Source organism: Zea mays, chromosome 4 (genome assembly GCF_902167145.1).
Source record: "Zea mays cultivar B73 chromosome 4, Zm-B73-REFERENCE-NAM-5.0, whole genome shotgun sequence".
Classification (NCBI taxonomy): Eukaryota; Viridiplantae; Streptophyta; class Magnoliopsida; order Poales; family Poaceae; genus Zea; species Zea mays.
This window is the reverse complement of record NC_050099.1, coordinates 238,282,005-238,354,093: the sequence shown is the minus strand read 5'-3', so window position 1 is coordinate 238,354,093 and position 72,089 is coordinate 238,282,005. Positions and strand designations below refer to the sequence as shown.

Below are 72,089 nucleotides of genomic sequence, written 5' to 3'. Positions count from 1 at the left end.
GCAGTGGAATCCACGATTTGATCGATGCGAGGCAGAGGGTAGGGAACTTTCGGACATGCTTTGTTGAGACCAGTGTAGTCTACACACATCCGCCATTTCCCTCCTTTCTTTCTCACAAGCACAGGATTGGCAAGCCATTCGGGATGGAATACCTCTTTGATGAACCCTGCCGCCATTAGCTTGTGGATCTCCTCGCCTATGGCTCTGCGCTTTTCCTCGTCAAATCGGCGCAGAGGCTGCTTCACGGGTCGGGCTCCAGCTCGGATATCCAGCGAGTGCTCGGCGACATCCCTTGGTATGCCGGACATGTCCGAGGGACTCCACGCGAAAACGTCGGCGTTTGCGCGGAGAAAGTCGACGAGCACTGCTTCTTATTTGGGATCGAGCTCGGAGCCGATCCGGATCTGCTTGGAGGCGTCGTTGCTGGGGTCGAGAGGGACGGATTTAACCGTCTCCGCTGGCTCGAAGTTGCCGGCGTGGCGCTTCACGTCTGGCGCCTCCTTAGAGAGGCTCTCCAGGTCGGCGATGAGGGCCTCGGATTCGGCGAGGGCCTCGGCGTACTCCACACACTCCACGTCGCATTCGTACGCGTGTCGGTACGTGGGGCCGACGGTGATGACCCCGTTGGGGCCCGGCATCTTGAGCTTGAGGTAGGTGTAGTTGGGGACGACCATGAACTTGGTGTAGCATGGCCTCCTCAGCACTGCGTGGTAGGTTCCTCGGAACCCGACCACCTGAACGTGAGGGTCTCCCTTCGGAAGTTGGAGGGTGTCCCAAAGCAGACGGGTAGATCGAGTCGTCCGAGGGGCTGGACGCGCTTCCCGGGGATGATCCCGTGGAAAGGCGCAGCGCCTGCCCAGACCGAGGACAGATCGATCCGCAGGAGCCCGAGGGTCTCGGCGTAGATGATGTTGAGGCTGCTGCCTCCGTCCATGAGGACCTTGGTGAGCCTGACGTTGCCGATGACGGGGTCGACAACGAGCGGGTATTTCCCCGGGCTCGGCACGCGGTCGGGGTGGTCGTCTTGGTCGAAGGTGATGGGCTTGTCGGACCAGTCTAGGTAGACTGGCGCCGCCACCTTTACCGAGCAGACCTCCCGACGCTCTTGCTTGTGGTGCCGAGCCGAGGCGTTCGCCACTTGCCCACCGTAGATCATGAAGCAGTCGTGGACCTCGGGGAACTCTCCTGCCTTGTGATCCTCCTTCTTATCGTCGTCACGAGCCCTACCACCCTCCGCGGGTGGCCCGACCTTGTGGAAGTGGCGCCGAAGCATGGCGCACTCCTCAAGGGTGTGCTTGACGGGCCCCTGATGATAGGGGCACGACTCCTTGAGCATCTTGTCGAAGAGGTCGGCACCTCCGGGAGGTTTCCGAGGGTTCTTGTACTCGGCGGCGGCGACAAGGTCCGCGTCGGCGGCGTCGCGTTTCGCTTGCGACTTCTTCTTGCCTTTCTTCTTGGCGCCGCGCTGAGTTGATGCCTCGGGGACATCTTTCGGTGGGCGGCCCTGGGGCTGCTTGTCCTTCCGGAAGATGGCCTCAACCGCCTCCTAGCCAGAGGCGAACTTGGTGGCGATGCCCATCAGCTCGCTCGCCCTTGTGGGGGTCTTGCGACCCAGCTTGCTCACCAGATCGCGGCAGGTGGTGCCGGCGAGTAACGCGCCGATGACATCCGAGTCGGTGATGTTGGGCAGCTCGGTGCGCTGCTTCGAGAATCGTCGGATGTAGTCTCGGAGAGACTCTCCCGGCTGCTGGCGGCAGCTTCGAAGATCCCAGGAGTTCTCAGGGCGCACGTACGTGCCCTAGAAATTGCCGGCGAAGGCCTGGACCAGGTCGTCCCAGTTGGAGATCTGCCCCGGAGGCAGGTGCTCCAGCCAGGCCCGAGCGGTATCGGAGAGGAACAGGGGGAGGTTGCGGATGATGAGGTTATCATTGTCCGTTCCACCCAGGTGGCAGGCCAGCCGATAGTCCGTGAGCCACAGTTCCGGTCTCGTCTCCCCGGAGTACTTTGTGATAGTAGTCGAGGTTCGGAACCGAGTCGGGAACGGCGTCCGTCGTATGGCGCGGCTGAAAGCCTGCAGACCGGGTGGTTCGGGCGAGGGACTCCGATCCTCCCCGCTGTCGTAGCGTCCCCCACGCCTGGGGTGGTAGCCTCGGTGCACCCTCTCGTCGAGGTGGGCCCGATGGTTGCGGTGATGGTGCTCGTTGTCGAGGCGACCCGGGGCCGCAGGCGCTGTGTTGCGCGTGCGCCCGATGTGGACCGAGGCTTCCCGCATGAATCGGGAAGTCGCGGCGCGATGTTCCGAGGGGTACCCCTGCCTTCGGGAGGCGGAGCTTTCGGCCCGTCGGACCGCGTCATCCTCCAGGAGATTCTTGAGCTCTCCCTGGATACGCCGCCCCTCGGTGGTTGATGGCTCCGGCATCGCACGGAGAAGTATTGCCGCTGCAGCCAGGTTCTGGCCGACCCCACTGGAAACCGGTGGTGGCCTTACCCTGACATCGTCGGCGATGCGGTGCTGGAAGCCATAGGGGAGATGACGCGCTTCTCCGGTCGGAGGTTGGCCCACCCATTCCTGCCCGATGTCCTGGCGGACCGGCCCAAGTGTTCCTGCTCCCTCGTCGAGCCTGGCCTGCATCTCGCAGATTTGCTCGAGCTGTGGGTCATGACCCCCCGCCGGGACGGGGACCACAGCTAGCTCCCGAAGGATGTCAACGCGAGGCACAGGCCTAGGTGGATCGCCGTTCTCCGGCATACCAAGATGGTTGCCTTCGCTGGGACCCCCTAGATCGACATGGAAACATTCACGACTTGGGCCGCAGCCCTCGTCGCCGAAGCTGTGGCTACCGTCGGAACAGTCGGAAAGGCAATAGTCGCATGCGGTCATGAAGTCCCGCATGGCACTGAGGTTACCAAGTCCGGAGAAATCCCAACAGAAGTCGGGCTTGTCATCTTCCTCGGACCCCGAGGGCCCATAGGTCGAGACGGCCGTCAGCCGGTCCCAGGGTGACCGCATACGATACCCCAGAGGGTTTGGATTCGCCTCTATGAGAGCGTCCACCAAAGCGAAGTCGCTTGGTGGGTCGAGGCTGAATCCAAAAGGCGTGAGATGGGAATCGGTCGGTACCTCTTGGTCGACGGGCGGTGACGAAGTCACGTCAGGGGTAGACCACACCGCCGTCTCAGGTACGAGGGTGACGCCCAGCAAGTCCTTCGCGAGCGTGCTGGCGTCGTCCGTTTGCTTGGGGTTGGCGTGTTGCGGGGAGACGACGCTCGTCTTCGTCTCAGACGCGAGGTTGATGCCCGACGTGCCCCCCGTTGGGGCGCCGGCGCCGTCGACTCGCTCGACAGCCGACGAGGTGCCGCCTCATGCTTGGCCTTGGTTGCCCTGCCTCCTCCTCCGTCGGTGGGAGAGGGGACGGGACAAGCCCGAATGTTGTTCTTCCACCACGTGGGGAAGACATCGTTGATTCCGCCGCCGGCGAGCGGGTTGTCGGCCGCCATTGTCGCTGTCGCGCGGCGGGGGAAGGAGTATCATGTCGTAGCGGTCGTCGAGGGACATGAACTCAAGACTCCCGAAACGGAGCACCGTCCCGGGCTGGAAAGGTTGCTGGAGACTGTCCATCTGGAGCTTGACGGGAAGATGTTCGTCAACACGCAGCACGCCCCTACCTGGCGTGCCAACTGTCGGCGTTTCGAACCCGGGGGGTCCCTGGACCGACGAGTAAATTGTCGCCGCGTGCCCCAGCCCAGATGGGTCGGCGCGAGACGGAGCGCGAAGGGGGGAAGAAGCCGGAGGGAGACAGGCGTGAGAGGTGAAACCTGTGGCCTTCGTGTTTGTCCCACGCCCAGGTCGGGTGCGCTTGCAGTAGGGGGTTACAAGCGTCCACGCGGGAGGGAGCGAGCAGCCCTACGTGAGCGCCGTCCCGTCCTTCTCCGCGCGGCCAACCCTCTGTAAGAGGGCCCTGGACCTTCCTTTTATCGGCGTAAGGGAAGGATCCAGGTGTACAATGGGGGGTGTAGCAGTGTGCTAACGTGTCTAGCGGAGGAGAGCTAGTGCCCTAAGTACATGCCATCGTGGCAGTCGGAGAGGTTTTGGCACCCAGTTCATGTGGTGTCGTGGCCGTCGGAGGAGCGCTGGAGCCTGGCGGAAGGACAGCTGTCGGGGCTGTCGAGTCCTTGCTGACGTCCTCTTGCTTCCGTAAGGGGGCTGAGAGCCGCCGTCGTCATAGAGCGTGCAGGGCGCCATCATTACTTGTTTAGCGGAGCGAGCCAGATGGGACGTCGGTCTTGTTCCCCATAGCCTGAGTTAGCTTGGAGTAGGGCAATGATGGCGCCTCCTATGACATGGTCGGTCCGAGCCCTGGGTTGGGCGAGGTGGAGGCTCCTCCGAGGTTGAGGTCGAGTCTGTCTTCCAAGGCCGAGGTCAAGTCCGAGCCCCTGGGTCGGGTGAGGCGGAGACCGTCGGCTGAGGCCAGGGCTGAGTCCGAGCCCTGGGGTCGGGCGAAGCGGAGTTCGTCGTCTTCCAGGGCTGAGCCCGAGTCCGAGCCCTAGGGTCGGGCGAAGCGGAGTTCGTCGTCTTCCGGGGCTGAGCCCGAGTCCGAGCCCTGGGGTCGGGCGAAGCGGAGTTCGTCGTCTTCCGGGGCTGAGCCCGAGTCCGAGCCCTGGGGTCGGGCGGAGCGGAGTTCATCGTCTTCTGGGGCTGAGCCCGAGTCCGAGCCCTGTGGTCGGGCGAAGCGGAGTTCGTCGTCTTCCGGGGCTGAGCCCGAGTCCGAGCCCTGGGGTCGGGCGATGCGGAGTTTCCTATGGCGCCTGAAGCCGGACTTGGCTGTTGTCAGCCTCACTTGTCGAGTGGCACAGCGGTCGGAGCGGCGCAAGCGGCGCTGTCCTCTTGTCAGGCCGGTCAGTGGAGCGGCGAAGTGACTGCGGTCACTTCGGCTCTGTCGACTGGAGGGCGCGCGTCAGGATAAAGGTGTCAGGCCACCTTTGCATTAAATGCCTATGCGATTCAGTCGGTTGACGTGGCGATTTGGACAAGGTTGCTTCTTGGTGAAGACTGGGCCTCGGGCGAGCTGAAGGTGTGTCCGTTGCTGGAGGGGGTCCTCGGGCGAGACGTAAATCCTCCGGGGTCGGCTGCCCTTGCCCGAGGCTGGGCTCGGGCGAGGCGTGATCGCGTCCCTCGAATGGACCGATCCTTGACTTAATCGCACCCATCAGGCCTTTGCAGCTTTGTGCTGATGGGTGTTACCAGCTGAGATTTAGGAGTCTTGAGGGTACCCCTAATTATGGTCCCCGACAGTGCTCAAGACCGCGCACGAAGTAGACGAGGTGACCAAGATCACCAAGCGGGAAACGATCGAGGGGGAGCTCGGTCGATTTATGCTCAACCAAGGAGAGGAGCCACAAGCCATGTACAACCGACTCAGGACCTTGGTGCACCAAATGCGCAACCTCGGGAGCACAAAATGGGATGACCATGAAATGGTCAAGGTTATTCTAAGATCACTCGTTTTTCTTAATCCTACACAAGTTTAATTAATTCGTGGTGATCCTAGATATAAGCTAATGTCTCCCGAGGAGGTTATAGGGAAGTTTGTGAGCTTTGAGTTGATGATCAAAGGCTCCAAACAAATCATCGAGCGAGGTGCCACCTCCACACCCGAGGTGCAACCCGTCGCATTCAGAGCGACGGAGGAGAAGAAAGAAGAGTCTACGTCAAGTAGGCCCCCCATCGACACATCCAAGCTCGACAATGAGGAGATGGCTTTAATCATCAAAAGCTTTCGCCAAATCCTCAAGCAAAGGAAGGGGAGAGACTACAAGCCCCGTTCCAAGAAGGTTTGCTACAAGTGTGGTAAGTCCGGTCACTTTATTGCTAAATGTCCAATATCAAGTGATAGTGACAGGGGCGACAACAAGAGGGGAAAGAAGAAGGAGAAGAAGAGATACTACAAGAAGAAGGGCGGCGATGCCCATTGAAAGGATCACGATGCCCAAGAGGGGGGTGAATTGGGCTTTTCTAAAAATCAACACTAATTAAAACCTAAGCAAGAGCTAAGCAAGAGCCCAACTTCACCCCAACAACTAGCACTAAGATAATAATACTAGAAATGCAACAATGCTTAGACAATACTTCAAATACTTGCTAAACAAATACACAATGTAAGATGCTTGAATTAAGTGCGGAATGTAAAGCAAGGTTTAGAAGACTCCTCTAATTTTTCCCGATGTATCAAAGAGTCGGCACTCTCCACTAGTCCTCGTTGGAGCACCCGCACAAGGGTATCGCTCCCCCTTGGTCCTCGCAAGAACCAAGTGCTCACTACGAGATTATCCTTTGCCACTCCGGCGCGGTAGATCCCTCACGACCGCTTACAAACTTGAGCCGGGTCACCAACAAGATCTCCACGGTGATCACCGAGCTCCCAACGCCACCAAGACGTCTAGGTGATGCCGATCACCAAGAGTAACAAGCCGTAGACTTTCGCTTGACCAAGAGAAGCCTAATGCAAGTGGTGTGTGCTCTAGGTGGCTCTCGCTAGCGCTAATGAGGAACAAATGCGGGATTAAGATTCTCTAATCTCCTCACTAGGCTTTTGGTGCTTGCAATGCTCTACCAATGTGCTGGAATTAATGTGGGCAGCAAGACATTGAATATGGTGGGTGGAGGGGGTATAAATAGCCCTCACCCACCAACTAGCCGTTACCAGCAATGTTTTGCGCATGGGCGCACCGGACAGTCCGGTGCGCCACCGGTGCACCAACGGTCGACTCCAATGGCTAGTTCTGACAGCTAGCCATTGGGCAGATGGCACACCGGATAGTGAACAGACACTGTCCGGTGCACACCGGACAATCCGGTGCACTGTCCGGTGCGCTGTCCGGTGCGCCACTAAAATTCCACTCGGGAACCTTGCGCTCGCGGGTTTCTGCGTGGGGAAACCCTTCCCCTGGGCCAGCTTGGCCCCACCTAGCAGAGGGCACACCGGACAGTCCGGTGCCCCAGTGCCATAAACCCTATTTTCTGTTTTGTGTTGTTTTTCAAATCGGTTTTCGTTCTAACTTGAGTGTATGTTCTAGAGTATCACCTAGCATTATATGTGAGTGTGAATATGCACCAACACTACACTAGAACTCTCTTGGTCAAACTACTCATTAACAACCCCTCTTTATAGTACGACTAAAAGAGAATAAATGACCTAACTAAATCACGAGTGTCCACAACTCCTTGACACTCGGACTCCGTGGTCCTTCACTTTTTGTTTCGTCGTTTTAGCCGTCGCTTTGAGTTCTTATCTCCGGGATTGTTTTCATCGTTGTAGTACCTCTACCTGTAATGCGACCTAACTTACCATTTGTCTCTGCAAAACACACGTTAGTCACATATAACATTACGTTGTCATTAATCACTAAAACCAACCAGGGGCCTAGATGCTTTCAATCTCCCCCTTTTTGGTGATTGATGACAACCCTACAAGATTTGTGAGAGTAGTTTGTTTTGAAATTTCTGTCAATAGAGAAGATGGTTAGTTATACTCAGTAATCTTTGACAGAAAGAATGTGTACCATAATAATAAGAATGAGCGCATACACATCGTAAGTTTCTTGTTCATATAAAGAATGAAATCAAATCGATGAACAAGAACTAGAAGACTGGTGATAACATATAAGGTGAAAACATAATACGCACATAGTCAACATAAGCATCGAGAATATATATAGAGTTTGTGAGCCAAAAGCATCATACAAAAGTGAAGCTAGTACAGAGAGTAACAAGCACATATATTACATCAAAATGACTCTCTACTAACTCCCTAACTCCCCCTAGCTCTCACAACTCATATCTCTCCCCCTTTGGCGTCAAACACCAAAAGGGAACCCGAACCTACACATCAGAAGAGGGAGGAGGTGGCGGGGGCGCATTCGGTCGCGGTCGAGGCAATAGAGCGAACGCCAGCTGTGGATCAGAGCAGTCTCGGATCCAGGATCTGCTGTAGAAGCTGGAGCAGGTACTGACTCAGACGGAAGCTGCGCTGCAGGAGCTGCCGGAGCCGAAGAAGTCACAGACACCGCCACAGTGGCAGTGGTAACAGCAGAAGCTGGTGGCACTGGCGGCTGAGGGCTGACGGAGCTGATGACCGGCGACGTGAAAACCAGGGTGACCGGTCAGAGCGAAGAGGAAGAAGGACCAACTGTAGGAAGAGGAGGTCCTGCCTGAAGGGCTGGCACAACAGCAGCCTGAAGAGGTGGAGGCGGTGCTGACTGAACTGGGGGAATCGATACACCAGTATGCTGAAGCATGAGAGTCATAAAAGCCATGTTCTCAGCCCGGTCCTGAAGAAGCTACTGCTGTAGAGAATCCTGCCTGTCCTGAATCGTCTGGAACATCGAGAGCATTCTCTCGGACAACTGCTGCTGAACCGTTGCCTGACGGGCCTGCTCGGCTGCCAAGTGAGTCTGCTGCTGAGTAAGAGTCTGGAGAATCGCAGCAAGAGCAGGGTCAATGGCTGGAGGGGTAGCAGGGGCAGCACTAGAACTCCTAGCCTCATGATCATGTGTGCGTGGAGGCATAGGAGGCAGAGGAGGAATCCCAAAGTCATCATCATCATGGACTGCTGCGTCCTGAGTCTCAAACTGGTGAAAAGTGGTATCCTCGGCCTGAGTATCAATCATTGTGCTCTGTAGAAAGACTCCTGAATCCTGGTGCTGAATGGATCTGCCGCTGCTCGGTCTCTCTGTGCAGGTAACCAAGACTCCACGGGTACGTATCTGAACTGACGTACCCGTGTCGTTGTAGCACGCTGAAGATCAAACAGTCTGGGATCCGCAGCAAGTGGTCGCACCTCAGTCTCATCACGCTCCTGGAAGCGAGCAGGTGGGATAGGAGGAGCGGAAGCGGGAGCGGGAGTAGTGGAAGCTGGAGTAGTGGAGGTGGTGGGTATGGCTGAGGTGGTGGATGGCATAGGAGTAGTGGAGGTGGTGGGTATGGCTGAGGTGGTGGATGGCACAGGAGTGACGGGAGCAGGCGAAGTAGGTGGTGGAGTGGTAGCAGTGGTGGGAGTGGTAGGAGCGGAGGAGCGAGGACGAGAGGCGTGACGACGAACTCGGTAGGCAATCTGATCAGAAGGAATCTGCAACTGAGCTCCTTGCTCTGCCTGCTCAGCTGCTGCTGCTCTGTCCATACGTCGCTTCTTGTGACCTTCCTGCTGCTCCAAATACACGGTCTTTCCCTTGACCTGCCTAAAGGGGTGAGGAGGGTCCTCGTCATCTCCTCCCCCTGGCGCCGACACATTCTTCGTGTGTGGCATCCTGACCTGACGACTGCAAATGAGAGAGAGAAGCTAAGCGCAAGTCGATAATATATGATAGAATATCAAAAGAGTGGATGTCTACCTGAAATGCTCACACGAGAGGTGAAAATCCAGGCAGGACAGGAGACGGCTCACGGGCAGGCAAGGTCACTGAAATGACAGAAGAGGTGAGCACGTATTAGTCACATAGTCATAAGTAGGGATGAAAACTGTTTCGCAATTTTTCGGAATTCCGGAAACCGTTTTCGATTTTTTCCGATCGGAATCGTCGGTATCGGTTTTTCTCGGAATCGGAATCGGTCATCGGAATTTTACATCGGAATCGGTATCGAAATCGGTACAGCCCTTTACCGACCGCATTCTTTGGTTACCGTTTTGGATCGGAATTTACCGAATTCAAAATTCGAAATTTACCGAAACTCATGGCCCAGCCCAAATTCTAAAATGTAAAATCTATATTGAGAACTTATGGCTCATGGGCGGCCCATGGAGCAAGCAGCCCAGCAGGCGCCGTCGGTCTCTGCCTGTCTTCCACTTCCGTCGCCCTCGCAGTCTCGCAGAACAGAACCAGCAGGCGGCGGCACGCAGCAAGCAGTCAAGCACCAGCCGTCACCGCCCACCGCCAGTCGCCAGTGCCACTGCTCCATGGAGTGCCCCCAAATCCCGTGACGGACTAACGGCGTGACTCATCTTCCTCCTCTCCTCTCTGTAACAGTAAGTAATCTGTAATCCCTAATCCCTAATCTAGCTTTATGGCCATGGATGCACTCATGCACGCACGGCGCACCCACTGCCGGACCGTCCGGTTTAGATGTCGAGCCGCCATGGACGCACCGAGCCGTGGACGCACTGAGGTTTAGATGGAGCCTCTTGTGTGGACCTGCTTCATCTACAGCCTCGTGCCCGGGGGTCCTCGCGTTCTGGCGGTACACCATAGAGCCGACCTTGCTGATGAGTGACGTCTTAGCTATGCAAGCGTCAACAGTAGCTTCATAATCTGCTTTTAGTGCGGGTGGTCGTGTACTTGATCCATTTCGTACTCGCCTTGACCCTACCATGGTAGAAGCGCTTGTCTGCACCAAAGATTGGATAGCTAGAGCAAGAAAAGGTTGTATAACAGTAACTTATATTTATTTACAATTTATTTAGTCATTACCTTTTTACTAATGCACTAATTGATCTTTATATTTCTATGTTCCAAGGCTAAGAGTGTTGCTATTCCTAATATGGTTTGTGAAATGGAGGAACTTGAGGCTCTTGCTAGAAATCTTTCACTTGAGGTTAATTTACCTTCATGTTCTATTCTATTTTGCATAAAACATTAGCTATGATTTAACTATATATTCCTTTAATAAAATGTAGGATGAAGACCTAGATGATGATCTTGATGATGGACCAGAGGCATCGTTGTAAGCTTGTTGATGAAGACCTAGATGATGATAATGCAACATGAATGCTCTGAATGTTTTTATTGTACTTGTTGCGTAATGCTTTGTGATCTTGCGAACTTGGGACTTGTGGACTTGTGGTTGTGTACTTTGTGATCTGTGTGATGAACTTGTTATATTGTGAACTTGTGATCAACTTGTTATATTGTGAACTTGTGATCCACTTATTATATTGTGAACTTGTGATATTGTGAACTTGTGATATTGAAAATTGTGAACTTGTGTTTTTGTGATATTTGTAAACTTTGTTGTATTGTGATATTTTCATATTGATATGGTTACCGATTGTATTTTAGATTTCGACCGATGTCGATGTTTTTTTGTACCGAACTTCCGTTTCCGATGATTCCGAAATACCGATGTCGTTTCCGTTTCCGGAATTACCGTTTCTGATTTCGTTTCCGATAAAAAAATATGAAAACGGTAACGGTTTTACTGTTTTCCGATCGTTTCCGACCGTTTTCATCCCTAGTCATAAGTATATGAAATGTGAATAAATACATACACAGAGAAATATGGCACGGAAAACGAGAGATATGGCGATCGAGAGGCCAAACGACGTGAAAACGGCGTTTGAACGAGAAATAGTGCCATAGAAGGTTTGGAATTCGAATTGAGGTATGAAATGGTGTGTAATTGAGTCGATACTTCACGAATAGGTTTATATGGGTGAATACGAGTGAAGTGTGTGCTTGGTTTGAATTTAGGCAAAGAAAATGAAATTTAGGCACTCGGCTCGGAATTGATCGCTCAAAACAGAGAATTAAGTGAAATTGAAGCCTAGAATATCGGATTGACGTGAAATTTGGCGAAGATGTTTCTGGAGGTGTTGTGAAGGTGCCTGAAAAATTTGGGTTCAATCAGAGCATTTTTGGCTGGTTTGGATATTTCACCGAACACGTGGCGTGCGGGGGTTTAGGGTTTTGGAGAAAAGCCTATTTGAGGATTGAAACCCTCCCAAAGGGAGCTAGGAACCTGCAGAGATATTCAATGGAGCACTAGGGCACACATCCATGCACAGGATTCACAAGATTTGGAATGAATTTGAACTTGAGCAAACAAGGGGTGGTGAGAGGCTTGACTGAGCTGTGAAACAGAGAAAAAAGAGGGAAGATCTCGAGCTGCTCACCAGAGGGAAAGGGGGCCGAGCAGGAGCACCACCACAGGAGCACGGCCGCTGGCGAGGGAGATCACCGGAGGTGAGCAGAGGGGGGGTCGCCAGGAGAGCTGAGAAGAGGCAGAGAACAGAGAAGGAGTGGCCTCTGGCTCAGCTCGGGCTGGAGGCCGATTTTTTAAAACGCGATGTGGGCGCACCGGACAGTCTACAGTGCATGTACGGTGCACATCGGACAGCGCACAGTAGCTGTCCGGTGAACCACCGGATAGCGCACAGAAAAATGGAATTTGAGCGCGCGGCTGCCGGTGCACCGGACATTGCACAGTGCAGTGTCCGGTGCACACCGGACTGTCCGGTGAGCCCAGACAGAGGGAAATTTTGAATTTTTCCATCTAATTTTCAACCAAACCGAATCCTAACTTATAATCACACAAAATAACACTTGTTGGGACAGGTATTAGCACTCTCATATATTTTCTCATAATTTTCAAAATATTTTGTCATAGGCTAGATAATTTTTAGAGAAAATAGGCAAATGGTGAAATTTGCATTTTGGCCTTGCACTAGGGGTTTTCATGAGTGATTTGAGTTTTGAATACTCCCCCTAAGTGCAGTACCTCATGCATATTTCAAGAACCAACAATTGCATAAAAAGTAAGAATTTAAGTGCTAAAAGCTTAAAACTAGGACTTGTCAAGTTTGATCCGAGTTAAACTTTTTCACTCGCTTTGTTGGCGGTTATCTCAACTAGGTTAGACAAGCCCTAGATGCAATACAAGAAATTTAAATATGCAATGCAAGCTTGACAACACCATTTGACATCTTAAATAAAATTTCTGAGATCAAGTATATTTAATTCATTCCTTAACATGCAAAAGTGGGTCTTATCAAGTGGCTTAGTGAAAATATCCGCTAATTGATCTTCCGACCTCACTCCTTCCAAAAGGATGTCTCCTTTAGCAACATGATCTCTAAGGAAGTGATGACGGATATCAATGTGCTGGGTGCGAGAGTGTTGTATAGGATTATTAGCAATTTTAACAGCACTCTCATTGTCACACAACAAAGGTACCTTTTCTAGAACTACGCCATAGTCTAGAAGAGTTTGTTTCATATATAAAATTTGTGTGCAACAAGCACCCACGGCAATGTATTCCGCTTCAGCGGTTGACAAGGCAACACTATTTTGCTTTTTGGATGTCCATGAAACTAGTGATCTCCCAAGCAAATGGCACCCCCAGAAGTACTTTTTCTATCAATTTTGCAACCGGCATAATCCGAATCGGAATAGCCAATTAAGTCAAAAGTAGCTCCTTTGGGATACCACAGACCAACGCTTGGGGTGTGCCTGAGATACCTAAGAATTCTTTTAACAGCGTGAAGATGAGCTTTCTTAGGATTAGATTGAAATCTAGCACACATACAGACACTAAACATGATATCGGGCCTAGATGCGGTGAGGTACAATAAACTACCAATCATAGAACGGTAGAGAGTTTGATTAACCGGGTTACCTCCCTCATCTAGGTCGAGATGTCCATTAGTTGGCATAGGTGTCTTGATTGGTTTGCACTTCTCCATGTTGAACCTTTTCAACAAGTCTTTGGTATACTTCTCTTGTGAGAGAAAGTTACCATCTTTCATTTGCTTGACTTTAAAGCCGAGGAAGTACGTCAGCTCACCAATCATTGACATCTCGAACTCCTTCGACATCAACTCACCAAATTCCTTGCAATGATAGTCATTTGTCAAGCCAAAGATTATGTCATCAACATATACTTGACAAATGAAAATATCACTGTTATGTTTCTTTGTGAATAGAGTTATGTCGACGGTCCCGATCTTGAAGCCATTTTCGATGAGGAAGTCGCGAAGACGTTCATACCAAGCCCTTGGAGCTTGCTTTAGCCCATATAGCGCCTTGGACAACCTGTAAGCATGGTTAGGATATCTAGGGTCTTCAAATCTAGGTGGTTGCTCAACATATACAAGTTCATTTATGAAGCCATTTAAAAATGCACTTTTTACATCCATTTGATATAGCTTTATATCACAGCATGATGCATATGCGAGTAGGATACGGATGGCTTCCAGTCGAGCAACCGGTGCAAAGATCTATCCAAAATCTAAGCCTTCAACTTGAGAGAATCCTTTTGCAACAAGTCTTGCCTTATTCCTTACAATCACGCCTTGATCATCTTGTTTGTTTCTGAACACCCACTTTGTTCCAATGATTCTTGCATCTTGTGGGGGCTTCTTCAGGGTCCAAACTTGGTTACAGGTGAAGTTGTTAAGTTCTTCATGCATAGCGTTCACCCAGTCTGGATCCTGTAGCGCCTCATCTATACATGTAGGCTCAACACAAGAAACAAAGGAGTGATGTTCAATAAAAGAAGCATGTCTATGTGATCTAGTAATAACCCCTTGTGAAGGACTCCCAATGATTTGGTTTTGAGGATGAGCTTGAAGTAGTGATGAGTTTCTCCTGTCAACCACTTGGGAAGAAGATCCTGGAGCATCAACATCTTCGGCTTGTACCCTTGCTTGTTCATGAGAGACAAATGTATCTTCATTTGCATGCCTCTCATCTTTTTCATCATCTCGAGGTACATTTGATGAAGAAGGCCTGTCAATGTTTTGCACCTCTTCTTCATCTTCTTTTGGTTTGATAGCTCCAATTGGCATGTTCTTCATTGCTTCCCTAAGTGGCTCATCACCTACATCATCAAGATTTTCAAGTGCTCCTTGCGAGCCATTAGTCTCATCAAATTCCACATCATATGTTTCTTCTACCACGCTAGTGGCATGATTGAATACTCGATATGCTTTGGACTTTAATGAATAACCCAATAGAAAACCAATATCACAACGTCTTTGAAACTTCCCTAGGTGATGGCGTTTCTTGTAGATGTAGCATTTGCATCCAAACACCCGGAAGAAGGAGACGTCTGGCTTTTTCCCATTTAGAAGTTCATAGGGAGTCTTTGCAAGCAGCCGGCGAGGAAATAGTCTGTTTGATGCATAACATGCAGTGTTGACAGCTTTGGCCCAAAACCTCTCCAGTGTGTTATACTCATCAATCATTGTTCTTGCAAGTGTGATCAAGGTCCTGTTTTTCCTTTCAACAATTCCATTTTGTTGAGGTGTATATGTTGCAGAAACTTCATGCTTGATCCCAATTTCATCACAGTACTCATGAATGTTGGTGTTGTCAAATTCTTTACTATTATCACTTCTAATCTTCTTGATCTTGCAATCAAATACATTTTAAGCTTTCTTGGCAAACTTCTTGAATATAGATGCAACTTCAGATTTGTCATGGAGAAAGAACACCCAAGTGTATCTTGAGAAATCATCAACAATCACCAGACAGTAGAGGTTGCCACCAGCACTTACATAATTTGTAGGTCCAAATAAATCCATATGAAGTAGTTCCAGTGGCCTTGATGTTGACATGAAAGCTTTTGTAGGATGTGTGTTAGCAACTTGCTTCCCAGCTTGACATGCACTACAAGGCTTGTCCTTTTCAAATACAACATCCTTTAATCCTCTAACCATGTCCTTCTTTAATACCTTCTTGAGTGTGCTCATCCCGACATGTGCAAGCCTCCTATGCCAAAGCCATCCAAGTGAAGCTTTGGTGAAGAGGCAAGTTCTTAAGTCTGCATCTTCTGAAGTGAAATCCACTAAGTAGAGATTGTTGTATCTAAATCCTTTGAACACCATTGATTCATCATCCATTTTTGGCATCTTTTAGGGAGGTTGTGAGCTCATTTACAGTGGATGACATAGTTTTGTTCTCTTCTTTCATTTCATCACTAGCTTTCATAACTATGTCATATTTGGCATTTAAAGATTCATTTTCATTTTTCAACTTATCACATTTAGCTTTTGACTTCCTAATGATTTGAGTATATTCTTTAAGCAAGTTAGCTAGTTCATCATAGGAAGGTGAAGCAAATTCCTCATCACTATCACTATCACTATCACTATCATCAATAATATCAATATCATTGTGTACCTTTCGTTCACCTCTAGCCATGAGGCATAGGTGAGAAGTCGATGATGGCGATGGTGGTGGTGAAGAGAAGTCCCCGGTGATGGCGGCAACTTTTTCATCATTATCTTCTTCACTTGAAGAAGATCCACTTGATGACTCAATGTCAGTGAGCCAGTCACCAACAATATATGCCTTTCCATTATTCTTTTTGTGGAACCTCTTTTGCTTCCCATCCTTCTTCTTGAAGAATCTCTTTTCCTTTTTCTCATCATCGCTGTCATCTTGTTTCTTGCCCTTGAACTTGTTCTTCTTGGGCTTGTTACATTGATGAGCAAGATGACCAAGCTCTCCACAGTTGTAGCAATCCATCTCAGAAATGGGCTTTCTTTTGCTAGAAAAGAATTTCTTCTTTCTTGAATCAAATTTGATGCCTTCTTTGTTGAGCTTCTTTAACATCTTGGTGGTCTTCCTCACCATCAAGGCAATGTTATCATCAAGGTCATCATCACTTGAGGATTCTTCCTCAATTTGTATTTTAGATTTTCCTTTTCTTTTTTGATTTGCTTTGAGAGCCAAATCCTTTCTCTTGGAAGATGACTCTTCCTTGTCATTGATGTGCATGTACATCTCATGAGCATTGATCTTTCCCAATATCTGTGTAGGTGTGGTAACTGAAAGATCCATTTGATGTAGCACAGTGATAATGTGTCCATATTTGTCTATTGGGAGGACACTGAGAATCTTCCTCACAACATCCGGTTGTGAGATTTGAGTAAGCCCCAAGCCATTTACTTCCTCTACAAGAATATTGAGACGTGAGTACATAGCATTGGCATTTTCATTAGCAAGCATTTCAAAAGAATTTAACTTTCTCATAGCAATGTGATATCTCTCCTCACGCTCACTTCTAGTTCCTTCATGTAGAGCACAAATGTCCATCCACAAATCATGAGCATTTTTATGATTTCTAACTCTATTGAACACATCTTTGCAAAGGCCTCTAAAAAGGGTGTTTTTGGCCTTAGCATTCCATTTCTCATAATTAAACTCATCACCTACAAGATTTGTGCGATCTCTAGGTTCGGGGAATCCTTGTATGGCGGCTTTATAGACACCAATGTCTATAGCCTCTAAATATGCTTCCATACGAATTTTCCAATATGGAAAATCGTCACCATCAAAAACGGGAGGAGGTCCATCCCCACCGGACATCGTTACTCTAGCGGTTAAGCTAATCTAAGAGCAACAAGGCTTTGATACCAATTGAAAGGATCACGATGCCCAAGAGGGGGGTGAATTGGGCTTTTCTAAAAATCAACACTAATTAAAACCTAAGCAAGAGCTAAGCAAGAGCCCAACTTCACCCCAACAACTAGCACTAAGATAATAATACTAGAAATGCAACAATGCTTAGACAATACTTCAAATACTTGCTAAACAAATACACAATGTAAGATGCTTGAATTAAGTGCGGAATGTAAAGCAAGGTTTAGAAGACTCCTCCAATTTTTCCCAAGATATCGAAGAGTAGACACTCTCCACTAGTCCTCGTTGGAGCACCCGCGCAAGGGTATCGCTCCCCCTTGGTCCTCGCAAGAACCAAGTGCTCACTACGAGATGATCCTTTGCCACTCCGGCGCGGTGGATCCCTCACGACCGCTTACAAACTTGAGTCGGGTCACCAACAAGATCTCCACGGTGATCACCAAGCTCCCAACGCCACCAAGCCATCTAGCTGATGCCGATCACCAAGAGTAACAAGTCGTAGACTTTCACTTGACCAAGAGAAGCCTAATGCAAGTGGTGTGTGCTCTAGGTGGCTCTCGCTAGCGCTAATGAGGAACAAATGCGGGATTAGATTCTCTAATCTCCTCACTAGGTTTTTGGTGCTTGCAATGCTCTACCAATGTGCTGGAATTAATGTGGGCAGCAAGACATTGAATATGGTGGGTGGAGGGGGTATAAATAGCCCTCACCCACCAACTACCATTACCAGCAATGTTCTGCGCATGGGCGCACCGGACAGTCCGGTGCGCCACCGGTGCGCCAACGGTCGACTCCAGCGTCTAATTCTGACAGCTAGCCGTTGGGCAGATGGCACACCGGACAGTGAACAGACACTGTCCGGTGCACACCGGACAGTCCGGTGCGCTGTCCGGTGCGCCACTAAAATTCCACTCGGGAACCTTGCGCTCTCGGGTTTCTGCGTGGGGAAACCCTTCCCTTGGGCCAACTTGGCCCCACCTGGCAGAGGGCGCACCGGACAGTCCGGTGCCCCAGGGCCAGAAACCCTATTTTCTGTTTTGTGCTGTTTTCAAATCGGTTTTCGTTCTAACTTGAGTGTATGTTTTAGAGTGTCATCTAGCACTATATGTGATTGTGAATATGCACCAACACTACACTAGAACTCTCTTGGTCAAACTACTCATTGACAACCCCTCTTTATAGTACGGCTAAAATAGAATAAACGACCTAACTAAATCACGAGTGTCCACAACTCCTTGACACCCGAACTCCGTAGTCCTTCACTTTTTGTTTCGTCGTTTTAGCCGTCGCTTCGAGTTCTTATCTCCGGGATTGTTTTCACCATTGTAGTACCTCTACCTGTAATGCGACCTAACTTACCATTTGTCTCTGCAAAACACACGTTAGTCACATATAACATTACGTTGACATTAATCACTAAAACCAACCAGGGGCCTAGATGCTTTCACCCATGTTTGCCGGGAGTGGGACTCCGATGAGAGCTCCACCGACTCCTCCTCCGACGAGGACGCCGCAAACATCGCCGTCAACAAGGGTCTTCTCTTCCCCAACGTCGGCCACAAGTGCCTCATGGCAAAGGACGACAAAAAGAAGGTAAAATCTAGAGCCTCTACTAAATATGCAACATATAGTGATGAGGAAAACTCTAGTGATGATAAAGATAATTTGCTTGCCCTTTTTGCCAACCTAAACATGCAACAAAAAGAAAAATTAAATGAATTGATAGGTGATATTCATGAGAAGGATGAACTCTTGGATAGTCAAGAGGACTTCCTTATTAAGGAAAATAAGAAGCATGTTAAGGTTAAAAATGCTTATGCTCAGGAAGTAGAGAAATGTGAAAAATTGACTAGTGAGCTAAGCACTTGCCATGACATTATCTCAAACCTTAGGAATGAAAATGTAATTTACATGCTCCAATCTTAGAAATGAGAATGCTATTTTACATGCTAAGATTGATGAATTAAATGCTTGCAAACCCTCTACATCTACCATTGAGCATGTTAATATTTGCAATAGATGTAGAGATATTAATGTTGATGCTATACATGATCACCTAGCTTTAATTAAACAACAAAATGATCACATAGCTCAACTTAGTTCTAAGATTAATGAGCGTGACTTAGAAAATGGAAAATTTAAATTTGCTAGAAGCATTCTCTATAGCGGGAGACACCCAGGCATTAAGGATGGCATTGGCTTCCAACAGGGCGACAATGTCAAGCTTAACTCCCCTAAGAAATTGTCTAACTTTGTTAAGGGCAAAGCTCCCATGGTTCAGGATAACGAGGGCTATATTTTATATCCTGTTGGTTATCCCGAACACAAAATTAGGAGGATTCATTCTAGGAAGTCTCACTCTGGCTCTCATCATGTTTTATGTATAAGAGTGAGGCATCTAGTTCTAGGCAATCCGCTCATGCTAAATTGCCTAAAAAGAAATCTCCTATAGCATCAAATGAACCTAATATTTCATTTAAGACTTTTGATGCTTTTTATGTGCTCACTAACAAATCAGGCAAAGTAGTTGCCAAATATGTTGGGGGCAAACATAAGGGGTCAAAGACTTGTGTTTGGGTACCCAAGGTGCTTGTTTCCAATGTCAAAGGACCCAAGACCATTTGGGTACCTAAGAATAAGGCCTAAATTTCTTTTGTAGGTTTATGCATCCGGGGGCTCAAGTTGGATCATTGATAGCGGGTGCACAAACCACATGACAGGGGAGAAAAGGATGTTCTCCTCCTATGAGAAAAACCATGATCCCCAAAGAGCTATCACATTCGGGGATGGAAATCAAGGTTTGGTCAAAGGACTTGGTAAAATTGCTATATCACCTGACCATTCCATTTCCAATGTTTTTCTTGTAGATTCTTTAGATTACAACTTGTTTTCTGTTTCTCAATTATGCAAAATGGGTTACAACTGTCTTTTTACGGATATAGGTGTTACTGTCTTTAGAAGAAGTGATGATTCAGTAGCATTTAAGGGAGTATTAGAGGGTCAGCTATACTTAGTTGATTTCAATATAACTGAACTCGATACTTGCTTAATTGCTAAGACTAATATGGGTTGGCTCTGGCATCGCCGACTAGCCCACGTTGGAATGAAGAATCTTCATAAGCTTCTAAAGGAAGAACACATTTTGGGACTAACCAATATTCATTTTGAGAAAGACAGGGTTTGTAGCGTATGTCAAGCAGGGAAGCAAGTTGGTGTTCATCATCCACACAAGAACATCATGACGACCGACAGGCCGCTTGAGCTACTCCACATGGATCTATTCGGCCCGATCGCTTACATAAGCATCGGCGGGAGTAAGTATTGTCTTGTAATTGTGGATGATTATTCTCGCTTCACTTGGGTGTTCTTTTTGCAGGATAAATCTCAAACCCAAGAGACCTTAAAAGGATTCTTGAGACGGGCTCAAAATGAGTTCGGCTTAAGGATCAAAAATATTAGAAGCGACAATGGGACGGAGTTCAAGAACTCACAAATCGAAGGCTTTCTTGAGGAAGAGGGCATCAAGCATGAGTTCTCTTCTCCCTACACACCACAACAAAATGGTGTAGTAGAGAGGAAGAATAGAACTCTACTTGACATGGCAAGGACCATGCTTAATGAGTACAAGACTTCGGACCAGTTTTGGGCGGAAGCAATCAACACCACTTGCTACGCCATCAACCGTCTCTACCTTCACCGAATCCTCAAGAAGACATCTTATGAACTCCTCACCGGTAAAAGGCCCAATGTTTCATATTTTAGAGTCTTTGGTAGCAAATGCTTTATTCTTGTTAAAAGAGGTAGAAAATCTAAATTTGCTCCTAAGGTTGTAGAAGGCTTTTTACTTGGTTATGACTCAAACACAAGGTCATATAGAGTCTTTAACAAGTCCACTGGACTAGTTGAAGTTTCTTGTGACATTGTGTTTGATGAGACTAATGGCTCTCAAGTAGAGCAAGTTGATCTTGATGAGCTAGATGATGAAGAGGCTCTGTGCGTCGCGCTAAGGAACATGTCCATTGGGGATGTGTGTCCTAAGGAATCCGAAGAGCCTCCACAAGCACAAGATCAACCATCTTCCTCCATGCAAGCATCTCCACCAACTCAAGATGAGGATCAAGCTCAAGATGATGAAAATGAAGATCAAGATGAGCCACCTCAAGAAGAGGACAATGATCAAGGGGGAGATGTCAATGATCAAGACAAAGAAGATGATGAGGGTCCAAGACCGCCACACCCAAGAGTCCACCAAGCAATACAAGAGATCACCCCGTGAACACCATCCTCGACGATATTCATAAGGGGGTAACCACTCGATCTCGTGTTGCTCATTTTTATGAACATTACTTCTTTGTGTCTTCTATTGAGCCATACAGGGTGGAAGACGCATTAAGGGATTCGGATTGGGTGTTGGCAATGCAAGAGGAACTCAACAACTTCACGAGGAATGAGGTATGGCATTTAGTTCCACGTCCTAACCAAAATGTTGTAGGAACCAAGTGGGTCTTCCACAACAAGCAAGATAAGCATGGTGTGGTGACAAGGAACAAAGCCCGACTTGTGGCCAAGGGATATTCACAAGTTGAAGGTTTGGATTTCGGTGAAACCTATGCACCCGTAGCTAGGCTTGAGTCAATTCATATATTACTTGTCTATGCTACTTACCATGGCTTTAAGCTCTATCAAATGGACGTGAAAAGTGCCTTCCTCAATGGACCAATCAAGGAGGAGGTCTATGTTGAGCAACCTCCCGGCTTTGAAGATAGTGAGTACCCTAACCATATGTATAAACTCTCTAAGGCGCTTGATGGGCTCAAGCAAGCCCCAAGAGCATGGTATGAATGCCTAAGAGATTTTCTTATCACTAATGGCTTCAAAGTCGGCAAAGCCAATCCTACACTCTTTACTAAAACCATTACAAATGATTTGTTTGTATGCCAAATTTATGTTGATGATATTATATTTGGGTCTACTAACAAATCTACTTGTGAAGAGTTTAGTAGGATAATGGTACAAAAATTCGAGATGTCTATGATGGGGGAGTTGAAGTATTTCTTAGGATTTCAAGTGAAGCAACTCCAAGAGGGCACCTTCATCAGCCAAACGAAGTACATTCAAGACATACTTACCAAGTTTGGAATGAAGGATGCCAAGCCCATCAAGACACCCATGGGAACTAATGGGCATCTCAACCTCGACACGGGAGGTAAATCCGTAGATCAAAAGGTATACCGGTCGATGATAGGATCTCTACTCTATTTATGTGCATCTCGACCGGATATTATGCTTTCCGTATGCATGTGTGCAAGATTCCAAGCCGATCCTAAGGAAGTTCACCTTAGGGCCGTGAAAAGAATCTTGAGATATTTAGTTCATACACCTAAGTTTGGTCTTTGGTACCCCAAGGGATCCACTTTTGATTTAATAGGATATTCAGATGCTAATTGGGCAAGGTGTAAGATTGATAGGAAGAGCACATCAGGGACTTGTCAGTTCTTGGGAAGATCCCTGGTGTCTTGGGCTTCAAAGAAACAAAACTCAGTAGCTCTTTCTACCGTCGAAGCCGAGTATATTGCTGCAAGCCATTGTTGCGTGTAATTGCTTTGGATGAGGCAAACCCTTAAGGACTATGGTTACAAATTCACCAAAGTCCCTCTCCTATGTGATAATGAGAATGCAATCTGCATGGCGGATAATCCCGTTGAGCACAGACGCACTAAGCACATAGCCATTCGGTATCACTTTTTGAGGGATCACCAATAAAGGGGGGATATCGAGATTGCATATGTTAGCACCAAAGAACAATTAGCCGATATCTTTACCAAACCATTAGATGAGAAAACCTTTACCAAACTTAGGCATGAGTTAAACATTCTTGATTCTAGGAACTTTGATTGATACCTTGCACACATAGCTCATTTATATACCCTTGATCATCTCTCTTTTCATGTGCTATGACTAATGTGGTTTTCAAGTGCATTTCATGCTAAGTCATAGATTGAAAGGGAAATGGAGTCCTCGGCGAAGACAAGGCTTCCACTCCACTCCATCGTATTATTTATCCTTCGCTGTCACTCCGCATCGCTCTCCAACCTTGGTATAATCCTTCACTCCTATATTATTTACCAAAGGGGGGGAGAGTTTGAAGAGGGCTCTAAAGACTCTGTTTTGGCAATTAATGCCAAAGGGGGAGAAAATATTAGCCCAAAGCAAAAGGACCGCACCATCACACCAATTTCAAAAAAATTCGAAAAGTTGTTTTCAATTGGTATTTTTCAAAATTAGTATTCCTCAAAGAAATTCTATCTCAATTGGTATATTTTAAAGAAGAGGTTTTCAAAAAATTGGTATCTAAAATAGTCAATCTTCTTTCAATTTATAAAACCCTCTTGAACACTAAGAGGAGAATTTCATTTAGGGGGAGTTTTGTTTAGTCAAAGGAAAAGCATTTGAAACAGGGGGAGAAAATTTCAATTCTTAAAAATGCTTCTCGAAATCTTATTTATATACCTTTGACTATTTGCAAAAAGACTTTGAAAAAGAATTTCCAAAACATTTGCAAAAACAAAACAAGTGGTGCAAGCGTGGTCCAAAATGTTAAAATGAAGAAAGCAATCCATGCAAATCTTATGAAATGTAAATTGTTTTAATTCCAAAGCAACCTTTGCACTTACATTATGCAAACTAATTCAATTCTGCACTTATATACTTGCTTTGGTTTGTGTTGGCATCAATCACCAAAAAGGGGGAGATTGAAAGGAAAATAGGATCAAACCTTTTTCCTAAATAATTTTGGTGGTTGAATTGCCCAACACAAATAATTGGACTAACTAGTTTGCTCTAGATTATAAGTTCTACAGGTGTCAAAGGTTCAACACAAACCAATAAAAAGTCAAAGAAAGGGTTCAAAAAGAAAGGAGCAAAAGAAACCGAAGGCTGCCCTGGTCTGGCACACCGGACAGTGTCCGGTGCACCAGGGAGATCAACTTCGAACTCGCCACATTCGGGTTTCAGGAAATGTCACTCCGCTATAATTCACCAGACTGTCCGGTGTGCCATGCGGAGTAACGGCTACAGCGGCAACGGTCGTCTGCAAAAGTGAACAGTGAAGCTACAGTGCGCGGACAGCGCGCGCAGAGTCAGAGCAGGCACCAGAAGGCGCACCGGACAATGAACAGTACCTGTCCGGTGCACCACCGGACTGTCCGGTGGCCCCACTTGTCAGAGCTCCAACGGTTGAACCCTAACGGTTGGGTGACGTGGTTGGCGCACCGAACAGTGTCCGGTGCGCCCTTCGACAGCAGCCCCTCCCAACGGCCACTTTGGTGGTTGGGGCTATAAATACCCCCCAACCACCACACTTCAAGGGATCCAAGTTTTCAGCCAACAAATTCAATACAAGAGCTAGTGCATTCAATACAAGACACAAATAGATTGAATCAAAGCCTCTCCAAGTCCCAATTCCACTCAAAGCAATTAGTGACTAGAAGAGAAAGTTTTGCCCGTGTTCTTTGAGCTCTTGCGCTTGGATCGCTTTTCTTCTTCCCCATTTCTTGTTCTCAACATCTTTGTAATCAAAACAAGAGACACCAATTGTGTGGTGGTCCTTGTGGGGACTAAGTGTCCCAATTGATTGAGGAGAAAAGCTCACTCGGTCTAAGTGACCGTTTGAGAGAGGGAAAGGGTTGAAAGAGACCCGGTCTTTGTGACCACCTCAACGGGGAGTAGGTTTGCAAGAACCGAACCTCGGTAAAACAAATCACCATGTCACACTCTTCATTTGCTTGTGATTTGTTTTCGCCCTCTCTTTCGAACTCGACTTTATTTCTAACGCTAACCCCGGCTTGTAGTTGTGCTTAAAGTTTATAAATTTTAGATTTGCCTATTCACCCCCTCTAGGCGACTTTCAATTACCCCGAGCTATTGCACTATAGAAGAATACCATTGAAATTCAGGTACCCATCTCTTTAGCATTTTTAACAAAATTGTTTGTAGGTATGAAACTATACTATTAATATGTAAGCGCCACAAAAATGTAAAAATGGGAGGGGATCAAACACTTACTGATTTCTGCACTCTTCGGCTCTTTTGTTATTCCAGTAGATATCTACCCACACCACAAAAAATCACCTTTACATCACAAATCATCACCGAGCTACGCACATAATCAATCACATACACAAGGAACTCCATCAACTACATAACAAGATCCCCATTTTATCACCCAAAGGCAGGTTAGTATCAACTACATAACAATCATATACACATATAATCGATCTCTGCTTATTATTATATTGACGAAGAAGTGAAACAAAACTGGAAAGCTCTTCTGCTCTTCTACATGTAGCTCTTCAGCTTGAGCTTAGGAGATAAAAGCCAAATAAGTTAACAAATATGTAGTTGCATGAGTTAATTGGTTTAAGCAATTTGCATAATTTCAGCATCTTTCTGGAAGCACCTATTAAAACAGTGAGATTGGATTTCCACTTACCTGCTTTACTGCTCGTCATGCTTGAGGGGTGAACAATACTCTAGTCCTTGACTCCCTGTAGCTACCTAAAGTACAAAACTGAAAAACTATATGTCGAATCGATTGAAACATCTCCATGCTGGTATTCTGCATTTTGTTTTCTCTCTCTCTCTTTCTCACATCCAGTTCTCCTTTGATCATGTACAGATCAGGCCAGATTATTGGCATGTTCTACTGTATATAATGCTACAAAATTTTACAACTACCTTTTCTTGTGTTCCTGACGAGGTGGTGTGCGTGTAGTGGTGTGTATCTTTATCTCTTCTATCGTGAGTTCTTGGCAATAAACTAATGGGATGATTGTCTTCATTTCTTTTTGCGATTTTGCTATTCCATCATCTTAGAAAAATGAATCGAGCAGAAGGGATTTTTCAACTTGTAATTCGACGAAAATTCTCTAATCATTGACATTGACATATTGGGGCAATTTTTCAAACTGAAACACGGCGAAAATTCATTAGCCAAGACTACAAGGTGCCCTCCTGCATAAGCTCTCTGTAATCTAGATGCATTAAATACTAACAAATGTACCATTCCTAAACATAAACCACATATAAGTGTGGCACTGCACTGCTAAATATCAGAACAAATTAATAAAACATGTCCATGTCACACCCAATTTTAAGGACAAAACCAAATGAATAGCATATGTGTGTCAGGGTTTATTTCCACACATATGTTGATGTCACAAGTGTAATATATCAAAAGAACAATGCATAAAAGTGTAAATAAAGAGTATATTAACATATTACACTTCGAACAGACATAATGTCTTAACATTTATTCATCAAAGTACAGCAAAACATGGACATCCTTCCACAGGAAAATGACGGGGGCATCACTAGACTAGCATCCATCAAGTTCATCATCATAATCTTCACATACAAACTTCTGATCAAAAATTAAGTTAGGGGTGAGCTCAGTTATGGTGGGGGCTCAGCAAGTGGATGAAAATGCAAAGTAAACAAGGTAAGGCTAAAGTTTAATTCGGTTAACATTTTAAGTAGTCAACATTTTATTATCAACACCTGATTACAAAGTATAAGTACATATCAAACCCATATTAAACATAAGCAATATTCATCAGCATGTATATCATCAGCATAAAATAAAAATACTCAATTTTTTAAAGAATAAATAATTTTTCAGCAAAATATATTATTTAAATAGATTGGGCTTTAAAATAAAACAAATCAAATAAAATGAAATTTTCACAAGCACTTATGAACGAAAATTATTAACCTATCAAGATTCATATTTTAATAAATGATGTTTTTCTCAGAAAAGTAAATCCAAGAACTGGGTGCAAATCAAATCAAACAAAATTTATACCTTGGCATGAATGCATCAAACACTTGGTAAAATTTTATATATTCAAGAAATTGTTCAATTTATTTGTATCACCTCTTTATTTTTTTGAAAACATAAATATTTTCCTTTCTATTGGAAATTAATAAATTAAATGAGGTTACTTTTAATTGATGGATTTAGGGTGTTATAGTCCCCATCCCTGGTTTAGCATCTGAATGTGGGATCTAACTACCGGTATGGCACTGCACATTAGGCTAGGGAATTGTCACCTAATGCAACAATATGTAGTGATACCAATATCACTCTATTGACCATTCCCATCAACTCTCACGCCTGTGGTCGAATTACAGTAAACAAGAGGGTGGATGAGGATGCACGCTAAACTACGCGAGCGCCTAGTGCGCATCAGCATCGATAGTTGCGACCGTGGTGACACCCTTAAGCACGTCGGACCTTAAGCACGCAAGCAGCGACAACCTTCTTCCAGGTAGGTGTCAACTGCTTGTAGTGCCTGCACCACGAAGAACTCAACCAGCACCATGCCGCTCGAGTTCAGCACCTACACCAGTGCTCAGAGAGAACCTAAATGGAGGCACCGATCTGGTGGCTCAGGGGCAGTGGGAGTCAGGCGAGACCTTCAATTTGAAGATGTTGGGGTTGGGCTGGAGGACAGGGAGCCGACGGAGTAGGTGAGACCTTCGATTTGAAGTTGTTGGGTTGAGCTAGAGGACGGGGAGTCGACGGAGTAGAGTGCAGCGGTCGTGGAGGCGGCCGCTGCCCCAAGGAGGAGGGCAACGAGGACATCAAGACGCATGGCGAAACCGCGAAGCTTCTGGAAGCAAGGGAGCGTGAGGGATCAAATGGACTCAAGAGGCATGTTAAGAGGGATGGGGTACGCATCGTTGTCTCCGACGAGCAACAACTTAATAAGATGGTCGAGCAACAACTTAATAAGGTGGTTGTAGTCGCCCCAGGATCTTGACGGCGTCGCTGCCATGCTCCACCTCTGCCTCACACTTGCGGGTGGTGTCAGGTGCCCTCCCTCTCTCTCTCTCTCTCTCTCTCTCTCTCTCTCTCTCTCTCTCTCTCTCTCTCTCTCTCTCTCTCTCTCTCTCTCTCTCTCTCTCTCTGGCGTGGAAGACGACGTCCACAAGGCGCACCAGGTGGAGGGCAGCTTCTGCGAGGCGCTTGCAGAGATCGAGGGCTGTGCCGAAAGGATGAGGCATCGGGGTAGCTGAAGGTGAGGGCAATGGGGAAGCGTCGCGCACAGCAAGGTGAGGTAGACCATGGCAACACGGGAGTGGCTAGCCTACCTAGGGTTTTGCCGTTCGAGAAGACGGGCGAAATGGAGTGCTCCTAGTGCAAAAATGGATGGATTGCTCCTGGTGCAAAAATGGATGGAGTGCTCCTCGTGCAAAAATGGAGGTTGTGGGACAACGGGTTGATACAAAAAAGTAAAAGGACTTTTTTTTGCAAAAAAAATTAACCATCAAAACTAATGCTTTAATACAGTAGAGAAGATCTCCAGAAACCCTCTTCCAGCAATGTTTGTTCTCCATGTCTATTTCTGTCCATTCTTTATATTTAGAGTACCATTTAATGTCTATTTCTGCCCATTCTTTATATTTAGAGTACCATTTAGAGGCCTTGCTCGAGAGAGGAGAATATCTCCTAAACATGAAGTACAGGAGCATTTGGCGCTCGTTGTGTTGTTGGAGTCAACCTAAGGCTGTCTCCAGCAACGTCCCCTAAATTTCGTATACTTTGTACTTTACAGAACACTCTAAAAGATTTTGTCCTCTTTATCATCTCAGTCTCCAACAACGTTCCTTAAATTCGGTTCTCTAAAGCTATAGGGTTAAACAGACTTTATTTTGTCCATTTATTTGGTTTATATTTCATTTCTTTTCATTACACGCTAATTGAAATAAAACATGCAAGACAATAGTTTTTTAAAATTTATTAACAATTTTTATTATCTGAACTTAAACATGTGTAGCATAATTCCTTCTCATTGTTTATTATATTACGGGAGATGGTGCTCAAATGACGTGGGAGATGTCCTTTGCATGTTCGTCCCGAGGTCCTTTGAATGGAAAACGCGTTCAGACCTGCAGCAGCACGGGAACAGTATATAGCGCGCGCTCGTATGCCCGGCAAATGTAGCGGCTGAGAAAGAGTCGCTAAATTTTGGCGGACAGTATAGCGCACCTTGCTGGACGCTTACCAGACGTTTGTGTCTGCTATATTTGGCGGACAGGAGGCTTTACCGACCCTTGTTGGAGAGAGTCTAACAACAACATTTTCTATCATCCTCGTCATATCCTTTATATGGAAATCCGGGGCCAGGGGGTCATTCCCTTGACTCGTACTTATGAGAAGCTTTTTACTCCACGAGAAATTAAACAAAAAGCTGCCGAATTAGCCTATTTCTTGCGTGTTGTTCGGTACTTAAACAAAAAGCTGCAGCAATTAGCCTATTTCTTGTATGTTGTTCAGTTCTACCCCAATCTATATGGATTGAGGGGGTTTTAATCCCTAGCAAGTCAAAATCCCTCCTAAACCATATCAATCCCCTCCAATCCATATAGATTAAAAATAACCGAATAAGCCGTAAAGTATTTTGAGTACCAATTGCAATTTTTTGCAATTGTAAGGGGATTTTCGAGTATTTATCTAAAGTAAAGGAAGGAACAAACGAGGATAAGAGAAAATTGCTTCGAAAAGAAAAGCAAGAATAATATACTGATGATAAAAAGAGAATATAAGCAGTAATCGTTGAAGTTAGCAGAGTACAAATTCTCATGCACAAAACTGCAAATATGAATGCAGACATCTCAACACTCTAATATTTACGCCATAGCCCAGGTCGCATCCCTGAGTTCATTTCCATTTGTAGAATGTAAATCAAGTCATAAAATGTAACCAAATCCTCTAATGGGTCCCTAGTTGTAATCACCACATGTGGCAACAGTTAATCTTGCAATGGCAATGTTAGAGCACGGAATATAGTTCTACCGCACCAAATACTGTTCCTACCATAAAATGCTCGATCTCAGGGTTCTAAACTCTGCATATACCAAACTAAAGAATACAACACAGGTTTTATGTGTAGCTTGTACTGCAAACAAGGCAGGCAGGGAGGCTCAGCTGCAGCAATTACACAGTTCTCACGGTGACTTAATTAGACCCAACTACGTTCCAATGCCCACTGTTTAGATGGACATGCCATGAAATCTGAACTTCTAGGAGAAGAGGAACACCTGAGACCCAGAAAAATAGTTTAAACTCGTCGCTTATTTTCCGTATGGATGATACCTGCTAGAACCCCGAGCACCTGTGCTCCCACCACCAGTACTGCCTGCTCCGCCATAACTGCCGTATCCGCCAGTGCCATAACCACCTGGGGCGCCACCATAGGCAGCACCACCTCCATAGGCACCGCCTCCGTAGGCACCTCCTCCATAGGCGCCACCACCATAGGCACCATATGCACCATAGGCAGCACCTCCATACATGGATCCACCATAACCACCACCAAAACTAGACCCAAAGCCAGCATTGCCTCCATAGCCATACCCTCTACCATAGCCATATCCTGCTCCTGCGCCACCATCATATCCATAACCTGCTGCAGCAGATCGATAAGCACCACCATACCCATAACCACCGCCGCCTCCACTGCTGCCACTACCAGCTCCACCACCACTACGGTAAGAATTGCGGTAAGCTCCACCTCCGTGGTTTGATCTCCCATTACTGCTGTGGTCAGATCCATGTTTCTTTGGTTCAGCCTTCTTTATTTCAACCTGCAAACAGAAACCATAAAAAAGTTAACTGAAATAACACATCTGTAACCAACACGACAGGAAAACCACTTCAAATTAAACAACAGCAAACACTCTTCTCATTAGTCACCACAATCATCATAGATCAAATTTCAATTCTCTATTGACTCAAGAAAATGAGTAGTACCATACATTAAATGACCAAAAATAAGGAGGTTAACATCACAATGTGTGAGCAATACGAATAAAAAGAATGCCTTCTTAGGCTATCTCCAGCAAATCGTGCATATGGTCATGCAAAACATTGTTTTGCACCTTATACTGCACTATTCACAGAGTGAGGTTTGAAATAAAAGATGTGATAGGCGATAGGATGGGTAAGCTGCTGGAGACAGCCTTATAGAAGATCTAGAGTTCCATTCACAATCTCAAAGCACCTATTATAGCCAAAATAGTGGTCGCGTATCAGAACCTAAGTTGTATTCTAGAATTTCAAAACCCCTTCAATCCAGTAGCGCATGAATTATGAACATTTCCAAGTCTTTTAGTTTTTTGTTCAACTTCGCTTTTAAGTGAAACATAAGTCTACAACAAAACAAATTTAAAAATCTAACCTGCTTCCCACCAAGATCACGCATTCTCCCCTCTGATATGACCCTTTCAACAGAATCTTCACTTTCAAATGTGATAAAACCAAACCCTCTAGAACGCCCAGTGCTATGATCAAGCATTATCTGATGTTCAACCACATTACCATATGATGAAAAGTGATCCTTCAATTCATCTGAAATTTTGTACCCTCTCAGTATCATAAACAAATTGCATTCAAGATTTCTTTGTTGATATCAAACACCTACCTTCAGTAAGAGATGGCGGTAGCCCACCGATGAAGATCTTTCTTGTCTTAGGGCCGTCTTTGGTGATCATCTCTTCCCTCGGGACAGTCCTCTTAACTTCAACCTGCATAAACAAGAAGTTGAGAGGGTTCGAGAGAAACTAACTGTCAACTAAATTGCAGAGGTTTGCAGAGCTGGAAGCTAAGGTCCCATGTTACGGTCGATCTAAATTAGATATCCTACCGTTCTGCCATCTATAACGTGATCATCCTCCAAAACCTTGTCTATAACAGATGGATCAGAAAATGTAACAAATCCAAATCCACGAGGCATCTTAGTATGCTTGTCCTTCATAATTACAGAATCAGTTATTGCCCCATACTTCTCAAAATGCTTGGAGAATGATTCTACATACAAACAGATAAAACCATACAAATTTGTCAATTTGGAAAGAACAGAATCACAAAAGTAGCAAACCAAGGATTGGAGATGAACAGGAAAAAATATTTCACATAAGAGCATCCCTAGAAACATCATTCGAGAAACCAATCAACATATGCAAGTCTGAAGATAACCTACTTCACAAATGAATTCCCTTCTTTTAAGCAGAAACATATGAATTTTCGTGCATAACTCATATTGGTCTTTGTATACCAGCAAGAAAACAGATGAATTTGAAAGAAGTTCATGATTTTGTGCAATCTATCTCATTACTTGTCAGTACTTGTATCGTACATTAGTTAATCTGAGCAACATATCTAAGCATGATGCACTTAACTACACACAGAACAGAAATATTGATTTTACAATTTGCTATGCATTGTGGGACGATGACTCATTAACAAAACAAAACCAAGTTATCATCGTTGGAAAAGATGGAACAGCTTTCCTTGCTGGTGTATCCTTTACTCAAATACCAAGTGGATTTACAAATCAATACAAATTATAAATGCAGTACAATGAGTAAAAGCAAATCTGAGCATGATGCAGGAATTGGCCATTTCACTGTAACCCGCATATATATTGAAAAATGTTTAAAAGACTAAGCATCAGAATATATGCTCAGCAGCACAGAACATGCAAAGAAACGTGTATCTATCAAGTGCATTGTTAATCATTCACATATTTTTTTATGAGTAGTCATCCAGGTATATCATTCATATGTAGCCTGTTCCAATTAGTTATAAAAATTCACAAACTTGATTAAAAACATGGAAACGTAGTTGAATCCATGAAACATGAAACAATAATAGCAGCAAGTCAACCAACCAATTAACAAATAATGCCACAGGCAACAAAATATGGAAGAAAACACACCAATAACATTAAGCCAATGTGGCAAAAGAACAGAGACAAACAAGGAAAATGGCCTGTGGGACACTTAATGGAAGCATGCTAACAGAAACACTACTTTCCGCAATAACAGACGCCATATCAACCCTTTATGACAACCTGCTCGCCGATAGTTCATGTTTCCACATTTTTATTTCAGCATTCAAAACATCTAGAGAACCGATCTAGTTCTAGACAAAGAAAACTCCAGGAGTACCTTCAATTTAGCATTCAAAACATCTAAAGAACCGAAATAGAAAAATCAAACTCCAGGCGCAAGCAGTCCAGTAAATAACACATAAATTTTACCTTCAGTAGTCTCCCAAGCAACGCCTCCGACAAAAATCTTTCTGCAAAAGAAAAAGTATTAGCTCTCTTGCTAAACTATATCCTTGAAATTCAGAACAAATACAAACCCTAAAGCCCAAATCGCTCACCCCAACGAGTCGCCACCCGCCCCCCTCCCATCCTCTCCGACAGCAACAGCGTACCCAGAGCCCCCATCCCGGCCTACCCGCCTCCCGGGGTGTCCCTCCTCTTCGTCGACCTCCTCGTCGTACCCGTTCAACTCGTGCTGGTTGTCCTCCGGGTACCCCGCCATACTGCAAACTTCGGGAAACAGCCGCCTGAGATCGAACCAACAAAATCTGAACAAACAGGCAGAAACCCTAGGTCGGGGCTTGAAAGAAGGCCGGGCTGATTACCACGGAATCAGAGCAATCCAAGGGTGGGGTTCGGGGCCTGAGCAAACCCTAGCGGCGCTGCTGCGGGTGCGGGTTTAGAGGGAAGGAGACAGGGACTAGATGAGAGAGAGAGACGGAAGAGGAGTCGGCGGCGGCGAGGTTCGGTTCGAGTCCAACGCGCAGGCGGCTCCGTTATTTATATGAGCCGTGCGCGACGGTAGTGGATTAGACGTACCGACGAGCCATTTACCATCTCTACTACTTATCTCTACTACTTCTTAAGATAGTAACGTAGGCGTTCACAGGTGCGTTCTGCCTTCCACCCGACATCCTTGTCTACAACGCGCCGCTAATCTCGTAGTCGCGCCCCGGCGATCCGCGCCTGCCTGCCGCCGCCCGTGATTGTAGCCCACCCCGACACCGCGCCCCCTCTCCCCTGACGTGATGCCCGCCTCCCACCCCGTCCCCTCGGTGTCCCTCGCTTCCACCCGCCCTGACACAGATCTCACCCTTGGGGGACATGGGGAGCAGCGTCTAGATGATGGGGTCGGAGCGCACCAGCGGAGTAGAGCAGCTCCACCTTGTCCACCTCCTCCGAGACGAAGAGGGAGTAGACGAGGTCGCAGGTGGCCTGCGAGTCCTTCACGGTGGGCACGTCATTCACCTCCAGACCCCGCTCCAGCGGGATGTAGGGGCGGCGCTGGAAGTAGGCGTTGCCCTTCTTCCCCACGCTGATGACGGTGTACTGGAGGCCCAGCTGCTCGAGCTCCTCCATGCGGGTCTCCACCTTCTTGAGCACGTTGTTGTTGAAGCTCCCGCAGAGGTCGCGCTCGCCGGTCAGGACCACGAGCGCCACCTTCATGACGGGGCTGCTGCGGGTGAGGGGCAGGTCGATGTCCTCCGTCTGGATATCGCCCCTCATGTTGTAGAGCACCTCGACCAGGGCCTCCGAGAAGGGGCGGGAGGAGACGATCCAGTGACCAGGGCCACCAAACCGCGACCCCGACCCCTACCCAGCCGCGGAGGAAAGGGCGGGGTGCTGACTCCGGTGGTTGGAAGGAGGCGACGCGACCTCAACCTCACCAACTTCGTCGGGTCCTCTTCTCTGCAGCCGCGTGTGCACCCCGACATACTTCATCTCTTGATTTCTTCGTAAACAACAGATGAGGGATTCACGATGGCTAAGTCGAAGGACCACATGGCACATAACCAGTCGTACAAGGCGCATAAGAACAACATCAAGAAACCCACGCGCGGCTGCCAGACCTCCACCAAGGGGGTACGTGCTTCCTTTTCCTTGCTTCTCAAATCTCAACTATGCTAGATCTGAATGTGCTTCCTTTTCCTTGCTTGTCAACTACGCCACTCCATACTTGGCAGTCTGCTATCCCACATCACAGGTGTTTAACCTTGTGCAACCCTTTCCAAAATTGAGACGCACCTCTATCAGATGACAGGAAAAAAATTCCCTTGGTCATGTATTTCCCTTTGATAAATTTGAACCAAGTATCATCAGACCCCTGAGAAATTTTCTATATCCATTTTACTAGCAGACATTCATTCATCATTCTGCTGTCTAGAATGCCTAGACCACCTTGGTCTTTTGGCCTAGCTACCATCTCCCATTTGGCCATGTGATAGCACTTTTTTCTTTTTAGCTCCTTGCCAAAAAATTAGATCTAATCGAATTCATTTTATAATGAAACTCTTTAGGGAGGAGATAAAAACCCATGCAATAAGTCAGAGGAATCATAGGACTATAAAAGTGTGGCAACCCACATAAGCACACACGCTGTACACAGGCACTATGACATGTTCAGACTTCACACTGAGCAGAAAACAACCTACAAAAACATAAGTCAGATGAATCATGTTATGAAAAAAAGGAAAAAAACACCTGCCTGATATTGTCGAACACATCCATCATCAGTGAGAGACCTCGAGTCCAAATAAAACATGGGAAAAAGGCAATTTGGAGCAGATCAGAGAAACTAAGAATAGAACACACACTGGGAAGTTATCCCTGTGGTTGCATTAGCAGCAGGTACCATATTAACGTATGTGTTTCCTCTGTCAAATGTGGCAAAACAAAAAACTAATTTGGCTCGGGCCAACTATTGAATCAGATAACAATCTAAATAAGTACTGTAGAGTGCACACAAGTGGCAACATAAGAACAATAATCACGCTAAATAAGTGGGCCCCACATCACAGTCCTGCACATGATTTTACCATCTTATTCTTAAACTATTAAAATGATGGACAGAGGCGAGGCCTCCAACCCATCCCCACTCCTCGGATTCACCGATTCATCGTCGTTTTGTTCACCGATTTGCCGCAGTTCTGTTCACCGATTCGCCGCAGTTCTGCTCATCTCATAAATAAGGTGCGTCCTACTATATATTCAAAGGTGTTGTAGCGACTAGCGAGTTCTGCTTATGTTACTTTTTGTTAGTAAAGGTGTCAGATCGAACACTTCAGAGACAGTTAGAAAAGGTGTTAGATCGAACATTAGTTGAGAGTTTGGTAGCTTGTATAGTTTCGGATTTGATACTTCATCTCTGAAACTATAAAAATGCTATTTTAGTTTTCTTGAATTTATTCTTTCATGACTTAGCATTCATATTTTTTTATTTCCAAGTTTTGACCATGTGAGGAAATCTGAATGAATATTCAGGTTCTTTCTTTCTTTAAGAAATTCCCTTTAGATACTTAATGGTGAGATGATGATCTTGTATTCCATTCATGTATACATTACCAGAATGGATCTTGTTCCACCAGAGAAGTAATTTTGGTTGTATTGGTTTGCATTTCAAGCTGACCACCCTAGATTAAACTTCAAAGACCGGTACCCTGAGCCATACAGAGATTCTCATCCACAACTGAAAATGGTACCAATTTGTCTTGTTGTATTGTTGTGGGGAATGAAATTTGTTAACTATTAACTAAAATATATGAGTGAAGAAAAGGATTCACACATGCACTAGATGCTTTGATATATCTACCAATCACAACCATTTAGCCACCTGTGAAATCTCTCAGGTTGGTGGTTGATACTCATGCTTACACTTTTTGCTAGGACCATTTTGATTCTATAAAGCTAAACTATGATTTCCTATTTTTTCAAACTCGCCGGAGCTGCACGGTTATCTGGACCAAGCTAATCTCTATGCCTTCCAACACGCTGGAGGTACCACACTGAAACTTCCATTACTTTTGGATAGTTATTATACATCCCTGATATTTGCACAAAATCCAGTTGCCTTTCATTTTTTGGTTCGTAGCTTCCTATGTATAGGTTGGTGTCTGAATGGATTATCCAATGTTGTAATTTGTAGCAGAAAATCACTGAACCGAATATATCACATTGTTGTGTGTTATGTTGTGTCTTGTCTAATGCATGTGAATACTCATATGAAGCTTTTGCAATACCAGATGGGGAGGGCTGCAATGATTACATCTACATTTGGTGGAACTTTACCTCATGGATGATATGCCAGATGGGGAGGGCACACAAGGATAGCCCCGACGTACATGCCCCTCAATTATCCCTCTGCCCTCTTGGTTTCGCTCTGCTCTCACCTTGCCAGGCGACTGAGGTGTCTGATTTGTTCTGCTAATGTGGTGTTGACGCAGGGTTTTGTCACGAAGCCAGAGACGCTGACCGATGGGATAGTGAAGCTGATGATTTGGCACCGCACCATCCCCAGCATGCAGGGGTAAGCGACCCAAGGGTTCTTATCTGTCCACTATTTTATCAAATCCCCATGGCTTTTTCGATTCCTTTTTGTGTGCTCAGTTTTTTCTTTGTGTGTCATGAGTTTCAGAACTTGATTGGGATGGTTTTTGTGCCATGAGAATTAGGGTTTGATAGGGATGATTTGGGTATCAGTTCTTACGGTCACTGGAATTTGCATATTGTCATAGTCTAATGCCATTAAATTTTGAGGGTAGAGATATTGTTTTCACCCTATTGAATAGGGTATATGATGATGTTGGCAAGCGCTAGAGCAGGTAATATTTTGTTAAAGATTTCATGTCGTTCCTCCACTGCCATGGCTTGATCTGTGAGGATCCATACATGCGTATGGTTTATGCTTGTAAGTTTTCTCCTTCCCTTGCTTCACACATCTGCCATATCATGCTTTACACATCTGCCATATCATGCTTGACAAACACATCAGTTTTGGCCCTAATGTTCCAGTGTGTTTTTGTGTAACTTTGTCCCTTTCTTTGTACCAAGATTTTGTTCATTGGGCTGCGTGGGCTACCAGGGATTAAGGTTAATGATTCAATTATGCTCTTTGTATTGTGCTTATGGTTGAGTATGGCGTTTAACACTAACTACGAGATAGGTCAGAACAGAATTGGAAGACCAGCTTCTCTACACATATAGATGCCATTTTCTCGATGGGGAGTTCAATGATTTCAAGGCGGTGCCTAGAGCAAGTGGAGAATTGAGTGATTTTCAAGAGCTCCTACACTATCTGTATGAACTAACGTAAGTTCCACGAGTAACAAGTAAATATTAAAAAATCACAATGATTATATGCTGAACTGATGTTCCTTTTTCTCATGCAAGCAAAATTGTAACTCTTCATTTTCCCTTTCGTTCCAGTCTTTCTGATCATAAGTGGGATGATGCGAACTATCTGGAGCCCCGATGGCCCAAACAAAATTCACCCGGACGTTGACCTCACCGCGCCCGACGCCGGTCGCCCCGACGACGACCCTGCATGGTTCTGCCTACGAGTCGGTAAGTGGTCAATAAACTCCCTCCCGAAGTTGAACCCCCTTCATAGTTCTTCCCCGTGTCGCGCGTTTTGCGCAAGCTAGCGAAGGGTCATGATCCGTGTCGTGGTATGCAGGTTGCGACCAGAGCCATGAGCGGGTCGACCCTGAGGCCCTGGACAGGAGCTTCTTTATGCGGGTTTGTCCCCTTCTCTCGCATGTGTTCATTAGTATCATCAGCCTGCGATGAAATACAACGCAAATGTCATCGATTGATGAATGGTGTGATGCTAATTGGCAGGTCATGGCGGCGAGAAGCCCCAACGTGAGGCTACAAAGGCTATCGACAGGAAGAACCAGAGGTACCGACAACTTCCACTTGAGCTGGATGTTTCATCTTCGGTTTAGATTTATAGTCCGGATTCTGATTTTGACGCAGCTCGATGCTGAAATGCCTGCACTCTGCGCCGCCGAAGCGTCCGAGACAAGCCGACGACCTGCGGCAAGAAACAGGTGGGCGACAATGCTGCCAAATGCTTCCTACTCAAATTCAAGTATGACCGCTCATGCTGACCTGTGCTTTCACCATCTATGTTCAGAAGAAACAAAGCGCCCAGATTGATGTAACGGCTCAGCAGCTCGGTGAGCCAAGGCCGGCCTTCAACAACGGCATCCAGCGCAAAGCTGTGGAACCGGAGAGAGTTTCTAGGGCTGCATCATCAACACGAGCAACCAAACCAGCAAGGTTTGCAAGACTTCTTTGTTGAACTCCTCACACTGGCGGCTAACACTCCGTTGTACCGCTGGCAGACCTGACACACACATTTCTCTTCACTTTCCGTTTGCGCAGAGGCCTTCCGGCACCACCACCTTCCCGGACTGGGAAAGAGAGGAAGGTTGTCGTGAAGCTGTCGAGGTTCCAAACAGCAACCGCTTGAGCTCGTGCAGAATCAGGGAGGAAACTGTTGTTTTGTCGTCTGTCTGCTCCAACGATGAGTTCTGGATTTCGTTGACTTGTGTACACTGATTCTTTCTGTGAATCGTGTGGTGGAATTCTTCTACTTTGTTACTCGTACTACCACCAGCAGGATTCTTTCTGTAATATGTTTTGGAATTTGATCCTTTCTGTAACTTAAACTGGGAAAGGAGGCCCAGCCGCCCACCCAGCCCATGAGACATTTTTATCTCAGTATCTCTGTACCCCTTGACTCCTTTGTTCTGGGCTGCATGCGAATTCGTCCCACAAAATCCAGACCGTCACGAGGCAAATTCAGGAAAATTTCCAATGAAGGGTGTCACGAGGGGAGGGGAGCGTCATTGGCGCGCTGCCGCCCAACCAATCCGAAAAAATGCTACTACCAACTTTGCTCGACACAGAGGACAGTGTCACCAAGCGCCAAAGCCCCCCCTCAAAGCAATGGACCACTGCATGTACATCGCACGTAAGTGATACGGCAGCTCCGCCATGAAGCCATCCATGGCGGGCCCTAGCCCCGACACCTCTGATCCATGCAGCCGTGGGCACGGTCGGTCGAGATGCGTAGCCGGTGATCCGGTGAACAGTGCCACAGGTCTCGGATTGATTGCGGGTAGTAATCGATTCTTCGATCGAGCGCGCTGCGTTTCGCGAGGCTCCTCGCCCTCGCCGCTCAGCTGATCTGATCAGCCGCGACGCCGCGGCAACATGCATCCCTGGTGGCTTGCGCGCACGTGACTCGAGGCCGGGGTGCCCTACACGGTATCGACACGCCATTACTCGGTGTCAGGTTTCCTGACCGTGATCGGTGATGAGGGTAAGTGTGTTGTGTATCAGGTTGATACAATAATAAGTTGGTGGCACACCTGTTTGCTTGTAGGCGTATCCTTGCAAAGATTTCTGTTTGCCTCGTTCTTTTTGGTCGGTGCTACTCTCTCCAACTCCAACTGTCGTTTTAATTTCCTTAGTCCAACCAGATCTATATCTCTACTACTAATTATGTGCCTACTAGGTAGGTGCCCGTGCGTTGCGATGGCATACAAAATATTGAATAAAATGGTAATGCACAACTAAATCAGTTCAAAAAGATATGTAATGCTCAAAGGATAGTGTTTGCGGATGTTATAGAGCGAGCGAACGCTCCTGGATAGCGAAGCGTGGAGAACGAGCGAGCGGGTGGGGGCGCGACGCACAAAAACCACGACTGGAACTATTAAAAGTAGTGCATTATAGTAGTAAAGATAGTAGATAAAATACCCTCACCCAGTTGTTAACATGTCGATCTAATAATTCAAAATACCACTTTTAAAGATGAGATAAATATATTAGTCCAGATTTCCAGATAACAAAACCATATTAAATTAGCCAAAGAGACTATATGGTTCTACACTTCTACATAAAATAAAATAAAATAAGAAAGAAAATTCTCGTTGAAAGAGAAGTGATAACGATAATAGGAAATGAGAAGAGAAAGAAATACTCTACAATATGGTCTATCGTAGTGATGTTTGTCGTTCCGTATCAATGTTTCATACAAATCTTTTACTTCCATCGCAACGCACAAACACATTTCTATAACAATATAATACACATATGTACATAAGTTATCGTGTCATTATACGGTTCCGTTGCAACGCACGGGCATTCACCTAGTTGTGTCATTAATCGTTAGTTTATTATGGGATCCACAAATCATAAATACACTAGGTATATGCTCGTGCGTTGCAATTGAGGACACTTATACATAGATATGTCATTGTTTAGTGATGCTATCAAAAATCAACTCAACAATCATAACAAGTGAGTTGATCTAGATAATGAGTGACAAAAATCGGCCATGCACCAAATATTAAAGGATCTAACTATGTAGTGATGAAGATATAGACAGTGAAGATAAGATGCTAGGATTGAACCATCATAGTTGAGATAGAAAGCACCAACCTCACTTGTTATTTGGTGCATAGCTGATTTTTGTCACTAGTTACCTAGATCAACTCACTCACTTGTTATGATTTTTGAGTTGATTCTTAATAGCATCACTAAACAATGACATATCCGTGTACAGCTATCCCCCGTTGTAACGTACGTGCATGTACCTAGTTACATAACAAGGAAGAAAGAATCACTCAAGCTAAAGAGTTAGAGGGCACCTAGAGGGGGTGAATAGGTGATCTTGTGAATTTCAACACTAAATAGCCAACACTTGGTTATGAAATGTTAGTGCAATTAAAACCAAGTTGTTAAAGTGTGAATTATATAAGAAAGACAATCACAAAAGATGGACACAAGACGCATTGATTTATCTCGTGGTTCGGCCAATGCCTACTTCCACGTTGTGGTGACCTCCTTCGGTCAAGGATTGCACTCAATCCCTATCAAGTGATCCAATGATCAACTTTGAGTACCACGACTATCTTCCTTAGCAATCTTTCTCCCGTTTGCGAGGAATCTCCACATATTGGAGCATCTCGCCCTTACAAGTTTATCACAAGAGAAGCACAGTAGTAAGTGAGGGAGAGTAACACACGCAAGACTCAAATTCGTAGCACACACACGCACACAAGCCAAGACTTGAGCTCGAAACACAGCAGAAAGGGTTCACAACTTAAACGAAGCTCAAATCACTAACACAACCGATCAAATGCATGGTGGCGAAGTCTGGGAGTCTTAGGATGCTTAGTGAATGCTTAGTCTTCTGCTCCATGCGCCTAGGGGTCCCTTTTATAGCCCCAAGGCAGCTAGGAGCCGTTGGAGATCAACTTGGAAGGCAATTCTTGCCTTCTGTCGAGTGGTGCACTGGACAGTCCGGTGCACCACCGGACAGCTACTGTAGCAGTTAGGTGCGCGATATCTTTCCTTTTATGGCGAAGCCGAACGTTGGATCTTCGGATCTGTTGGCACACCGGACATTCTGGTGCGACCATCCGACCGTTGGCTAAGCAACGTGTCGCCCGTTGATCGCGCAGGCGACCGTTGGCGCCTTTGACTCACCGGACAGTCCGGTGATTTTTAGCCGCGACGTCTTTTTCTTTCCCGAGAGCGACGAGTTTGTCGCCGAAGACTTGGGCGCGAACGCTGATGACTCACCAGACAGTCCGGTGATTTATAGCCACGTCGTCGCGCCGATTCCCGAGAGCGGCCAGTTCACCGTCGGGCCAGCCTTGCCTGGGCACCGGACACTGTCCGGTGCACCACCGAACAGTCTGGTGTGCCAGGCTGGTTCTGTTTTGGCTGAACCGAGCCAGTCCTTCTCCATTTCTTTTCCTCTTTTCTTGGCTATGTTTCTAGCACTTAGAGAAACATGTTAGTACCCAAAAACAATTTACTAAGTCTAGAAACATACCTTGTTCTTTGATGTGCACTTTTCACCTACTTAGCTCATATGAGTTTCAAAACAAGTTGTTGGGCATCCAATCACCAAAACAATTATAGAAATGGCCCAAGGGCACATTTACCTTTCAATCTACCCCTTTTTGGTGATTCATGCCAACACATTAAAAAGCAACTGAAAAGTGCAAATTGAAGACCAAATTTACTCACATAGGATTTTGGCATATTTGGATCACTTTTGCCACCACTTGGTTTGTTTTTGCAAATCAAATTATTTTTCCTATCTCTAAGTCAAACATGCTTGATTGGGCAATTAGAGAGGTATTCCAAGAGAAAAAATGATCAAGTGCCAAAAACTCCCCCTTTTCCCGTAATCAAAATTCTCCCCCATAAGAGACCAAATTTTGCAATAAGAGGATTTTGGACGAAATACAAATTCTAACTCTACTATTTTCAAAATTCACAAGTGGTTGGCTGATCCATTTGCTTTGGCTCTTAATTTCTCCCCCTTTGACATTAAGCACCAAAACGGGAGAACTTTTGGCCCTTTAACCTCATTGCCTCACCAAAATGTCAAATAAGAGCAAAAAAAGGCAATGAGAGCATTAGGATGAACTTAGAATTCAATACACGTATACCGGAGTGCAGTGGAAGTCTTTTCGTCGTCCAAGTTCATTTTCCCTTTCAATGGTCCTTCAAGACTACTTCAAGTGTACTCAAACAAACACGTTAGTCTCAAAGGAGTCAAGTTGTAGCTCATTTCCCCCTAGACATGTGCATTATTTGCATACAGACTTGTGAGGTCCGGGGATGACTTGTACAACTTTAGCACCACAAATAAATGAAGTAAAAGCTCAAAGTAACATGGTCAAAGGCATGAAACACATGTATGTTGTAGATCAACCAAGTTATGTGAATCTAAGACATTTAGCTCATTACACAACCTGCAAAACCTTTTCTCATCTAAAGGCTTGGTGAATATATCGGCTAGCTGGTTCTCGGTGCTAATGTGGTAAACATCGATATCTCCCTTTTGTTGGTGGTCTCTCAGGAAGTGACGCCGGATGTCTATGTGCTTAGTGCGGCTGTGTTCAACAGGATTATCCGCCAAACGGATTGCACTCTCATTGTCACATAGGAGTGGGACTTTGCTCATATTGTAGCCAAAGTCCCGGAGGGTTTGCCTCATCCAAAGCAGTTGCGCGCAACACTGTCTTGCGGCAACGTACTCGCCCTCAGCGGTGGATAGGGCAACGGATGTTTGTTTCTTGGAACTCCAGGACACCAGGGACCTTCCTAGAAACTGGCACGTCCCTGATGTACTCTTCCTATCAACCTTGCACCCGGCATAGTCGGAGTCTGAGTATCCGATTAGGTCAAAGGTAGACCTCTTTGGATACCAGATCCCGAAGCAAGGCGTAGAAACTAAATACCTAAGAATTCGCTTAACGGCCACAAGGTGACACTCCTTGGGGTCGGATTGAAATCTCGCACACATGCATACACTAAGCATAATGTCCGGTCTACTAGCACAAAGGTACAGTAATGAACCTATCATTGACCAGTATGCCTTTTGATCAGCGGACTTACCTCCTTTGTTGAGGTCGAGATGTCCGTCAGTCCCCATCGTTGTCTTTGTGGGCTTAGCATCCTTCATTCCAAACCTCTTGAGAAGATCTTGAGTGTACTTCGTTTGGGAGATGAAGGTGCCGTCCTTGAGTTGCTTCACTTGGAATCCAAGAAAGTAAGTCAACTCGCCCATCATTGGCATCTTGATTTTTTGCATCATTACCCTGCTAAACTCCTCACAAGGCTGTTGGTTAGTAGAACCAAATATTATGTCATCGACATAAATTTGGCAAACAAAAAGATCACCATCACAAGTCTTTGTAAAAAGGGTGGGATCAGCTTTCCCAACCTTGAAAGCATTAACAATTAAAAAATATCTAAGGCATTCATACCATGCTCTTGGGGCTTGCTTAAGTCCATAGAGCGCCTTAGAGAGTTTATATACATGGTCGGGATACCTGTCATCCTCAAAGCCAAGGGTTGTTCCACGTATACCTCCTCCTTGATTGGCCCATTGAGAAAAGCGCTTTTCACGTCCATTTGGAACAACCTAAAGGAATGGTGAGCAGCATAGGCTAATAATATTCGAATTGACTCTAACCTAGCCACAGGAGCAAAAGTCTCCTCAAAATCCAAACCTGCGACTTGGGCATAACCTTTTGCCATAAGTCGAGCCTTATTTCTTGTCACCACTCCGTGCTCATCTTGCTTGTTGCGGGTTCCCACAACGTTTTGCTTTGGACGTGGCACTAGGCTCCAGACTTCATTCCTTTTGAAGTTGTTGAGCTCTTCCTGCATGGCCAGCACCCAGTCTGGATCCTGCAAGGCCTCTTCTACCCTAAAAGGCTCAATAGAAGGGACAAACGAGTAATGCTCACAAAAAGTAGCTAATCGTGAGCGAGTAGTTACTCCCTTGCTGATGTCACCTAGAATCTGATCGATGGGGTGATGTCTTTGGATCGTCGCTCGGACTTGGGTTGGAGGGGCCCATGGTGCTTCTTCCTCCATAACATGTTCTTCCTGTGCTTCCCCTTAATCATGCTCCTCTTCTTGAGGTACCTGTACATCATCTTGAGTTGGGGGATGTACCAGTGTCGAGGAAGAATGTTGATCTTGTTCCTGCAGTTCCTGTGGTCTCACATCTCCTATCGCCATAGTTCGCATTGCGGTCGTCGGAACCTCATCCTCATCTATATCATCAAGATCAACTTGCTCTCTTGGAGAGCCGTTAGTATCATCAAATACAACGTCGCTAGAGACTTCAACTATTCCCAATGATTTGTTGAAGACCCTATACGTCTTTGTATTTGAGTCATATCCTAGTAGGAAACCTTCTACTGCCTTGGGAGCAAATTTTGAATGTCTACCTTTCTTCACCAGAATGTAACTTCTGCTCCCAAAAACACGAAAAATAAGAAACATTTGGTTTGTTACCAGTTAGGAGTTCGTAAGAAGTCTTCTTGAGGAGACGGTGCAGATAGAGTCGGTTTATGGCGTGGCAAGCTGTGTTCATAGCTTCCGACCAAAACCGCTCAGGCGTCTTGAACTCTCCAAGCATCGTTCTTGCCATGTCGATTAGCGTCCTGTTCTTCCTCTCTACCACACCATTTTGTTGTGGTGTGTAGGGAGCGGAGAACTTGTGCTTGATGCCTTCCTCCTCAAGAAACTCTTCAACTTGTAGATTCTTGAACTCGAACCCACTGTCGCTTCTTATCTTCTTCACCTTAAGCTCAAACTCATTTTGAGCTCTCCTTAAGAAGCATTTTAGGGTCCCTTGGGTTTCGGATTTGTCCCGCAAAAAGAAAACCCAAGTGAAGCAAGAAAAGTCATCAACTATAACAAGACCATACTTACTTCCCCTGATGCTGAGATAGGCAACGGGACCGAAGAGATCCATGTGAAGAAGTTCCAGTGGTCTTGATGTTGTCATCACATTCTTGCTGTGATGAGTGCTTCCCACATGTTTCCCTGCTTGACATGCTGCACAAGGTCTGTCTTTCTCAAAACAGACATCGGTTAGTCCTAACACATGATCTCCCTTTAGAAGCTTATGAAGGTTCTTCATCCCAACATGTGCTAGACGGCGATGCCAAAGCCAGCCCATATTAGTCTTAGCTATTAAGCATGCATCTAGATCGGCATTCTCCTTTGAAAAGTCAACTAAATAGAGCTTGTCGTCTAATACACCCTTAAAAGCTAATGAACCATCACTCCTTCTAAAGACAGATACATCAATATTTGTAAATAAACAATTGTAGCCCATGTGACACAATTGACTTACAGACAGTAGATTATACCCGAGCGACTCTACTAGAAATACATTTGAAATCGAGTGCTCGTTCGTAATAGCAATCTTGCCTAATCCTTTAACCTTGGCTTGGTTCCCATCTCCAAAGATAATTGTGTCTTGGGAATCTCTGTCCTTGACGTAGGAGGTGAACATCTTCTTCTCCCCCGTCATGGGGTTTGTGCATCCGCTGTCGATAATCCAGCTTGAGCCCCCGGATGCATAAACCTGCAAGGAATTTAAGCTTGGGTCTTAGATACCCAACTCTTGTTGGGTCCTACAAGGTTAGTCACAACAACTTTTGGAACCCATATGCAAGTTTTGTCTCCCTTGCATTTGGATCCCAACTTCCTAGCAACCACTTTTGCATTTTTGCATAAAAGCACAAACGAAGTATTGCAAGCATGATAAACATTAGTAGGTCCATTGCAGACTTTCCTAGGTGCATGAGAAGTAGCATAATTTTTCCTAGGCCTACTTCTACCATGATCAAAAGTGGAACTAGAAGCGAACATAGCATGAGAATTAAATGTAGCATCATGAGAAACAACGTGATCATAGCACCTATCATTATAAGCATGACTAGTGAATTTCCTATCATAAATATAAGCATGGTTGTTTTGAGAGCTACTAGCCATCGGGGCCTTCCCTTTCTCCTTGTTGAGAACGGAAGTCTTTTGGCTTGTTAAGTTCTTGGTTTCCTTTCGAAACCAAGTCCATCCTTAATTTAGGGTTGTCTACCAACAGTGTAGGCATCCCTAGCAAATTTTAGTTTATCATAATCATCTTTGCAAGTCTTAAGTTGAGCATTAAGACTTGCAACCTCATTGTTTAATTTAGCAATAGAAGTAACATGTTCATCACACGCATTAACATCAAACTCTTTACATCTATTGCAAATTACTACATGCTCTACACATGGATTAGTTGCATTTGCTTTACTCAAATCATTATTTAAATTCTTCAAGCTAGAAATAGATTCATGACAGGAAGACAGCTCAGATGACATTATTTCATTTTTCTTAATTTCTAAAGCAAGAGATTTTTGAACACTAATAAACTTGTCATGTTCCTCATATAAAATATCCTCTTGCTTTTCTAGCAGTCTGTCCTTTTCATTAAGAGCATCAATTAATTCATTAATTTTGTCTACTTTAGCTCCATCTAACCCGTTAAACAAATCAGTGTAATCTACCTCATCATCGGAAGATTCCTCATCGCTAGAAGAGGAGTACTTAAGAGTATCTCGAATACGTACCTTTTTCTCCTCAGCCATAAGGCATGTATGGTGTTCGTTTGGGAAGAGCGAAGGCTTGTTGAAGGCCGAGGCAACTAGTTCTTCATCCTCAGAGTCAGAGGAGGAGCAGTCGGAGTCCCATTCCTTCCCGATGTGTGCCTCGCCCTTGGCCTTCCTGTAGTTCTTCTTTTTTCTCCCTCTTCCCATGCTTGTCTTGTGCCTGGTCATTATCGTTATTGGGGCATTGAGCTATAAAATGACCAGTCTTACCGCATTTGAAGCAGGAGTGTTTCCCCCTTGACTTGTTTTTGTTGGGGTACTACTTGCGTCCTTTTAGTGCGCTCTTGAAGCACTTGATGATGAGCGTCATTTCGTCCCCGTTGAGCCCGACGGCCTCCACTTGTGCTATCTTGCTGGATAGCGCCTCCCTGCTGCTGGTTGCTTTGAGAGTAACAGGATGTGGCTCGTAGACGGGTAGTGGACCGTTTAGTGCATCGTCCACATATCGTGCCTCCTTCACCATCATGCGCCCGCTCACGAATTTTCCGAGTATTTCCTCATGCGTCATCTTGGTGCACCTGGGGTTTTCACGAATAAGGTTGACAAGATGGGGTCAATAACTGTAAATGACCTGAGCATGAGTCGGACGACATCATGATCCGTCCATCTTGTGCTTCTGTAGCTTCGGATTTTGTTGACTAATATGTTTCCATAAGTATCTCATGTATTAAGTCTTAGATTGAAAGAGAAATGGAGTATTCGGCAAAGACATCGCTTCCACTCTACACCATCGGTATTATCTATCATTTGCCGGTATTCCGCCATCTCTCAAAATTGGTATAATCTTTAACTCATATTTACTTGTACCAATGGGGGAGAAAGTAAATGTGGCTCACAAAGTCTCTGTTTTTTGGCGATTAATGCCAAAGGGGAAGAAATGTTAAGCCTAAAGCAAAAGGACCGCACCACCCAACTTCCATTTTTTTCGAAATGATGATTTATGTTTGTCCTTTCAATTGGTATCTTATGATGAAAATTCTTAGTTGATATATTTCAAATTGGTATGTTGATTTTCAATTGATACATTTTCAAAAGCATCCCAAGTATAAGTTCCAATTGACATCTATTAAAACCCTCTTGAAAACTAAGAGGAGAATTTCATCCAGGGGGAGTTTTGTTGTAGTCAAAGGAAAAGTATTTGAAACAGGGGGAGAAAATTTCAAATCTTGAAAATGCTTCTCGCAATCTTATTCATATACCTTTGACAATTTGCAAAAAGACTTTGCAAAAGGATTTATCAAAAGTTTGCAAAAACAAAACATGTGGTGCAAAAGTGGTCCAAAGCTACAATCATATCAATATCACTCATATGTACTTAGAATCACTTTCATTTCAATAGCTTATGAACACTTGACCAATTGCAAACTAGTTACAATTTTATACCTCATATTTGCTTTGGTTTGTGTTGGCATCAATCACCAAAAAGGAGGAGATTGAAAGGGAAATGGCCTTAAACCATTTCTTGTATTTTTGTGCTTGATGACCATCACAACCATTCAGACTAACTAGTTTGCCTAGTCTTTGATTCACAGGTTCATAAGATACAAAAGTTCAGTTTCTTAGTCAGAATCAGCTCAGACTCAACCAAATAGGGGTAAAACATGAGATAGATGAACTACCAATAGTTCTACTCTTTGGATAAGCTCAAAAGACCCCAAGGAACGTATTCAACCCTTCTAGAAAGGTTGGGAAGCTCAAAATCAACATATCGCTATATTGGAGCTGGTTTGAGCAAAAGAAGAAATATGAGTGAAAGAATCAAAATGTTCATGATCCATGACTTAGACTAGATGGAAAACCACTTGAGATATTTTTCTAAGTCATAGGATCTCTCTCAAGTTTAGCCAAAGCAACTTGGAGAAGATTGTTCAACGATGAACAAGAAGTCAGAAACTCAAGTTCTGAAATCGCCAAGTGTGGACCGTCCGACCCCTATTTACGGACCGTCCGCGACACCGCTTTGACTTCGACCAAGAACTATAAATCATGGATAGTCCGAATAAACCGCGGACCATCCAGCTACAAAGCGCGGACCGTCCGACTATAATTCACGGACAGTCCGCATGTGAAGACCTGGTTTAGCCCGAAGGTGACAAGTTGAGCAAAAAGAATTTTAGAGCTGGTGCGGACCGTCCGAGACCAAGGGCGGACCGTCCGTGTGGTGTCATCGAGGCAGATAGCCGTTGATCTGTCAGATGTATCCGTTGAAGATGTCAGAATCGACCCTTGGAGGGTCGCGGACCGTCCGGGCCCTAGCCGCGGACCGTTCGCCAGTGCAATTTCTGGCAGATGCGCCCCAACAGCTATATGGGTGGTTGAGGGCTATAAAAGCCACCCCAACTAGCCCATTCACTAGATTTGATTGATCCATTTCATACACAAGAGTTGGGTATCCACTCCTATCTACTAGAGCAACACTTCTATACACATCAAAGCCTCACAAGTGCCACAAAATAGAGATCAAGCAAGAAAGAGCTACTCGTGTGCGTTTAGTGATAGTTCCTTGTGAGAATTATTGAGAGAAAGTGTGTGCTTCCTCTTGTGATCATTTGAGCGTGGAGTTTTGACTCCCGTTCATTGTAAAGCTAGCAAGAGCCCCTTATCTTTGTGGTTGGCCTTGCGGAGACTTTGGTCTCTTGTTGACAAAGAAGAAGAAGAGCTCGCCGGTCTTGGTGATCGGTGGAGAGAGGGAAAGGGTTGAAAAAGACCCGTCCTTAGTGGAATCCTCAATGGGGATTAGGTTCTCGAGAACCGAACCTCGGTAAAACAAATCACCCGTGTCTCTTGTGCTTATCGCTTTTGATTTGTTTGTTTTCTCCCTCTCTAAGTTCTCTTGCACTATTCTTTGCTAATATTATTTTGTATTGCCTCAAGTTAAATTCTCATTTAGAGAAGCAACACCTTGCAAGAAAGAACTTGTGTTATTCCTCTTCTCATCTAATCCCTCTTGCTTCATACTTCATAAACTTATTAGTTGTATTGATTTGTTAATTCCACATTCTTTGAAAACAACACTCTTTACAAGCAAGGGACTTAGTTTTACACTCCGATATTCGTGCATCTTGTTCTAACCACTAATCAAGGGATCTAGTTTGGATTTAGAATTATAATTTTCAGGTTTCGCCTATTCACCCCCCTCTAGGCGACTTTCACTAATTGGCTATTCTACTACCTGATACTACTCATACCAATAGATATTAATTCTTCCCATGAAACTATTTAATAAGTAATTGTGCAGTCATGGTGCTTGCTGCATGGATAAAGACATTGTCCACAGATAAGTTTATCGTTGTTTTTCTAATGCTAGAAACCGAATACATTTATAGAACTACTAACTCTAGCAGTTTAATCATCAATAATCAATTGATTGCAAAACTGGACCTGGAACCTTTTGGTTCAAATAGGAAGAGAGCACCACAAACTGAAATAGAAATACAAACGGACGGGGACATCATGGTAGAATAGGAATTAGGAACCCCACTTGTGCCGCTCGTCGGCAAAAACATAGAAAATAAAGATTACAATATATCAATGAACTATTTATCCGCTACTAACTAATATCAAGCAAACTGATTTTTTTCTTTTTTTTACTTTCTGAAATGAGCATCAAAGAGTTTAATTCCATGATAAATTAAAATGCATGATAGGATCACTGAATAATCAAACATTGTAGGTTATCTAAATGATCATATGGCAAGTTATACGTTCTATTAGTAAGAAGCATAGTGAGCTGACTACAAGTGCTGAAATATATTATTTTAATTTAAGTTGATTACTTATGCTTGTTAACTAAAGAAAAAAATATGTTTCGACCAGGATATTTCTAACGTTTGTGTTAAACTGATTACACAGATTCCAGAGTATTCAGGTTCCAAATGAGATTGGGAGTTATTTATTTATTATTATTTTTTGTTATAGGATGTGAGTACCCCTAGCAACCTGCAAATAATGAAGCCATATCACCCATAACAATAAAATGTTGCCAAGTAATGAGAAACGAAGTTGAAACTCTTACTTGAAGTGTTCTTATGGGAACCATATCCAGAGCATGGCTAGGATACGTAACACCTACACAAGTAGTTCAAATAGTATATGCATAGTCGCTAACTCGCTATATTAACTATGAAGATTAAAACGAAATACTAGTATTATCACAATAAAACTTGGTACCGTAGCACCGTCAAGCATCCATATCGATCTGCTTAGACAAAGGAAATTCATGAAAAGTGTTATATAATTTTAGAGGCCACATGGTGGTGACCGGTGAGGAAACCAACAACTAGAAGAATTTGAAGCAAATTGTTAAAAGATCCATGCCTTTCTTAGTTTGTTTTACTAAATTCAAGCAAGCAGAAAAACATAACTACATACCATATACTGAATGAATAATTTTAAAAATATAAAAGACAGTTACTTAAGTGAGAAGAGCCTTCAATCATGAAGCTCTTAAATTTAGCTGACACGTGAATCAAAAGTATGGTATGATTGCAGTAAGCAGTTTTGTGATCAATTAAAAATACAAGTAGCAGCTCACAGCACAAAAGAAGTCATAGTTCAAAAATCCATAATGAATCAAAAGAAAGGGGAAATAAGAAAACTGACCAACACAACAACTAATCCATGGATGCAGGACACCAGGTCCACAAATGAAGCATTAAGAAGAGATGCCACCCAAAAAACATATACTCAGGAGTATTAGTCGACAATTCGGGTTCCTGGTCAGTAGTTACATCTGAGAACAGTTCATTATACGCTTTACTGTAGAACCTGACATTTCGTGGGAACTTGACATTATATGAAAGTATGAACCAATAGATAAACGAAACTGTTACGGATTACATATTACTATATCAGTAGTTGTAATTAGTAACACACCAATAGAAATTATGAACATCGCATATCCACAAGACAAAATTACCAACAATTTTTCTATTACTAAACTGAGCGGAAGGTACCTGCTTCAGTAGATTTACCAAACTCTCCAATTGCGTATGCTAGATTCACAAGTCTAGGTACCAATGCAGTAACAAAAACAAGTCATTTCTTCACTAACCATCCATCTCTACAAAGCAAACCAACAAACAAAGACCAACTATAGTGGCAGATCCTATAACATTTGCAGCAAAACCGAATTTGTTAAGCATGACACATGTACACTCTTGTAATCAGGTCAGATCCGAGTACACATGTACACGCTTGTAATTAGATCAGATTCGTTGTTGGAAATGAAGCGCTGTCGGTGGGAATGAGCTCGTGATCTAGGAGGGGAATGGAGGAATGAGACTGAACCTTCCATCGACGAAAGCGGAGCCGAGTGGAGGATGTCTGGGGTGGGTGGGGTTGGGGCAGAACCATCGGTGGAAGGGGATCTGGGTTGAGCGCCGGTCGATGGAAGGTTCTACCCGTCGATGGAAGGTTCGTCCCGTTGAAGGTAAGTGAGCGCCATCCTGGGAGGGGAGCGGGGGCGGCCGCGACGTTGATGGTAGGTGAGCGCCATCCTGGGAGGGGATCAGGGGTGGCCGCGGACGTGGAAGGGGATCTGGGTTGATGGAGGAATGAGATCATTGATGGCGGCGACAAAAGCGCGAGCACCATCCGGGAGAGCGGAGCAGAGTGGAGTGGGTGGGGTTGGGCAGAACCATGCACCACAACATGTGGACGCCTACACTGTATTCTTAAGAGTAGTAGAGATATATTCTCACAAGTCATAGACGTATAGTAACATAATGATAAGATTTAAAACTAAGTGACAAAATAGCAGTTCTTCGGTGCTAGGAGGGTTTGGGTTTTGGAGAAATTTGACTGGAAGTCTAGAAAGAGGGCAAGTTTCTCTACAAAATCACTTAAGCCCTATTTAAGCCCCATTCCATTGGTCCTAGGACTAAAGTTTAGTCCAGTCCCTACCATATTTGGTTGTAGAGCCTAAACATGTTTTAAATACATTAAATGCAACACATAAAGACCAAAATACCTTTTTTCTTGTTTCACGCCAATTTTCTAGGCAAGGGCAATTGGAGTAAATGTTGACCTTTAGTCCCTTTTAGCACTCATGTGAGGGACTAGAGACTAAAGCCAATTAGTCCATATTTTAGTCATTTCGTTTAGAAAAATAGAGACTAAACGAGACTAAAGGTTAGTCCCTCTAACCAAACGGGGACTTAAATCATGTGGATTCAAAAAACGTTAGTTTAAAAAGCAAAAGATACATAAAACTATGGTTCATAAAAGGTTTAGATTAATTAGGAACTTTTGTTAGAAGGAGATTGGTGGGATGCAGGCTCCATTCCCTCCAATCCTCGAAGTCTAGAACTAGGACAAATTTATGCTGACACACACACACGGTATGTGTTCGTGTGTTACTACGAGGCAGGGAAGCATGGGGAACGACGTCTAGGCTACAAATATATTTTTTGTTGTTTTTGTTTATTTATAAACACTAAGGTATGTGTGGTCTGATGGTTAGCCCTAAATTTCTAGACCAGAGGGGTGTGGGTTCGAGTGCTCATTCTGCACTATTTTTTGTGGGCGCTGGGTGTGGGAAGGATGAAATCGTGGTAGCTTCAGGTGCCCACATTAGATTCTTAATAAAGTAGTATATATCTCTATCTATCTCTATTATCTATTAATTCACTAGTGTACACTACAACACTATCATAACTCCACCCTCCCCACGGTCCCACCCCCTCTCGCGACACGCCGCCGCCTACCCACCCAGCCATCAGGACATGCCCCCTCCCCATCCGTGCTCGAGCACCTCTCACATCCCTAAAAATGTCCTCCGTCTGCCGCACGACGAGCCCGAACCGTGCCAAGCTCCCACCTCTCACGCCACCGAACACAAATATCTTGGCTTCCTCTTAAAAATTGACTCCTCGTTTCTCACCCGCTCAAGCGTGCGCACGCATCCCACGCCTGCCAGACCCAGTCGCTCTCTAGATGGAGGCGAGAAGGTGACCACGGGCATGAGCACGAACTCCTTGGTCTTCACGTGTACGAGTCACAGGTCGTCTCCTCGATGTGCGCCTCGTCGACACGCTAAAAGTTGCCCATCGTTGCGCAATTCCACAGCGGAAGCTTCGTCGCATGGATAAAGCAACATCCCTCACCCGTCTCACCGCACAAATCTCACACACGGGCTCGAGGGCGCCGGCTTGATCTGCGGTCGAAACCCTAAGTACGGGTGAGACAAACCCTCTCCTCCAACGCCACCACCACCTCCTTCTTCTCTGCCTTGCTCGAACCACACCTCCCCCATTCGCTGAGGAAGGACAGGTGCTTACTGACGTAGGACCGGCGGGAGAAGCTGTGGATTGCGGTGCAGAACACGGAGACGCACTCGCCCCTGGCGGGCACCACCTCTGCATTGCTGCAGCTGTAGGAGCAATATATGCTGGAGCACAAGTGTAACACCCTGAATTTGGGGTATAAAACTTCTTTTCTAATATTCACCAAATTCAGGTGTTACTCTCCTTTTCTCTTCCAGTTTCGCTCCTTCCTCCTATTTTCAAAGCAATAGAGAGACTAGTGTTCGCATCACGTGTAACCAAAATCTAAGTTGAAATTGTTGTTGCATCATGTTGGAATGCACTTACTCCTATTTGGTGTATTGTCTTGGTATGCATCTACTTTTCTTTTGGTACCTCTTCCTCGCATATAAAGCTGATTTGGAAATAATAGAAAAGAGCAAGAAAAAGAAGAAAATGGAAAAGAAAGGAAGGAGCCCAAACCCTCTAGCCAGCCCACCCTCCCCTCTTCCCCTTCCTGGGCCCGCGCTCGCGTGGCCCAGCCGTGGTGGCCTCTCTTCCCCCATCCCGCGACCCGACTCGGCCCAGGTGGCACATCCCTCCCCACAGGCCTAGCGCGCCCTCCCCCCTTGGCTGGTGAAGCGTCCCGGTCCTCTGGGACTCAAATGTGATACAATTACTAGTCCCAGGAGGCTAGTAAACACATTTATACATCATATAGTTCTAGATCTGCTCAAACGAGACAAACCTATAAAGGTGGCGAACTACTTTAAGAGTTGGTCCACAACTCAGGACATATCATCAGAGTGGGGCTGAAGCAGCTCGATATACGCAGCGAAGCAAATCAGTGGTCCAACAGCCACAAGCAATGTTGGGAACAGTCGTAACTCTTACCCGATCTCCTTTTTCTGAAAAACAACAAATATGCAAGGGTGAGTACAAACGTACTCAGTAGCCCACCTTCACCCGCGGAATGGGGAAATCAGATATAATGCATGGAATATGTGGAGTTTAGGATATTTTGTAGAAACAACAATATTTTATGCAGAGTTGTTTTGTAAAACATTTTGTAATTTTCAAAGCGCATCCTCTCCCAAAGGAGCAAGCAAACATACAAACCAGCAAGTATACAAACAAATATTTAGTATAGTGGTCAGAATAGCGATATATGGATGGGTAGAGTCTTGAGCAGAATCTGTGTCATGTGGTGTTGTGATATTACTGGTGGTGGAGCGGAGGTGCTTACCAGGAGGGTGAACTGGAGGCGAAGCGACACTATGCGTGTAGCCGGCAGAGCGAAGTAACTGAGTGGGTGGGGTGTTTGCCTTGGCTGAGGGTGTTGAGTGTGTGCAGAGAGGGAGAGGGTAGCTGGGTGTATTTATAGCTAGGTGTATGTGGTGTAGCACAGCGAAGTTCACTGTTGGTGATAATAGTGACGAATGAATCGACTGACTTAGTCTGAACAGGGAAATTATAGGCAGAATATGGAACAAGAGTATTTTGGGAGTTTTCTGGAATATGAACCATGCTTAAGGGATGACATGGTTGTATAGGGAATAATTCGATAAGAATTTAGAAACAAGAATTATTGGAATCCGAGTTTGGAAGCCTGGTTCAAAGGAATCTCAAAGTTAAGCGTGCTCAACTTGGAGAAACCTGGGATGGGTGACCATATGGGAAGTTCCCTACTGGAAGGAAAATCACAGTCGCCGGAGTTCGTATGACAGGAATATGGGTCTGGCTGGTCTTAGGTGGACTGGACAACATGATGGATGAGTAGTTGAAATTCGGGGTGATCGGATGATCGATGAATACTAACGATGAATAGTAATGGCGAATAGTGACGACGAAAAAGCTATTATAGATATCATCGATGAATAGTGTCGGTGAATAGTACGATGATGAATAGTGTCGTTGAATAGTAACGATAGTGAATAGTAACGATGAATAGTAATGTTGAATGGTGATGGTGAATAGTTGTATGAACGAACGATGAATAGTGATGATAAACGAACGATGAATAGGAACTATGAGCAAACGGACGAACGATCGAATGATCGGACGAATGAACGATCGAAATTTTGGCAGCATAAAGGCAGGACAAATATTATCTGGAAGAACGATGAATAGGGACTATGAACGAACGATGAACGATGGATAGGAACTATGGACGAACGATGAACGATCGAACGAACGAACGATCGGAATTTCGGCAGCATAACGGCAGGAAAAAGATTATTTGGACGAACGAACGGACGAACGATCGAACGATCGGACGAACAAACCATGAACGATCGAACAAACGATTGAACGATCGGACGAACGAACGAACAAACTAAGAACAAGTGGACGAACGATCGAAGAACGACCAAACGATCCTTGTGCTAGTGTGTGCTTGTGTGGAGCATGGAGTGGGCGTGTGTGGGGGGGGGAGGAGAGAGTTGCCATGAAATGGCTTGGGGTGGGATGAGAGGAGGCCCTTGCCCCTCTATTTATAGCCATGGTGGGGGGATTAGGGGGAGGGATGAGAGGATTAGTGGGAGGATGAGAGGATTAGTGGGAGATTAGAATGGATTTGTCTTATATGAGTGTAATTAGCTTGTAGAGCTCAACGTATGACACCGGAGGCATACGTATACGTGTGAGCATGAGGAAAGTTATGAAGAAAATATTTGTGGGGACTTGAAAAATGATTCTGAAGGTATTTCTCAAGAGGAAAATATCTGGAGATATATCGGTGGAATATTTGGGCAGTATTTCTGGAAAGAACTTGAAGGGGATCACTAGGGAAATATCTGGGCAGTATTTCTGGAAACAATTTGAGGGGGATCACTGGGGAAATATTTGTAGGATATTTTGAGGAGGATTTTAGAGAGAATATAGACCATTATACTTTATTTGTTGATATCAACTCACAAACAAACATTTTGAAATGAAATTTGAAATTCATTTTGAATTTAGAGCGAGTTTGAGAAAATTCCAAGATTTGGATTTTTGGGATGCTACAAATCTACCCCACTTAAAAGGAATCTCGTCCTCGAGATTCGGCTTAGAAGGGTTATGGGCATAGCTTTACTTCAGCTACATATCTTCACTTTGCAACTCTTCGAGGAGATGGAGGTTCAACAAAATCTGGCCTTTGAGGAGCATCTGGTTGCCAATTGCAAACGCTGATTCTGGCTACTCAAAGATCATCTTCAGGCTTCTAGGTTTTGCTTGGCAGCTAGCTTATTGGAGAAGCATCGATGCCAACACACAAACCTTCCTCTTGCGAACTCCCATATGGATTACTTCCTTGATTGGTCTTCTGGTGCTTCATCAACAAAACTTGGGTGACCACTTCTCATCCTGAAACTTATATGCTTTGATGATCTGGTCCTCCACAAGCTTGCTACAGGCCTTCTTCTTTTTCTCCATAGTAGGAACCTTACTGGAACACTACCCCACTTAAAAAGAATGAGGGTAGAACTCTTGAATCTTGGGGTTTTGAACTCCTTGAAGTACCTCATAACAAGGGTGTTACGGGGCCTTCTTCTGTTGTTGCTACTTGAACAGGCTACGGAGAGATGACTCACACAAGGTTGATTCTAGGACAACCTTCTTCTTATCTTCACTATCTTCTTTTCACTGACCCTTTCTTTCTCTTTGCTCTTCCCACTGGAGGATTCTATCAAAGAGTATTACCATTATACAGAGGAGGAAACCGAAGACTATGAACCATGTACAACGGTCTTCAACTCAAGAATCACCAAGCATTGTGATTTTAGGGGCGAGGGAGTGGAAAATGGAGTTGCTTGCGATTCAGCAAAGGGGATTTTATCAGGTGTGTTTTTGCTTTGAGCGACGTGGGGATTGAGGGAGCTGGTTGGGGGATTTTATAGGCGAGCGGTATGGAAGGGTGTGGAGGGGTGGTGAGGGAGCAGGTGACACGCGACAACAAACACTACAAGGGGAGGGGAGGCTGGTGTTGCCTGCGATGATGGCGGCGGTGGGTGCGCTGCAAAGGGGGTGTGGGCGGCGATGGTTGGAGGCGAGGCATGCGTGTGGGGGCACGAGTGAGTGGTGGGGTCGATGACCCTGATGTTTGTGGTCTCTGGTTCCAAGAATCTTTGCCTCTCTGTATGGTAATAACTCCTTTTGTCCTCTTTTCCTGTTTACTTTGACTCACGGGTAGTGCTTTGATTCTCACGGTCGGTCCTTTTGTAGCTTATTTCATGCTTCAAGTGTAAGCTTCCCGGTATCTTCTTGGGAAAGGTGCTTTTCTCTTGAGATGGGTTAAGATGAGAATGGAAGCATAAGGTGAGGATTAGCTCTAATTTGTGATCTATGTTTTTAGAAAAAACCTTTCTTAAAAAGAAAGAAAACACATAAGCTCAGCAATGATAAGCACAAACAAATCAAATGTTTTGAATAAGGGAAGAATAGAGTTTTTCCAAGGCACGAACTACTTAGATTTGGGGGCTAAGCATAACTACTATTGCTCGGCTCCTGAACTGAGAACTATGCTAAATGCGACTTATGAGCACTAACGTTAAAGCATCACATATGCACTCAAAAGAGGAGAAAACATCAAGCGAAATTCATTTTGAAATGCCCTAGCGGGCCACACAATTAGAGTTTTTCAAAACACGAGTCTACACGATTACCTCTCATACATGCAGGGCTCTAGCCAAAGTGAAGAAAAACTTCACTACCCAATGCATGCAGAGGACTGGGCATAACTAATTTCAGACCAGGCAGCTTCTCTTCTGGCGAGGCTAGCACACAACTTCAATCTGAGACATCTCCTGGATGGGTTAAGAGGGAGCTGATGTTGATGACTTCTTCTGGCGTCGACTGCGATGGCAAGACAGGGTCGAACTCTTCTTCAAGCGGGACTGGCTCTTGTAGCTCCTCAGAGGCGGCAGTGCTGGTGGGGTGCTTGTAGCTTCTTCGTTGATCTCACGGGACGGTGCTGGAATCTTCTTCATGGTGAGGGGCTCAAACAACTCTGGCGGGGGATCTTGGGAGGACTCGGGGTGCTCTTGCTTATCCATAGCCTGAGGGGAGACTGGAATTCCTTCCAAGACTATGGCTCCTTCTGGGAGTTCCCAAGCCTTCTTCTCTCCTCTGATAGAGACCGGGTGACCTTCAAGAATCTGGGGATCTTCAGCTCTCACAGATTGAACTGGGTTGGATGAAGCGGGCTCTTGGATCCGTAGGGCTCTACGTTGGTTATGAGTTACCAAGTAGGCCTCCATCAACATCTGGACATGCTTATCCTTGGCTTGCTTCAGTGCTTCAACAACAATGACTTCACGACTTTCCAAGGCAGCTACACGGACTTGAGCTGTGGTGAGATCCACATGGAGCTGACGGTTGCGCTTCTCTGCATCTTCTGCTCGGGCAATCATCTGACGGTGGTGCCGAGCCAAGAAATCATATTGCGCATCTAGGGTGAGCAGGTATGTAGTGAGGTACACGACTGTGGGGTCGTCCTCAAGCAGCTGCTTCCCTTCCAATGCATGCATCCTGGACATCCAAACGGGACGGTTTCTCTGAAAGGGTGGTGTTGGGGACTTGTTCTCAAATACTATAAATTAAGAACAAGGCAACACAAGATATTAAATGTTAATGCCCTTCGTCCTTCGAAGCATTATTCCCCTCAGGATATAATGATCTTCAGACGAAGGTCATGAACGACGTACCTTCATCATTGCAGTATAAGTTAATAAAAGAAGAAGCATATGAAATTTAAAAGACAACATAAACAATCATATAACATTATTAACTCATTATTATTCATTATATCATCATGTAAAAGCAGGAACAACATTGAATTACAAGGGTACCTTCGGCTTGTCAGAAGACAAAAAAGCACAAGTGTGACGCAAAAGCAGGTACAAGTCAGCGTGAACAGTACGAGGGTTGAAAGGGAATTAGGCTTACACCTATTTCCTAGTTGATTTTGGTGGTTGACTTGCCCAACACAAATAATTGGACTAACTAGTTTGCTCTAGTCTATAAGTTATACAGGTGCCAAAGGTTCACAAAAGGCCAATAAAAAGACCAAGTAAAGGGTTCAACAAAGGGAGCAAAGGGATAACCGAAGTGTGCCCTGGTCTGGCGCACTGGACTGTCCGGTGTGCCACCGGACAGTGTCCGGTGCACCAGGGGATGTCAAGCTGAACTCCTCACCTTCGGGAATTTCTAGAGGCGCTCCGCTATAATTCACCGGACTGTCCGGTGCACCACCGGACAGTGTCCGGTGCCCCAGGGGAGAGCGACTCTGAACTCGCCATCTTCGGGAATCCGCTCCGCTATAATTCACCGGACATGTCCGGTGCACACTGGACTGTCCGGTGAGCCAGCGGAGCAACGACTACTTCGTGCGCAACGGTCGACTGCAACACATTAAATGCGCGCCTGCGCGCACAGAGGACAGAGCATGCGCGGGTGGCACACCGGACAGCCTACAGGGCCTGTCCGGTGCACCACCGGACAGCCAGGCGGGCCCACAAGTCAGAGCTCCAACGGTCGGAACCTAACGGCCTGGTGACGTGGCTGGCGCACCGGACAGTGTCCGGTGGCGCACCGGACTGTCCGGTGCGCCATGCGACAGCAGCCTCCACCAAACAGCTAGTTTGGTGGTTGGGGCTATAAATACCCCAACCACCTCCACATTCAAGTCATCCAAGTTTTCCATCTTCCAACTACATACAAGAGCTCTAGCATTCAATTCTAGACACACCCAAGTGATCAAATCCTCTCCCAACTCCACACAAAGCTTTAGTGATTAGTGAGAGAGATTTGCTTGTGTTCTTTCGAGCTCTTGCGCTTGGATTGCTTCTTTCTTTCGTTCTTTCTTGCGAACAACTCAATTGTAACCGAGGCAAGAGACACCAATTGTGTGGTGGTCCTTGCGGGGAAGTTTTGTTCCCGTTTGATTGAGAAGAAGAAGCTCACTCGGTCCGAGGGACCGTTTGAGAGAGGGAAAGGGTTGAAAGAGACCCGGTCTTTGTGACCACCTCAACGGGGAGTAGGTTTGCGAGAACCGAACCTCGATAAAACAAATCCGCGTGTCACTCTCTTTATTCGCTTGCGATTTGTTTTGCACCCTCTCTCTCGGACTCGTTTATATTTCTAACGCTAACTCGGCTTGTAGTTGTGATTAAGTTTGTAAATTTCAGATTCGCCCTATTCACCCCCCCTCTAGGCGACTTTCAATTGGTATCAGAGCCTGGTGCTTCATTAGAGCCTAACCGCTCGAAGTGATGTCGGGAGATCACGCCAAGAAGGATATGGTGACCGGCGAGAAGCCCACTACAAGCCATGGGAAGGCTCCATCGGGAGAGTCCTACAACAAAGGGAAGGGGAAGGAAAAGGAATCCCCTTCACACAAGTCACGTCGGAGCGGTGACAAGAAGAAGAAAATGAGGAAGGTGGTCTACTACGAGACCGACACCTCATCACCATCTACCTCCGGCTCCGACGCGCCGTCCGTCACTTCTAAGCGCCATGAGCGCAAGAAGTTCAGTAAGATCCCCCTACGCTACCCTCACATTTCTAAACATACACCTTTACTTTCTGTCCCATTAGGCAAACCACCAACATTTGATGGTGAAGATTATGCTAGGCGGAGTGATTTGATGCGATTTCATCTAACCTCACTCCACAAAAGTATATGGGATGTTGTTGAGTTTGGTGCACAGGTACCATCCGTAGGGGATGAAGACTATGATGAGGACGAAGTGGCCCAAATACAACACTTCAACTCCCAAGCCTCAACTATACTTCTCACCTCTCTAAGTCGAGAGGAGTATAATAAGGTACAAGGGTTAAAAAATGCTAAGGAAATTTGGGACACGCTAAAGACCGCGCACGAAGGAGACGAGGTGACCAAGATCACCAAGCGGGAAACGATCAAGGGGGAGCTCGGTCGCTTTCGACTTCGCCAAGGGGAGGAGCCACAAGACATGTACAACCGGCTCAAAACCTTGGTGAACCAAGTGCGCAACCTCGGGAGCAAGAAATGGGATGACCATGAACTGGTCAAGGTTATTCTAAGATCCCTCGTTTTTCTCAACCCTACGCAAGTTCAATTAATTCGAGGAAATCCTAGATATACACTAATGTCTCCCGAGGAAGTAATAGGACATTTTGTGAGCTTTCAATTAATGATCAAAGGCTCAAAGAAGATCAACGAGCTTGATGGACCCTCCACGTCCGAAGCACAACTGGTCGCATTCAAGGCGACGGAGGAGAAGAAGGAGGAGTCTACACCGAGTAGAACACCCATCGACGCCTCCAAGCTCGACAACGAGGAAATGGCGCTCGTCATCAAGAGCTTCCGCCAAATCCTCAAACAAAGGAGGGGGAAAGATTACAAGCCCCGCTCCAAGAAAGTGTGTTACAAATGTGGTAAGCCCGGTCATTTTATTGCAAAATGTCCACTATCTAGTGACAGTGACAGGGGCGACGACAAGAAGGGGAGAAGAAAGGAGAAGAAGAGATACTACAAGAAGAAGGGCGGCGATGCCCATGTTTGCCGGGAGTGGGACTCCGATGAGAGCTCCACCGACTCCTCCTCCGACGAGGACGCCGCAAACATCGCCGTCACCAAGGGACTTCTCTTCCCCAACGTCGGCCACAAGTGCCTCATGGCAAAGGACGACAAAAGAAAGAAGGTAAAATCAAGATCCTCCACTAAATATGAAACATCTAGTGATGAGGACAATGCTAGTCATGAGGAGGATAACTTACGCATTCTTTTTGCCAACCTAAACATGCAACAAAAAGAAAAATTGAATGAATTAATTAGTGCTATCCATGAGAAGGATGATCTCTTGGACACCCAAGAGGACTTCCTTATTAAAGAAAATAAGAAGCATGTTAAGGTTAAAAATGCTTACGCTCTAGAAATAGAAAAATGTGAAAAACTCTCTAGTGAGCTAAGCACTTGCCATGAGACTATTGACAACCTTAGAAATGAAAATGCTAATTTGTTAACTAAGGTTGATTCAAATGTTTGTGATGTTTCAATTCCAAATGATAATGTTGATTTGCTTGCTAAGATAGAAGAATTGAACATGTCTCTTGCTAGCCTTAGGAATGAAAATGAAAAATTGCTTGCTAAGGCTAAAGAATTAGATGTTTGCAATGCTTCCATTTCTGACCTTAGAAGTAAAAATGATATATTGCATGCTAAGGTTGTAGAATTAAAATCTTGCAAACCCTCTACATCTACCGTTGAACACACTTCCATTTGTACTAGATGTAGAGACATTAATGTTGATGCTATCCATGACCACCTAGCTTTAATTAAGAAACAAAATGATCACATAGCTCAACTTAATGCTAAGATTAGTGAGCATGACTTAGAAAATGAAAAATTTAAATTTGCTAGAAGCATGCTCTATAATGGGAGACGCCCTGACATTAAGGATGCATTGGCTTCCAACAGGGAGGCAATGTCAAACTTAATGCCCCTCCTAAGAAATTGTCCAACTTTGTTAAGGGTAAGGCTCCCATGCCTCAGGATAACGAGGGTTACATTTTGTACCCTGTCGGTTATCCCGAGGACAAGATTAGGAGAATTCACTCTAGGAAGTCTCACTCTGGCCCTAATCATGCTTTCATGTATAAGGGTGAGACATCTAGCTCTAGGCAACCAACCCGTGCTAAGTTGCCTAAGAAGAAAACTCCTAGTACATCAAATGATTCTAACATGTCATTTATAACTTTTGATGCATCATATGTTTTAACTAACAAATCCGGCAAAGTAGTTGCCAAATATGTTGGGGGCAAACACAAGGGGTCAAAGACTTGTGTTTGGGTACCCAAAGTTCTTGTATCTAATGTCAAAGGACCCAAAACCATTTGGGTACCTAAAGTCAAGAACTAAAATTGTTTTGTAGGTTTATGCATCCGGGGGCTCAAGTTGGATCATCGATAGCGGGTGCACGAACCACATGACAGGGGAGAAGAAGATGTTCTCCTCCTATGAGAAAAACCAAGATCCCCAACGAGCTATCACATTCGGGGATGGAAATCAAGGTCTGGTCAAAGGATTGGGTAAAATTGCTATATCTCCTGACCATTCTATTTCCAATGTTTTTCTTGTAGATTCTTTAGATTACAATTTGCTTTCCGTTTCTCAATTATGCAAAATGGGCTACAACTGTCTATTTATTGATGTAGGTGTCACTGTCGTTAGAAGAAGTGATGATTCAGTAGCATTTAAGGGAGTGTTAGAGGGTCAACTATACTTGGTAGATTTTGATAGAGCTGGACTCGACACTTGCTTAATTGCTAAGACTAACATGGGTTGGCTCTGGCACCGCCGACTAGCCCATGTTGGAATGAAGAATCTTCATAAGCTTCTAAAGGGAGAGCACATTTTAGGATTAACAAATGTTCATTTTGAGAAAGACATGATTTGTAGCGCATGCCAAGCAAGGAAGCAAGTTGGGACTCATCATCCGCATAAGAACATCATGACGATTGACAGGCCACTGGAGCTCCTACACATGGACCTATTCGGTCCGATAGCTTACATAAGCATCGGTGGGAGTAAGTACTGTCTAGTTATTGTGGATGATTATTCTCGCTTCACTTGGGTGTTCTTTTTGCAGGAAAAATCTCACACCCAAGAGACCTTAAAAAGATTCTTGAGACAGGCTCAAAATGGGTTCGACTTGAGGATCAAGAAAATTAGAAGCGACAACGGGACGGAGTTCAAGAACTCTCAAATTGAAGGCTTCCTTGAGGAGGAGGGCATCAAGCATGAGTTCTCTTCTCCCTACACGCCACAACAAAATGGTGTAGTGGAGAGAAAGAATCGAACTCTATTGGACATGGCAAGAACCATGCTTGATGAGTACAAGACTTCGGATCGGTTTTGGGCCGAGGCGGTCAACACCGCCTGCTATGCCATCAACCGGTTATATCTACACCGAATCCTCAAGAAGACATCATACGAACTCCTAACCGGTAAAAAGCCCAATATTTCATATTTTAGAGTCTTTGGTAGCAAATGCTTTATACTTGTTAAAAGAGGTAGAAAATCTAAATTTGCTCCTAAGACTGTAGAAGGCTTTTTACTAGGATATGATTCAAACACAAGGGCATATAGAGTCTTTAACAAGTCCTCTGGACAAGTTGAAGTTTCTTGTGACGTTGTGTTTGATGAGACTAACGGCTCTCAAGTAGAGCAAGTTGATCTTGATGAGATAGGTAATGAAGAGGCTCCGTGCATCGCGCTAAGGAACATGTCTATAGGGGTTGTGTGTCCTAAGGAATCCGAAGAGCCTCCAAATGCACAAGATCAACCATCCTCCTCCACACAAGCATCTCCACCAACCCAAAATGAGGATGAGGCTCAAATTGATGAAGGAAAAGATCAAGAAAATGAGCCACCTCAAGATGACGGCAATGATCAAGGGGGAGATGCAAATGATCAAGACAAGGAGGATGAAGAACCAAGACCGCCACACCCAAGAGTCCACCAAGCAATCCAACGAGATCACCCCGTCGACACCATCCTCGGCGACATCCATAAGGGGGTAACCACTAGATCTCGTGTTGCACATTTTTGTGAGCATTACTCTTTTGTTTCCTCTATTGAGCCACACAGGGTAGAGGAAGCACTACAAGATTCGTATTGGGTGGTGGCGATGCAAGAGGAGCTCAACAACTTCACTAGGAATGAAGTATGGCATTTAGTTCCACGACCTAATCAAAATGTTGTAGGAACCAAGTGGGTGTTCCGCAACAAGCAAGACGAGCATGGTGTGGTGACAAGGAACAAAGCCCGACTTGTGGCCAAGGGATATTCACAAGTCGAAGGTTTGGATTTCGGTGAAACCTATGCACCCGTAGCTAGACTTGAGTCAATTCGTATATTACTTGCCTATGCTACTTACCATGGCTTTAAGCTTTATCAAATGGACGTGAAAAGTGCCTTCCTCAATGGACCAATCAAGGAAGAGGTCTATGTTGAGCAACCTCCCGGCTTTGAAGATAGTGAGTACCCTAACCATGTTTATAAGCTCTCTAAGGCGCTTTATGGGCTCAAGCAAGCCCCAAGAGCATGGTATGAATGCCTTAGAGATTTCCTTATCGCTAATGGCTTCAAAGTCGGAAAGGCCGATCCTACACTCTTTACCAAAACACTTGAAAATGATTTGTTTGTATGCCAAATTTATGTTGATGATATTATATTTGGGTCTACTAACGAATCTACATGTGAAGAGTTTAGTAGGATCATGACACAGAAATTCGAGATGTCGATGATGGGGGAGTTGAAGTATTTCTTGGGATTTCAAGTGAAGCAACTCCAAGAAGTCACCTTCATTAGCCAAACGAAGTATATTCAAGACATTCTAACCAAGTTTGGGATGAAGGATTCCAAACCCATCAAGACACCCATGGGAACCAATGGGCATCTCAACCTCGACGCGGGAGGTAAATCCGTCGATCAAAAGGTATACCGGTCGATGATAGGCTCTTTACTATATTTATGTGCATCTCGACCGGATATAATGCTTTCCGTATGCATGTGTGCAAGATTCCAAGCCGACCCTAAGGAAGCTCACCTTACGGCCGTAAAACGAATCTTGAGATATTTAGTTTATACTCCTAAGTTTGGGCTTTGGTATCCTAGGGGATCCACTTTTGATTTAATTGGTTATTCGGATGCCGATTGGGCGGGGTGTAACATTAATAGAAAGAGCACATCGGGGACTTGCCAGTTCTTGGGAAGATCCTTGGTGTCTTGGGCTTCAAAGAAGCAAAACTCCGTAGCTCTTTCTACCCTCGAAGCCGAGTACATTGCCGCAGGCCATTGTTGCGCGCAACTACTTTGGATGAGGCAAACCCTTAGGGACTACAGTTACAAATTAACCAAAGTTCCTCTTCTATGTGATAATGAGAGTGCAATCCGCATGGCGGATAATCCCGTCGAGCATAGCCGCACTAAACACATAGCCATTCGGTATCATTTTCTAAGGGATCACCAACAAAAGGGAGATATCGAGATTGCATATATTAACACTAAGGAACAATTAGCCGATATCTTTACCAAGCCACTTGATGAACAAACTTTTAACAAACTTAGGCATGAGTTAAATATTCTTGATTCTAGGAACTTCTTTTGATACTTTGCACACATAGCTCATAAGTATACCTTTGATCATGTCTCTTCTATATGCTATGACTAATGTGTTTTCAAGTAAATTTCAAAAACAAGTCGTAGGTGTATTGAAAGGGAATTGGAGTCTTCGGCGAAGACAAAGGCTTCCACTCCATAACTCATCCTTCGCCGTTGCTCTGAGCAACTCTCCTACTTTGGTATAATCTTCACTCATATGTTTTATTTGCCAAAGGGGAGAAAGTAGTTTTAGAAAGGGCTTACATTTCACTCATATCCGTTTTTGGCGATTCATGCCAAAGGGGGAGAAAGTATTAGTCCAAAGCAAAAGGACCGCACCACCACCCTATTTTCAAAGAGTTTTTCAAATTGGTATCTTATTGTGTTCAAAAGGGGGAGATAGTAGAATTTTCAAAATTGATATCTTAAAACCCTCTTGAACACTAAGAGGAGGATTTTATTGAGGGGGAGTTTTGTTTAGTCAAAGGAAAAGCATTTGAAACAGGGGGAGAAAATTTTAAATCTTGAAAATGCTTCGCAAATTCTTATTCATTTACCTTTGACTATTTGCAAAAGACTTTTAAAAGGATTTACAAAACGAATTTGCAAAAACAAAACATGTGGTGCAAGCGTGGTCCAAAATGTTAAAAATGAAGAAACAATCCATGCGTATCTTATAAGTATTTCTATTGGCTCAATTATAAGTAACCTTTGCACTTACAATCTTGCAACTAGTTCAATTATGCACTTCCATATTTGCATTGGTTTGTGTTGGCATCAATCACCAAAAAGGGGGAGATTGAAAGGGAATTAGGCTTACACCTATTTCCTAGTTGATTTTGGTGGTTGAATTGCCCAACACAAATAATTGGACTAACTAGTTTGCTCTAGTCTATAAGTTATACAGGTGCCAAAGGTTCACAAAAGGCCAATAAAAAGACCAAGTAAAGGGTTCAACAAAGGGAGCAAAGGGATAACCGAAGTGTGCCCTGGTCTGGCGCACCGGACTGTCCGGTGTGTCACCGGACAGTGTCCGGTGCACCAGGGACTTCAAGCTGAACTCCTCACCTTCGGGAATTTCCAGAGGCGCTCCGCTATAATTCACCAGACTGTCCGGTGCACCACCGGACAGTGTCCGGTGCCCCAGGGGAGAGCGACTCTGAACTCGCCAGCTTCGGGAATCCGCTCCGCTATAATTCACCGGACATGTCCGGTGCACACCGGACTGTCTGGTGAGCCAGCGGAGCAACGACTACTTCGCGCGCAACGGTCGACTGCAACGCATTAAATGCGCGCCTGCGCGCGCAGAGGACAGAGCACGCGCGGGTGGCACACCGGACAGCCAGGCGGGCCTGTCCGGTGCACCACCGGACAGCCAGGCGAGCCCACAAGTCAGAGCTCCAACGATCGGAACCCAACGACCTAGTGACGTGGCTGGCGCACCAGACAGTGTCCGGTGCGCCATGCGACAGCAGCCTCCACCAAACGGCTAGTTTGGTGGTTGGGGCTATAAATACCCCCAACCACCTCCACATTCAAGTCATCCAAGTTTTCCATCTTCCAACTACATACAAGAGCTCTAGCATTCAATTCTAGACACACCCAAGTGATCAAATCCTCTCCCAACTCCACACAAAGCTTTAGTGATTAGTGAGAGAGATTTGCTTGTGTTCTTTCGAGCTCTTGCGCTTGGATTGCTTCTTTCTTTCGTTCTTTCTTGCGAACAACTCAATTGTAACCGATGCAAGAGACACCAATTGTGTGGTGGTCCTTGCAGGGAAGTTTTGTTCCCGTTTGATTGAGAAGAAGAAGCTCACTCGGTCCGAGGGACCGTTTGAGAGAGGGAAAGGGTTGAAAGAGACCCGGTCTTTGTGACCACCTCAACGGGGAGTAGGTTTGCGAGAACCGAACCTCGGTAAAACAAATCCGCGTGTCACACTCTTTATTCGCTTGCGATTTGTTTTGCACTCTCTCTCTCGGACTCGTTTATATTTCTAACGCTAACCTGGCTTGTAGTTGTGATTAAGTTTGTAAATTTCAGATTCGCCCTATTCACCCCCCTTTAGGCGACTTTCAGGGGTAATGTTCATCTATTTATAGGCACATGACACAGCCTGTGAGAAATTACAATCATGCCCTTTACATTTAGTATTAGCTTATAGAAAAATCTATGAGGACTGAATAGCCTTTTCCCTTTTAAGTCGGTTCCTTTTCTCGTGATTGAGCCGAAGCTCCTTTGTGCATAGCTTCGGAGCGGCGACAACCTTCGTCACGATCATGTCCCCATCCTATATGCCTTTTAATCCTGAATCCGAAGGTACCTGTTTATAAATCAAACTTGACAAACACTGTTAAATTACATTTTTTTTGAGGACCTTCGAATGACGAAGGCCCCCAACAGTAGCCCCTCGCAGTATTAATTTGTTTTAGGATAACGAATTCAGACTGCGACATGGACGAAGGCCTTAAGCCGAAGGTCCGAAAAAACACCTTCCTTTTGCTAGAATAGCAACAGTCAATGACAGTCGGGACCCTCCAATTTGGAACGCGCCGAGCGTTTAAATAAGAACTCACCCTGACCACATTTGGTACGCTGTTTTTGCCACTTGCTTTGTTTGCTCAACTTTATAGCTCTTGCTCACCAACGCTTGCTTAGTTTCTCAAGCTTTCTAAGCTTCGGTTTGGAGGATACATTTTCGCCATTTCCGAAGAAAAGATGTCTCAAGACAAGAAGACAGTTGCTGAGACGAAACTAACCGAAGAGGAGAAGCTCCTTGAGGAGAAGACTGCAGGATTTATTGAGTCAATAGCAAAAACAAATATAGAGAAGATTACTAAAGAGATACTGGAAGGCTTGTCTGAAGATACTGATGATAGCGACAGCTATGATGTGGAGAGTGGAGGCAAAGACTCTGAAGATCGGCCCTGGCGACCAAGTCATGCAGTCTTCGGGAAAACAACTATCAAACAGAGTCATCTTGATAATATGAGAGGAAGGTATTTTCGAGATATGTCTATTGTGAGGACTGACGTAGACAGGGTCGTTCCTGCTCCCGAAGAAAACAAAGTTGTGATCTTCCGAAGCTTCTTCAAAGCTGGACTTCGGTTCCCGTTGAGCAGATTTGTGGTTGAAGTTTTAAAGACATACCAGATTTTCCTTCACCAGATCACTCGCAAAGCAGTTATTAGAAAGGGGATCTTCGTCTGGGCTGTGAGAAGTCAAGGTCTAGAGCCAAGTGCAAGATGTTTTTGTAGTATGCATGAACTTTCGTATGAGACGAAGGCCTGGGGTAAAGAACAATATCATAACAATTTCGGTTGCTATAGCTTCGTCGCTCGCTCTGGCGCAAGCTACCCAGTGCCAACGTTTTGGAAGAGATGGCCCGGGGCCTGGATGGAAGAGTGGTTTTATGTGAAAAATGTTTTGAAGGCGAGAGAAGACATTAAAGAGATCATAATGCGCACCATCTGGTCCCGCTTCGGCCTCCGAAAGCCGAAGGTAGAAATTGATGAAGCAGCCGAAGCATGCCGAAGGGCCTTCAGTACAGTTTGCTCTTTTATTGGGACAAGAGACTTAGTTCAAGAACATATAGCCTACAAGATATGGCCACTTATAGACAGCTGAGAAATGCCGAAAGAGACCATCACTAATCCTAGCGAAGGCGGCCTGGTTCGATTGAAATACACCTTCAGGTTTGGGGACAAGTTTGTTGAACCAGATGATGACTGGCTGAAGTGTATTGAAAATACTAGTGATGAGTTACTTGGAGCATATTCCAAGTCCGAAGATAATGCACTATCTGCGACCTTTGGGAGCCGAAAAAAGAAAAGATTAAATAGGGTTTTTGATGCTATTAGATTTGTTTATCCCGACTACTACTACCCGCTGCGGGGACGGGGAAAGAAATGG

General features: G+C 45.2%; 1 protein-coding gene, 1 long non-coding RNA gene and 1 pseudogene across 7 annotated transcripts; 1 reads left to right on the top strand and 2 right to left on the bottom strand.

Moving 5' to 3' along the window:
* Positions 1-10,497: 10,497 nt before the first annotated feature.
* LOC109945643 (uncharacterized) lies at positions 10,498-10,828 on the top strand. Its single transcript, XR_002268916.1, has 2 exons — positions 10,498-10,585; positions 10,668-10,828. It is a non-coding gene; the product is annotated as an uncharacterized lncRNA (long non-coding RNA).
* Positions 10,829-29,720: 18,892 nt separating this feature from the next.
* LOC100193339 (uncharacterized) lies at positions 29,721-33,835 on the bottom strand. Of its 5 annotated transcripts, none has more exons than XM_008678320.4 (7): positions 33,638-33,835; positions 33,371-33,559; positions 33,243-33,283; positions 31,845-32,008; positions 31,623-31,725; positions 31,380-31,549; positions 29,721-30,786 (listed from the first exon to the last, which is right to left on the bottom strand). In XM_008678320.4, exons 2-7 carry the CDS (start codon positions 33,532-33,534, stop codon positions 30,274-30,276), a joined length of 1,155 nt encoding a protein of 384 aa, XP_008676542.1. In that variant the 5' UTR covers positions 33,535-33,559; positions 33,638-33,835; the 3' UTR covers positions 29,721-30,273. The 5 variants fall into 5 exon arrangements, with proteins under 5 accessions (XP_008676542.1, XP_008676545.1, XP_008676544.1 ...); XM_008678323.3 differs by having other exon boundaries at positions 33,425-33,535; positions 33,638-33,798; XM_008678322.4 differs by having other exon boundaries at positions 29,730-30,786; positions 33,425-33,559; positions 33,638-33,830.
* A 286-nt stretch (positions 33,836-34,121) lies between these two features.
* Positions 34,122-34,538, bottom strand: LOC103655982 (ATP synthase subunit gamma pseudogene; annotated as a pseudogene). Its single transcript, NR_163445.1, has one exon. The product of NR_163445.1 is annotated as an ATP synthase subunit gamma pseudogene (transcript).
* Between the last annotated feature and the right edge of the window lie 37,551 nt (positions 34,539-72,089).

Bases quoted from the DNA above. Each gene is read 5' to 3' on its own strand.
- LOC100193339 (XM_008678320.4), bottom strand. From the start codon at position 33,534: ATGGCGGGGTACCCGGAGGACAACCAGCACGAGTTGAACGGGTACGAC. The intron at 33,284-33,370 runs GTGAGCGATTTG...TTTCTTTTGCAG, and splicing joins GCGGGTGGCGACTCGTTGGG to AAAGATTTTTGTCGGAGGCG. The intron at 32,009-33,242 runs GTAAAATTTATG...GTTTGTATGTAG, and splicing joins TGCTTGGGAGACTACTGAAG to AATCATTCTCCAAGCATTTT.